The 72089-nt window shown below is 35.8% G+C and overlaps 1 protein-coding gene and 1 long non-coding RNA gene across 2 annotated transcripts; one reads left to right on the plus strand and one right to left on the minus strand.

Annotated features, from left to right (window-relative positions):
* Window positions 1-5411: 5411 nt before the first annotated feature.
* Window positions 5412-57107, plus strand: LOC125658154 (deleted in malignant brain tumors 1 protein-like). The gene is made up of 25 exons (XM_048889310.2): window positions 5412-5468; window positions 6473-6497; window positions 6597-6626; window positions 10089-10299; window positions 10837-10970; window positions 17453-17497; window positions 18200-18268; window positions 23057-23198; window positions 29232-29356; window positions 29454-29516; window positions 35530-35674; window positions 35877-35998; window positions 41401-41451; window positions 43564-43705; window positions 43803-43924; window positions 46766-46786; window positions 48100-48144; window positions 49011-49155; window positions 52255-52412; window positions 53186-53338; window positions 53798-53947; window positions 54243-54445; window positions 54584-54987; window positions 55985-56244; window positions 56803-57107. The coding sequence occupies exons 1-25, from the start codon at window positions 5439-5441 to the stop codon at window positions 56952-56954; spliced, it is 3147 nt and encodes a 1048-aa protein (XP_048745267.2). The 5' UTR covers window positions 5412-5438; the 3' UTR covers window positions 56955-57107.
* Window positions 57108-64354: 7247 nt separating this feature from the next.
* On the minus strand, window positions 64355-70486 carry LOC125660466 (uncharacterized). Its single transcript, XR_007364366.2, has 2 exons — window positions 70424-70486; window positions 64355-65192 (listed from the first exon to the last, which is right to left on the minus strand). It is a non-coding gene; the product is annotated as an uncharacterized LOC125660466 (long non-coding RNA).
* Window positions 70487-72089: the final 1603 nt, after the last annotated feature.

Raw genomic sequence — 72089 nt, forward strand, 5'->3', positions numbered from 1 at the left:
GTCATATATCTAATATAAACAAGGAGTTCTTTAAGATATTTATGAAAAACTTGAAATTTCAGGTTACCAGGAATCCAAAGGTATAAGTAGATGACTTCCTTAAGGGTGATATCTAAAAATTGATGGCATATCAAGATACCTAATACCATTCCACTTCACATGGATAGTTGTAAATTAGTCAGATATCTAATACAAACGCAGAGTTCTTTCAGATATTTATGAAAAACTTGAAATTTCAGGTTACCTGCAATCAAAAGTTATAAGTAGCTGACTTTGTCAAGTATGATATCTGAAAATTGTTGTCATATCAAGATACCTAATATCACACCTCTTCACGTGGGTAGTTATAAATTAGTCAGATATCTAATACAAACACAGAGTTCTTTCAGATATTTATGAAAAACTTGAAATTTCAGGTTACCAGGAATCAAAAGGTATAAGTAGCTGACTTCCTTAAGCGTGATATCTAAAAATTGATGGCATATCAAGATACCTAATATCAGATTTTGTCATATGTGCATTGGTAAATTAATCAGATATTCAAAACAAAGACGGGGTTCCTTAAAATATTTTCTAAAAACTTTATTTTTCAGGTTACCTGCAATCAAAAGGTATAAGTAGCTGACTTCCTTAAGCGGGATATATCAAAATTAATGGCATATCAAGATACCTAGTACCACTCCACTTCACATGAATAGTTGTAAACTAGTCAGATATCTAATACAAACAAGGAGTTCTTTCAGATATTTATGAAAACTTGAAATTTCAGGTTACTAGGAATCAAAAGGTATAAGTAGCTGACTTCCTTAAGCGTGACATCTGGACAATTACGGCATGTCAAGATACCTAATATCACTCTTCTTGACTTTGATAATTGTAAATTAGTCAGATATCTAATACAAACTTAGAGTGCCTTAAGATATTTGCGAAAAACTTGAAATTTCAGTTTACCTGCCATCAAAAGGTATATGCACCTGACTTCCTTAAGTGTGATATCTGAAAATTGATGACATATCACGATACCCAATATCACTACTCGCCATACGTATCGTTGTAAATAAGTTAAATATATGATATAAACACGGAGTTCCTTAAGGTATTCATACTGATCTTGAAATTTCATATTACCGAAAATCAAAATGTATAAGTAACTGATTTCCTAAAGAGCGATATCTGAAAATTCGTGTCGTACCAAAACACCATCTATCACTTCTTGCCATATGTATAGTCGTAAATTCGGCAGATATCTATACAAACATAAAGTGTCTTACGGTATTCACACTTATGTTGAAATTTCAGAGTAACTCGAATCAAATTGTAAAAGTAGCCGATATCTCAAAATGGATGGTATATCAAATGATTGAAGGTCTGAATTCAATCCGTATAACCTTTAAAGTAAACACTCAGTTGAAAAAGTTTATTCGTATTTTGCATTGCAACGTTATGTAATTGGGGATAATTGAGCATGAAATTTCATAGGACTCCTCGTCGTCTTTAGAAATAAATCTGATAGATAATAATTTTCAAACTCATTAACCTTTATCTGGTAGCGAGCTATCAGTAATTATAACTTTTATATTTTGTAGTAGCTGGCTACGAGTAGCTAACTTTTTTACTTTTAGTAGCTGGTTACTAGTAACTGGCTACTAGTGGCTAACTTTTCCTGGTTCAAGTAGCTGGCTACTAGTAGCCAACTTTTCTCTTTTCAAGTAGCCAGTTACTAGTAGCTGTTTACTAGTAGCCAACTTTACCGATCTGACTTCACTAGTGCTTGAGATTCCAAATGGCAGTCGTGTGTAGCGGTAACGACCGAATGGAGTTTGAAATGTACATAAATACGAACTTTCAGTTTCAAATTCTACTTCAAGGTATCCATCTTTTTCATCCAAAATTGTAAAGAGCGATCTTCCATTAAGCTGTGAAGCAATCTCTTGTACAGTTGGTATTTTTTTGATATGTTGTCTTTTGATTGCCTGAATTACTAAGGTTTCTCGGGTCTAGACACACTCTGAGATTTGCATTTTTCTTCTAAACTATTACTAAACTGTTAATCCAGTCTGTTGCTTCTTCATCTGCCACGATAACACCGCTTTCCTCTAACTTTTCTAAAGTTTTCTTTAGTCCCGGCATGATTTTGTGTGGTACCCGTCTGGGTGGATTGATCACTGCCTTGACTGTCGGATCCAGCTCTATATGGTATTGGCCTTCGAATTTTCTTAAGCCATTAAAAACTTCTTTTTCAGCTAGTAGCGTTTTCATTGTCACATTTTCATTTTGTTTTTAACAACTACTTTCTATACTAAGTTTTTCTGCGAACACGTTTCAACCTAAGAATCGATGTTGCGTCGAAATCAACAATGTAAAATTTGGCGTCACTACTTTGAGAGTCATTCTGTGTTTTCAGATTTAGCTTCAATCTACCCAGCGATTGTACAACTTTGTTTCCATACGTCGTTAAGTTGACACGTGTTTGTTGGAGTTTTGCGTTCTTGAGTTTGCTGAATAAACTATTCGGGATAACGTTTGTTTCGACACTCATTTCTAGTTGAATTTCACAGTTTTGTTCTCTATATTGACAAGTGAATACATGTACTATGCGTTGTCTCCCTTTGAATGATTCTACTGTGTGAACTTTGAGTTCGCTTATATATAGCCGATTGTCTGATGCGTCAGATGCTACATTAAAATTTTCTACTTCATGTATTCTTTTCTCGGTGAAACAATGCTTTTGCGAAATGGTTAGTTTTCTGGCACGACATGCGCCTTTTTCCGTATGCTGGACAAGAATTAAGTTTATATTCCGCAATTTTGAAATAGAATACCCGTATACGAGCAAAAAACTCTGGCAGTTTTTGTGATTGGATAATCAATGAAATGTCTAATGAAAAACACATCTTAAATGAACATGTCATTTATTATCATGATCAAACAAATGACGTAGTAAAACAAGTTCAAACAAAATGACGTAATCGACCAAAATATACAAAATTAATTGGCTGGGACAACATTTATAATTGTTGCTACATCTCTTGCAATCAAATGTTTGTTTTCTTTGTTGAATTTATGATGGGGTTTTGAGGAGGCTGTTGATGTCAATTGTTTCTGCTTTGTTTGCGCTACAGGGAAATGTTATTTTGTGTGATGTTTCTTTGAGATTGCGTGTACCTGGATCTCACCTTTAATTGCCTTCAATTGATTTTTACTTGCCTCGGCTGCCCTACACATATCTACAACTTGATCGAACATTGGGTTGTCAATTCTCGTTACATATTAAAATTAATGAGTGTAATATGTGGCAATGGAAAAGTCTGTTCCCATCGAGCGTCAAGACATATCTGAACTGACTCGTCCTACGCTGGATCAAGTCAAAAACAAAGAACGAGTACTAAAACATTGTGCTGATATGAAGACGTTTTGTTTGTTATCAGCTTTTGTAGTTTAGTTGTAGTTTTAGTTTCCTTTTCTATTGAGTTTTCTTTTCTATGTAAATATTATATCGTCCTGAGGAAGATACAGGTTGTCCTAAACATTTGACAATTCACTGTTGTTCGTGTCGTTGGCCATTTTAGTGCTTCTTATATCCTCTTTTTTTGACCTCGTATCTACTATTAGATCCGACACTTTGGATGTTGAGTGTTGTTGGGTTATAGTGCGCTTATATATATATATATATATATATATATATATATATTAGTGCATCAGGTGGTCGAAATTCATTCATATTGTCTATATTTCATCACTTTCTTCTGACACCATGTGTGATGGTTTGAAACACAAACAGGTCGACATAACTACACCACATTAATTTGATTGCTTACACAATAATACGAGTTCGTGCTAATATATTTCTAGAAAAGAATGCTGATTTCTCCAAAAAGAATAGATCAAAGGTTATACGCGTACAGATAAAAGTATAAACATAATATCAAAAAGACAGGTTTTTAAAACATAAGCTTAATCAACCATGGGTGTCGGACGATATAGTTTCAAAAGCTTCGATTAATGTTCGCGAATTTCATGATCAATATAATGATTCATCTAACAAATAATAGCTATACCATAATGTTGAATGTTGTCTCATTACAGATTACTCCATTTACTTGATCAAGTTAGGAGGCTCATGATGGGTGTGACCAGTCAACAGGGAATGCTTGCTCCTCGTAGTCACTTGATCCTATCTCTGTTGTTTTCTGTTTGTCGTATTCTTATTTTTCTATCCTTTATACGATTTATTTAGGGTTAGGGATACAGCGTATGGTGAGTTTTTAAATCGGTGCAAGCTACTGACAAACAAGTTGATGGTATAGTGGATTCAAAGGTCTCGATTAAAGTCGGCATTTCGCAAATTCTATGGTCGTTATAACGATCTAGTTTGCCAATACAACCTATCATTGGGTCATATGCTGTCTGATGTGTTTCATACCGATTGTTAGACCGTTCTTGGTACACTGATTTTGACTACGGATAATTCCGTTTACCTGATTAGAATATAGGGCTCATGGCGGGTGTGACTGGTCGACAGGGGATGCTTACTTCTCGTAGGCACCTGGTCCCACCTCTGGTGAGTCCAACTATCTACTTTGTGTTGCTTAAAGGAGTTATGAGATCGATCACTGTTTGTTATCTTCACCTTTCATTAGATTGATAACCGTTAGTTATCTTCAGTTTTTCATTGATCACAGTTCGTTCTCTTCACGTTTTTCATTGCAACATTTTTATCTTTAAAAGATCATTGTTTTCATTCAAAGTAAGTTCTATAGAAAAGGGCATCGGTAAATGCATATCATTGAAACGTATATGCAGTTTTATGTTTTGTGAATAGTTTTTTTAACACTCTCTGGAAAAACAAAATGAATTGCTGTTTCAATGACACTTCCACACATATCACACATTGTTTTAAATATTTATTTCACTCAGATAATGAATAAATAAATCAATGCAAATATGACAGTGCAGTATATTTGTTTCACAATTTCCTATGTTATAACATGTCTAAGAATTTGAGAAGTTATGGCGATGTAAGTGATGAATAGGGGATGCTCACTCCTCCTAGGCACATCACCCCATCTTTTGATGTGTCCAGAGGTCCGTGTTTGCCCTTTCCGTAAATTTGTATATTTTATAGGATTTAAGAGATTGATCACAGTTCGTTATATTCTCTTGTTCATTATGTTTACCTTTCCTTACAATTAAACGTATGACGCTGATGATAAAATCGTGATACTGGTCTTTTGTACCCCTTGTACCCAAGAGAAGCGTAAGATAAAATTGCTGCATATGATGTATGTACAACCAATTGATATCCTTTATCTTAGTTGTATTCGTAACGAATTCTCAATTTACTTAATCAGTCTACAATCCCAGTTTATAGATATGATAACGACTAAGTAAACATTATTACGTAGATACTGCATTTGCAGTTTAGTTCCGGTTTGAGTATGAAAATGGGGCTGAATTTTTTATTGCTAGTAAGTCTTTATATTATTTTTATTATTTAATCTATGTTCGGTCTCTTTAGCTTATTTTTGAATAGGAAACACTACAAAACGAAATAAGGCCAAGGGTGTCCTTCTTCCTCCCCGTTGTTTGGTACTGTTCTGTTTGCTTTTATATTTATGCAAAGCAAATTGATTTATTTACCCTCATACACTCCCCGAAGACAGTGGTAAGTATGGATTCCCCATGATTTAGTTTTTAAAGATTTGGGTACAGGCATCCGTTGTTTTTCTTTCTTTCCTTATTTTTCCCCATTTATAATTATTGGGTTTTTGTTGGTCAAGAATTCTTTAAAAACTATTCATTTGAAAATCCTATCTACGAGAGTAAGCCCTATGGGTGACGGGCATCAAACGAAACACCTATGACATGAAACAGTCAATCTAATACGCCCAGTCACCAACCTACATGTACATGTACAGTTCTGTATTACATTTAACGTAAATGCTACCTTGTCAAATCGACTGATAAAGGAAAGGTTTGTTTCAAACATAAAGCTAGTGATTTTAGATGTTTTGTTTTGATTGTTTGAACAAATATATTGTTTTAAGATCCATTTGATAATGTTTTACTGGTGTAGAGACGTCACCAGCTTTTATTTAAAATACCAATACCACAAATTTAGACCTATGGCGCTTACGGCCGTAGCAGTGAGGGTTCTTGATTGTCCCAACGCCTGCAGCGACACGGGACTTCCGTGTTTAAGATCATACCTTAATTTTGTATTGCTTATAGGAGCAGTGTTCGTTATCTTCGCCTTTCATCTGGAAGACATGTGACTTTCACTTTTAGCGCCAGGAGCCTGTGAAGAACGTTAAACGACATAGCCAAGGATTGACGAGAGCCAGGAAGGAGATAGGCCTGGCTTTCTTAGTTGTGAAGCAAGCGCCCTATCCACTCTAATGTACCGCGATGTGTGTTGTATGTAATTAAGGGTTTTCAATTAACTATTAATAATGAGAACAATTTTTTTCAGGTCCTTTATTCCGTCAGCATTATAGGTAAGGATACGAGTATTACTGATCATTACTTAGGTTGAAAAACTCCTTTTAGAAATAAATTTCAAATATTTTAAATTTTGCATTTTCTAATACATTTAGGGGGAGCGTCTTCGGCGACAACAGCATTTGGTAAGCATGAAGCATATGACTTGTACCTTTCTTTATCTAACGGTTTCTATCTATCTATCTATCCATCCATTCATCTATCTATCTATCTATCTATCTATCTATCTATCTATCCATCCATCCATCCATCCATCTATCTATCTATATAATATATATATATATATATATATATATATATACACACACACGGTGGTGGGTGCCGTACGTCGCTGGTTCGACCCCGGGCTGGGGCGAAAATTTTCAGTACCTAGTTGTGATTATTTAGTGCTTTATATATTAATTAATTGATTATCACATGTATCGTTTAGATCCTAGGGTTAAACGTAAGGTTGGATGTTATAATTGTTTGTTTGTGCTTTATATATATATGTATGTATGTATATATATATATATATATATATATATATATATATATATATATGGAGAGAGAGAGAGAGAGAGAGAGAGAGAGAGAGAGAGAGAGAGAGAGGTTCACAATATATGGAATATAGATAGTAGATAGTCACTTTCGCCCCTGTCCGGAGTTGCAATTCACGCCTGCGGACCGTGACCTCCCATATTGTAACAGCATGTGACCAACGGACTAGACCACTCAACCATTTAAACTGTCAATTCAATTATTTCATTGTCCTTGAGTTATACAACTCATCGGAATACATTTCGTACAGGTATATATATTACACAACGTATCTAATTTTATTAGGTAGCACCGGGTGGGTGACAGTAGAAGATAGGAGGAGAAGAAATTACAAATATTATTTAATCACATTATGAGAATCATATGTTATTAGAAAAATACTAAAATTACAATATTGACTCACAAAGTTAAACTTTGTATTTTCACAGCTTTTGCTAAAAATTTACCCAAGTTATTGAGTTCTTTAGTATTGTCTACAGTCTATTCTTGGCTTTGTGTAATAGAAACTCTTAGTAAATTTCTTTCTCAAATCAATGTAAATGGATATTTCGAGATAAAATAAAACTCATCTTCTATATCATTATAATCACATAATTTACAAATCCTCGCAGTCCTTAAAACATTGTTGTGTCTGCTTTTTTCAATATTCAAAGAATATGAAGACTTTCTGAATGTAGTGATATTATTTCCGTTTAAGTTGGTTGGCCTTTTGAGATATGATTGCAAACAAAAGTTATCTATTAAATATTGCTAAAGAACACTTTTTGGTAAACTTAAAAGAGACGACATTAGGTTTGGTTTGTAGATATCCAATATTCTGAATTCTATTATCTTATAATCTTTAAGTTGATTCCAACACGACTTTTCAAACAAATATTCTAAACCAATGCTTGACAGGTAATCTTTTACATTAACACTCCAGCTGTCATTGTTTGCAATGATATTTTTATAGCATTCTTTCCAAAATATTGTTATTCGTGGTTTCCATTTTTACCAAGAATTTAAAACTTGTAAATTTTCTTCTAATGTAAAGTGAAAATCTCCCAAGTTTACAATACACCACATTAGTGTTAGTTCTTCTGTTTACCTCTAGCAATTGTTTGCAAAAAAGAAAGATGCGACCGGTCGATATGGGATTGATTACTTTTCCAAGACACCTGATTCTACCTCTGATATATCCAGGGGTCTGTGTTTGCCCAACTCTCTATTTTGTGTTGGTTATAGGAGTTATGAGATTGATCACTCACTGTTCGTTATCATCACTTTTCATGCACATTTTCAATGTCCCGTCCTATTACGAATATTCCAATTTCACATGCGTATGAAAGAATACTGCGTACATAAAAATCAAAATTTCAACATTGGGATAAACTCTACACGAAAAGTTGAATGAACGTAAATCTAAGTTGATCATACAAGATACACACTGCATTTGAAATATTTTATAGAACACAGATATTGCAATAAACTCTGGAATGCTCCTACTTGCCCAAGTAATGAATCATTGAATATAAAGCGAAGAATGCCATTCTTTATCATAATATTTTGGTATTTTTCAATTGGCAGACTTACATGTAACTTCGATTTTTTTCAAGAGCCGAGCAAGCTTTCGTTTACAAAGAAAGAAAATACAACAACGCAATAGCAAATGAATATATTTTTTTTTCAAATTTCATAACATAAGATGCAAGTTAATTAACAATTAACTAACTCCTCTTTTCTGTTATCACTTAAAAATCATAACGGTTTGTTGCACTTTTCTTATGTATATAAGTGTATAACAGAGAAAGGCTTGTAACTCTTATTACTGGGTGTCGATTAACAATGATTAAATAACGGCATTTCATTCTGAACTTCGTACTGAACTTTGTCACTTTTAAGTTCATATTGCGTTTCTAAGTTACAACCAAATTTCGTTCAACATTACGAAGTATTTCCTGATATTCGAGAATTTGAAAAAAATACTTCATTCTTATAGTAAATAGTAACTTGGGTCCGTTGAGCACACCATTTATGAAATATACCAGGGGCGGATCCAGGAATTGCGATTACGGGTACTTTATGTGGCAGGGGGTCCGGGATTTTACAGATTTTATAGGGCTTGAAATATGTCTCCTATTTAGACATTTGTACAACTTTCTATCATTTTTAATAAGGTGAAATTGATAAAATGACGCAAATTTTTAAGTTTTCTTTAACAAATTAAGTTCTCCCAATAAAGAATGCAAGAAATCAAAAGATTTTGTCATTTATTTCTCTAGGAGTTGAAGAAATTATTGCTTCTTTTGTCGTTTAGTACAGTTTTCTAAACAAGATACCACGATTTACCTTAAAATTTGAAAATTTTAGCCCCCCCCCCCCTCCTTAATTCCGCCACTGCATACAACAAACATTTCAATATCTATGGGCACCAGGATGTGACGCAAAATTTTAACCACTGTGAGTCTTGATTCACAACATTGCTGTAAAAGACGTTAACTTTCATTTTGTTTGACTAACATAATCAAGACCCGTTGAACCATAGTTTTCTGGTAAAGATTACCAATATAATTTTCTAAAGAAATTGTAAGCTAAATCAAAATCGCTACAAAATTAAATCAGCATCTAGTATGCTAAATCAAAACGAAATTTTAAAATGTCATTGAACCACAAAATAAAAAGAAAGAACCCAATTTACTTACTGTCTGAAGTGATAACGCTATATCTCCAAAATAACAATACTATGTCCGAAGTTAAAGCCTGCTACCTAACTTGTTTTATTTTAGTGTAAATAAGAAAAAATCCGATGAAACCCGAAAACACAATCTAGAATGTTCGTCGAATAAATCGATATACAACTCACTTATGTGCCTATGTTAAGTGGAATGATGATAGCCAGGCATTTCCAAATACATCTAGTACTCTCCGAAATATGAACAGTTTATATTCAAGTACAGGAATATCTTTAATTTGTTGATAGATTATAGGAAGCAAAACATTAATGATTCTCATTAAAAAAAAATAACACTTTGAGCCTATGCATATATCTTTTGTTTAAATTCCACCAGCATACAACTGTGGAGAGAATATCACCTATGGTTCCGGAGAGATAAGAAGTCCAAACTACCCATCACAATATGAAAACTACATGAACTGTAACTGGGTTATAGAACGTCCCTCAAACCAAGAAATCTACCTTGACATCCTTGACTTCTCTACGGAAAGATGTTGTGATACACTGCGAATAATAAACCTCAACAATGGATATGAACTTGCAAAGTACGTTTCATTACTCCGTTTACCTGATCAAGACAGGGGTTACGCCGGGTGTGACCGGTCGACAGGGGATGCTTACTCCTCCTAGACACAGTATCCCACCTTTGGTATATCAAGGGGTCTGTGTTTGTCCAATTCTTTAATTTGTATTCCTTATAGGAGTTATGAGATTGATCACTGTTCGTTATCTTCATCTTTCATAATTATGCATACATGTATACTGTTTGAAAGATTTCATGACTCTACAAATTGAAAGATTAATAGGCAGATAACATAAATATAGATTTAGTATTCCCTCGCAGTAAAGAATTCAATATTGGAAATGTGTTAAGGCGGGGTTTTTGTCCCCTTTTTGTTATAAACGAACAATTGATTGTAGCAATTCTGTTGGAATTAATTTTGTTTATGTTTTTTATTGATTTCTTACGTATACAGCGAAAATGTATTGAAAATATTAGATAATGTCTTGAAGTAAAACGAATGCTATCTTTCCCCCAAATGAATTGTACTGTTTAAAAGCATTTATCGGGATACTTTCAGAATTTCTGGCTATTGTGGATCGTATGGAAGAGTATATACGTCTTCTAACAGGATCGAGCTTTACTTTAGAACAGACATATCTGATGTGGATAGGGGTTTTAGAATACGCTTTGGAACACGCTATATGTACACTGGCAAGTATCTTATTTTCTAAGTTTATATGGACAAATCAAAGGTACATATGTACTTGTATGTGACACAGTATGGGGCCCCTAGAGCTAGTGGAATTACCTTTGTCTTCAGATTATGATGAAAGTTTGATTTTCACTTACATGTATCACATATACATACATGGGAAGGGCCTATCAAAGTTTTTGAACTATTGCTTAATCCTTTTGATCTTTTATCAATAAAGTATGTTTAATTCACCAGATGTTATCTTTCAAATCAAAGGTATTATGTGCACATATATACATCATAAAAACATTTCAAAATCACACTGGTCAAAATGCCTCGGTGGTTAAAGTGTTTGTGACACAACCGAGAGATCGTGAATTCGAGCTCAGTCTGTACCTTGGCTTCTGTCAAAGTTAAGACGTCATAGGTGTGAATGATTTGTCACATTAGACCTATGATGAAGATGGTCTATACAGTCAATGTTATTTATTGTATCATGCCTACCTCGAGACTAAAAAGTTCGCTTTTTAAGTAAGGTCGCAGGTGAACTCAGTCGAATTTTGACCGATGTCTTAAAGTCATGCTCAGTTGACAAGTTCAAGGATAGAACTTTCGAATTATGGTCCCGTATTCTTTTAATGTACAGTACGTTTGATAGCTGCAAATCTTACAAAAATTACCAAAATGATTTTAAGGATAATTTTTCTTAAGTCAAATAAGTGCAAAATTCACAGAGGGGCGTTAAAGAAATGAACATACTAACAAAACAAACGTTAAATGCATGACTGGAGGTAAGTCAATGTGACGTTGTGAAATAAAAAGTAGGAGACAACACAAAGTATGAATTGAAAAATAAAAGGATGAAAAACAGTTATATTGGCACACTGATACTGACTACGGATTACTCCGTTTACGTCATTGGAATATAAGGTTCACGGCGGATGTGACCGGTCGACAGGGGCTGCTTACTCCTCCTAAGCACCTCATCCCACCTCTGATATATTAAAGGGTCCGTGTTTGCCCAATTCGTTATTTAGTATTCCTTATTCGAAACATGAGATTGATCACTGTTCGTTATTTTCACCTTTCATAAAGGTATGTAACCAACGTGTTATAAGGTATTCGTATTATCCTCGTTGTCAATGAGAAGAACAACAATGTGTTTACATATTTGTTTTAGCTTAACTTTCACTTACGACCCCAGGGAATGATTTAAATTGATCTCTGCTGAAAAGAAACCGACGGAATTCGGGAAATCGAATTTTGATATGACTCTTTCCTTCAGCACATTACATTGTATTAGACATAAATAGAAATCTTCTTTTCCTACCTAATACAGTAGAAGTTCATTCGTCCTAGCGTTCGTTGTGACTTGGGATCTCGGATTTTATGGCCGTATCCCACATACCCGTGATACCCAACACCTTCATTTCGAGTAAAATTACGAAAACTATGTATTTCTGCTGCAGCCGAAATTGGGAATTCTTTAGACGTTGGTTGTTTGAATTTTTTTACTGTTCTTTTTTTTTCGTTTTTGTATTGTTGGCATAGATATAGCATAAATACTACTTATGTGTTAACTTTAACTACACGCAATACAATTACTGCGTCATGTCATATGCTTTTATCAACATCACCACGTCGACATTGTGTCGTTATCGTATCCCTCTATATGTACCATGTCGACATTTTTCGCATCGTCGGAATTGTAGTGTTGCCAATGAAAGGTGGAGATAACGAACAATGATCAATTTCATAACTCCTATAAGCAATACAAAATAGATAGTTGGGCAAACACGAACCCCTGGACACACCAGAGGTGGGATCAGGTGCGTAGGAGGAGTAAACATCCCCTTTCGACCGGTCACACCAGCCGTGAGCCCTATATCCTAATCAGGTAAACGGAATTATCCGTAGTCAAAATCAGTGTGCCAAGAACGGCCTAACAATTGGTATGAAACATGTCAGACAGCATTTGACCCAATGATGGGTTGTATTGACGAACTAGATCGTTATAACGACCATAAAATTTGCGAAATGCTGACTTCAATCGAGACTGTTGACACCCCTGTACCATGAACTTGTTTGTCAGTAGCTTGTCTCGATTTAAAAACTGACCATAAGGAGAACAAGCTCTAGTATATCGAATCAGTTGGGAGATATAAACACCATATGCAGGTGATAATGGAATATTGCTTATAAATATAGGAAGTTGACGATGGAGAAGCTGAAATCATACCGTTTGTCATACAGTTGAGTTGTAAGTGTGCCATCAATGTCTACTTTCAATAAAATATCTAGGTTTGAAGCAGAAGTGGACGACTCTGTAGTGTCTTTTATTTTGAGCTCACAGGGATATATCGAATCGACATATGAATGAAAGTTGTTATTGTTAATAGACAAAACGTCATCGATATATCTAAATGTCGAATTGAAGGCCACAGCGAGAGATTTTTTCTTCTCACGTAGAAGTTTTTGAATAAATTCTGCTTCATAGGAATATAGAAACAGGTCAGCTAACAAAGGAGCACAATTCGTTCCCATGGGAATTCCAACATACTGTTGGAAGACCTGATCACCGAAGACCACGGAGATATTATCAGTGAGGAACTCTAGCTTATTTTTTTAATTTTTCAACTTCAGAGTACTAGTGCGTGGAATCAGAGTAGTGTTTAACAAAATTATTTTTTTTTGATGACTGATCACTAGATAGGAATATTTCCGTTTTCCATTTTTGTTGAAGAAGCAACTGTCTATGATTTTAAAAAGTCTAGTCGTGATGAATGTTCGTGTAAAGTGTTGAAAAGTGATAGGTTTTGATGTTATTGATTTGGGAAAAGTTTTGCGATTTAAAGTTTACTAAATGTACTTTAGAATTTTTTAGAATCCACATTTGATTTTAAAACACCACTTCTGGCATATGTAGTCGCACAGTATGTTTGAAGTTTCTCTTTCACAGCTGTTAATGATTTTGTGAGGAGCAAAGTTAGGGGCTTTGTAGAGCACTTACTGGATCCAGCAATGTATCTTTGTTGGTAAGGGTTTTATGTAGTTTAGGAATCCAGTATAGATACGGTAACTCATATTCATTCGACCCATTGACTGGGATATTAAATGTGTCTAAAACTGAAGGATGGTTTTGAAGAATTTCATCTTTTGAAAGGGTAGTTGGAGTATAAATACGATTACCAAAGTGGAATTAATACCAAGTTCGTTTAAAATACAGTTGCAATAATGAGCCTTACAAACAAAGGCAATGTTGTTACAAGGTTTGTCAGCTGGAACAAAAACATTCCTCATATAACCTATCTAATTCTTTTCTCACTTTTGGTTTACTAAACACAGAAGGGTAGATGTAAATACTTTTGTTTTAATATGTCTAATGCGGGATTTTAATTTTCCTCTAATTATTTTAACCCATTCTGACAATATCGGGATAGCAACTGAAAGATTGGACGGGACATATCTTCTGCATCACGCATTGATCCAATTTGCAGTCCAAATTTTTGGAAGATTGATCAAAACGACTTTGGTTCAAAATTCTGACCAAGTGTACCATGTCAAAACGCCAACATGCAATTGTTGTTTTGTTGTTTATTTGTTTTAGCAGTGAGGGTTCTTTAACGTGCCAACCCCTGCCGCGACACGGAGCCTCCGTTTTTAAGGTCATATCAGAAAAGCCCGTGATTCTCACGCCTCTCTTTCTCACTCTCTTTTCTATGATCGTTATAAAGATCTGTCGTTGGGTCAAATGCTATTTGAGGTTTTTTATACCAATTTTAAGCCGTTCTTTACACACTGTGATTTACACACTGGTGTGACAGGTCGACAGGGGATGCTTAACTCTCCTAGGCACATGATCGCACCTCTGGTATGTTTAGGGATCCGTGTTTGCCTAACTCTTAATTTTGTATTCCTTATAGGACCCGTTTGACAAATGAGCACTCATTACCTACATTTATGTCTTGTTTGTGACGCTGTCATTGCACAAGCAGGGCTCAAACTCACGATCGCCCGTTTACGAAGTGAACGTTCTACCACTGTGCTACCGCGACCGGCAGTTCACGCAATGTAGACAACATCGAATATGATTACGTTAAGACTTTGCACCTTATTGGAGGCAATGATGATTAGATTATTATGGTTGGTATACCGACATTCATTGTAAAATGAAGAAAGCAACATAAGTGTGATAGGAGGTGATTGTTCGAAATTGAATTACTATAACTAAATATCTCGCATGCACATATATGTGTTGCAGACCGGTAACTTTACTGGCTAGGGCATTCAGTTCCCATCCGGGAGATCCACTTTCCATTCTTAATCCTGACGCCGTGTCAAACCTAAAATGAGTACCGGTATTTATTCTCTAATCACTCACCATTAGAATTTGAAGTCACCGATCTTTCAAATTTGACCTTAAAAAGGAGGTTCCATGTCACGGCAACCGTTATTGCTATTAACAACCCTGAGCGTCAAAAATAGGTCAAAGTTTGTGACACTTTAACACATTAAGTTGATGGTCTTGACATCAAAGTAAAATGCTTCAATGACACTCAGAAAATACTAACAATTACATCACTTTGCTTACACTTGAATTCGAATTATAAGCCTTTTGAACCGACCAGGGATAATAGGATAATTTTCTTCCAAAAATGTAATTGATTTGTTGAAGTTGTAACATGTTTGAAATATTTCCATGTGATATATCTTGTTCATTGCTGTTGGTCAAAATTGGATCCGGAAGTCATGCAAATATCAATGATATCTATAATCCACATTTTATTACAATACTAATAAAGGGTTTAGGAAGGAAAAGTTCCAAACCCCTTCCTATGCATTTTTCAGTATGGCTTTACTACACCACCATCGGTCATCAGCTTGCCCTTCGAAATATGATTTTGCATATGGCGTTTACGTCTCTCGGCTTATTCGATACGCAAGAGCTTGTTCTGCGTATGCTTAGTTTTTAAATCGAGACAGGCTACTGACAAACAAGTTGATGTTATAGGGGTTTCAACAGTCTCGTTTGAAGTCAGCATTTCGGTAATTCTATGACCGTTATAACCATCTAGTTTGCCAATAAAACCTATCATTGGGTCAAATGCCGTCTGACGTGTTGCATACCGATTGTTAGGCCGTTCTTTACACACTGATTTTCACTACGGACTACTCCGTTCACTTGATCAAGATATAGGGCTCACGGTAGGAGTGACCGGGCGACAAGGGATACTTACTCCTCCTAGGCACCTGATCTCACCTCTGGTATATCCAGGGTTCCATGTTTTCCAAGCTCTATTTTGTATTCTTTTTTGGACTTGTGAGTTTGATCAGTGGTCGTTATCTCTACTTTTTCATTGATACAAAATTGATACAACACTACTCGAGGATGCAAGGTGAAGATAATGAACAGTGATCAATCTCATAACTCCTATAATCGAGGATGCATAGATAATTAGAACAAACCTATCCTTTAGAATCTTTTCGTGTTTGTTCTTTATTCACTGCCGCTTATATCCACAAGAAAGCATGATGAAACAATATGGCGTTCGATACTCTATTCAATCATCATATGCAACATCTATTTAATAAAGTTTATACAGAATTAGAAATGGTCACTGGAACTGGTCAAGAGACAATAACACCTTTCGTCAAAGAGCAGTCATTGAGACCAGTTGCATTTTTTACACCTCCCGTTGGTTATTTTCATACTTGGTCGGTCTTGATCACCCCTCTGGTCAATATTTTCTAGTCTTAAAAGGGCAGCCGATATTATGAGAGGAAATCACACGTTTCTTACCTGGTATTATTTTTTTTGACAAGTGACCGGTTTTCGGGAATGACCGGCTTTGTGAGATTTTATTCGTAAGGAAACGTTAAGATTTCTGTCGGGACTTTAAGAATACGCCGGTACTTACGGGAGGGGGGGGGCGATTTTCTGAGGAGCCGGTTTGAAGAAGTTTCTCTGTACATGACGACATTTGTATATTCGTTGTTCAACAGTAGTTCTGTTGTTTAAAAGAATTGGAAAACTATTGTTGCTATCTTTACACCCCGAACAGTGTTTTCTTATTCATGTTAAGGTTTTAAAATGTCTTTAGAAATATATACATTATGACCCCTGGGTCGAGGCCTCTGCTGGTGGACTGTTAGTCCCCAAGGGTCTCTACAGCCCAGTAGCTAAGTACTTCGTTACTAGCTTGAAAATACGGATGTATATTCAATTGCTGTTATAAAATTTAGAAATTCATTTCAAAATTAAGGATTATCTCCCTCATGCATAGCTCTTATCCTTGGACGAATTTGGCTCCACTCTTTTGGCACGCTGGTTTTGGCTATATTCAGCTCTAAAACTTCATAGTTATTTCGGATTTCAAACATTTCGGTTGAGCATCACTGAAGAGACATTATTTGTCGAAATGCGCATCTGGTGCATCAAAATTGGTACCGTATAAGTTTTACATACTCAATATATTTATTTCCTCTCTTTGATATTTAGGTGGTACAACTGTACAATCTATAGTCAACGTCGGCGATCTGTGTGGTAAGTGGAAATCTTATCCAAAACATAATTCTGAACTCTTTTTAAGATGAGATAACCAAATCATTTTTTCCCGTGCTATATTAAAACTCGAAACTAATTGTGAAAGATTTAAGACATTGTTAAAGCCAAACCTTCCTTAGTAGTTCCTTCTCGTCCACTGCACTTTGTACGGAAGCAGAACACGTGCAAAGGATGTTGATAAAAAGAATCAGAAGTGGAAACTCGCTGTTTTACATTATACATCAATAACACGAAAGCATGGTGTCTGATAAAAATGATATTTAAAATGAGTTTTCTAACCTGAAAAAATATTTCAAAGTGATTAGTTAAATTCAATTCAATATTTCAGGTTAAACTGCTTACTGTTTCTTTTCCTTTGAATTAAACTGTTTACTATGTAGAATAGGTATCTTATCATGAAATATGCAAATGTTCATACAGCTGTTATCAAAGTACGAACTAACTTGATAAAAGTAGCATTAATATTCATCTCAGTGATTATACATCATTTCCAATTTTACTTCAGAATTTGTCATATATCAGTAGTAGACAGAATGTAACTCTATATGGTGGACATAACATGTGGATAGGGGTTCGGAAATTCAACTTTGATCGTTTTTTCTACCTCGCAAAGTTACACAACAATTTATTGAAATGACAATTTTTGTGGTTAAATAGACGTACAATGTGGAATTATTTCAGTTTCCAGAACAAGTAATGCAGTAACAACATCAACAACAGAAATATCGACGGGAAGGTTTAGCACATTTGGTATGTATTTCCGTTAAAGAAGCTGGTATTGTAAGATCTGTGTACTTTCGAACAATTCGATTCTTTAGTAATGATTTCTGAATATCAACCAATAAAGATTATTAACATTTGAATGACAGTATAGGACTTTGGAAAGTCCATCTGATGGGGAAATTACGTCATCATTATTAGCCCAGCAGATAATGTCTATATATGGAAAAATCTTTCAGTTGGTGATGCAAGCATCAAACTTGGTACATATAATAACCAAACATAGTTAAATAAATAAAGTACGTTAGCCACCCGAAAAATATAATATAGCGGCCATTTTGCAAGATGGCGGCGGCTTACATTAAGATATTGCATATTCCTCCCTCTATTGTTTGTTAAAAGTGCTCTGTGTTTCATATTTTCGGAATCCGTGCTTTTTTGCCTTCCAAACATGATGAGAGACATTTGTGAATCGTTACGTAATGAAATGCCGGCCATTTTTTTTTCAAAATGGCGCCAAAGCATTATGTAAGTGTTCAGTATCCAATAATTTGTTTTGTGCTTTTGTTTTTAATTGAGTAAAACACCGCTTATTCATTACTGAAGGAGTATTTCATACGATTTAAATCTTCAAGAGATATTTATTTAAAAGAGTGACAGTCGAAGCACAATCAGGGCACTCTGGTGACGTCACTGCTGTGGAACTCAGCATGGGGTCCAACATTAGCTTTACTAATTTAATGAGCCTCTATAAGCAACGTTTGATAAATTGGGAATAGAAGCACCAAGTATAAATTCCACGAGACTTAAAGACAAGTTGTTGGAAGAGATCCCTGGACTAGAAGCTCACAAGAAAGGTAGGGATATGTTATTAGCCTATAAGGAAGACCTCGGCGAAGCATTATCACAGGCGATGGACTATTCGGAGGCACTGATAGTAGCGAACGCAGCAAAGATATTGCATAAACGTATGCTGGAACATAACATGCCCTTTCAAGGATCTTTCCATGACAGTTGTATTGAAGATTCAATGCCATCTCTTCTTGTACAGTTTGTTTGCATGATTGAGCATGGTGCTGACATAAAATCTCAGCTAAGATTTGGTGCTTCGAAAACGGACTTAGCAATGGCACAGCTGCTTCAGTACAACTGTTACACAAAATACAGAGATGAGTCAAAAACTTTCAGGCATTCTAAAGACTGTGAGACGCCATTTCCTGTATTTATCGGTATGTCAACTTATTCAAAAACCAGGAAAAAGATATTAGTTGAAATACTTCATGATCACGGTCTTAACGTCTCTTATGATAGGGTGCTTGAAATATCTGCTCAACTAGGCGATGCAGCGGTCTCCCAATTCTATACGGAAGGTGTTGTTTGTCCATCAAATCTTAGAAAGAATATTTTCACTACTGCTGTTATGGATAATATTGACCACAATCCATCTTCAACGTCTGCATCAACATCATTTCATGGGACTAGTATATCCATCTTTCAGCATCCAACATCGGATAACAAAGGTGGGGTGCGGGAGAAGTTACCAGTAAATTCGAAAGCTAAAAAGGTTCCAGAACTACCGGACTCATTTACCAACATACAACCAGTTTTTTTCTCTCTGATAAACAGCCTAAGCCTTCGAGAGTTGATAGTCCTGCTTCAGTTCCAACTTTACAGCTTCAGCCAGAATATGAATGGTTACAAAAGGTCAGTCTCATTGAATCCGTAAACGAGCATGAAATCAATGTAACATGGTCATCACATCATGCATCTAAAGGTAGAAGCCCATCTTTTGAAGTTAGTATAACATCTTTGTTACCATTACTCCGGAACCAATCACACTCAGTTGCCACAATCAGACATGTAATGGATAAAATTAGTGATATTGTTGCTGTTTTGAACTCTGGTCAGATCCCCGTGATTGCTGCTGATCAGCCTATATATGCAACAGCCAAACAAATTCAATGACACTGGCCAGAACGTTACGGTGACGACAAGTTTATCATGACGTTTGGAGGGTTGCATATTGAGATGACAGCTTTTAAATCAATCGATTCACTATTGCAGGATAGTGGTTGGACTGGTGCTCTTGTAGAGTCTGGGGTAACAACGCTTGGTACAGCTGAATCATTTTTATCTGCTTCCAGTGTTACTCGAACACGCCAAATACACCAGGTAACATCATGCTGTTTATATAAACTTCTAAATGAGGCCTATGAAAATTATGTCACAGAGGGAAATGAGAGCAGTCTTTCCAAAAAAGACTGGGTGAAGAAACGTGAAGCGGAAAGTCCAGTTTCAGTTTTGGAATTTGATCCTTTATATGGAGTTGGCTGTATTTTTGCTGATTCGTTCTTTTCGAGAGGCAGACTTTTTGCTTTACCGACAGTCTCTGCAAGAGTTGAAGCCATATTTCTTTGCTAACAACAATGTTAATTACGCGAGGTGGCTTCCAATCCACTTGAAAGATATGATTTGTTTGGAGGAAATGCACCCTCAAATGGCAGTTGAATTCAGAAGCGGAAAAATTGTGGTTCACAAATCAAGTCGTGCATTATCTGCTTTGCCAATAGATCATGCGCATGAGCAATACAATGCTGTGATCAAAGGTGACAGGGGTGCAGTAGGAATAACAGATAACAGAGGATCCGTCTGCACTACGAAGATGGATGGTCGCAAGTCCATAGGTCAGCTTTCTGGTAGGACAGTATGAAACATTGTGTGGGGCAAAAGATGCCAACAAAGAGGTTCAGCACCATGAGCAGAACAAACATGCCCAGAAAACGTTCATAGAAAGAGTACAGAAGCTTCATACTGTCATGAAGGAGATGGAAAATCCATTTATGGAGGAGACTGGTGAACTTCTTACCCTGGATACCAAAAGTGTAGCTCATGCTAGTGCTGCAGCCTTGGTTGCTGAACATTACAAGAAAGGCAAAGCAAGTTTTGATGAGTTTCTAAAGGGTCTAGAAGAGGGACAAGACTGCAACTTTTATCATCCAATAAAGAGGAACAATATTGATTTCTTTCGTCAAAAGCCAGAAGCATCATCAAAAGATCTGAAGCTGAAGAATATTAAAGATGACTGTCAGTTGTTTTCTAAATTGTTTATTTCATGCCAGTCACGAGAGTGCGATTTAAACGATTTTTTCAAGCACGAAAACCAATCTTATCCGGCATCTCTCAGTGACAATGGTAGATGGCATCCAAGTCAAAAATCTCAACTGGCACAGATACTTGAGGACAAAGTCACACTTGCAGAGAAACAACCTGATGCTGAAGTAATAATTATCGATGGGTCAGCTTTAGTCAATTACATCCATCCAAAGATTTCCAAGACCTTTGAAGAGTATACTACTCTGGAGTTTGTTCCAAAAGTTCAATCCTACTGCTCAAAATATTCTAGAATCGATCTGGTATTTGATGTCTACAAATCAAGCAGTTTAAAGGCTGAGGCGAGGACAAAACGAGAGTTTGAGGGAAGGCAAAGGGTATCAGAAAAAGGTAACATACCAAAAAAACTGGCAGAATTTCATGAGAGACAATACGAACAAAACAGAATTGTTCAACTTTCTAGCAACGAAAGTGATTGAACTTTGCACAACAAATGTTGTTTATGTTACAAGAGAATACAGCGTTGTTTGCAACAGGCCACTAAATCTTGAAGGTGTCTCAAAATGTAATCACGAGGAAGCAGATACTCGACTTTTTGTACATGCCAGACATGCTGCAGCAGAAGGAAGAAAATCCAGCATGACTAAAGCTAATGACACAGATGTTTTGGTTATCGCGGTAAATGTCTTGCCTGATCTTATCAACATAGGACTACAAACACTTTGGATAGAGTTTGGTCAAGGAAAGAATTTAAGATGGATTCCAGTCAACGATATCCATAAAGAAATCGGCGTAGAGAGATCGGACGGTTTGTTGTTCTTCCATGAGTTCACGGGATGTGATGTTGTATCAGCCTTTCGAGGCCAGGGAAAGAAAACTGCATGGCAGACATGGGATGTTTGCCCCGAAGTTATAGATGTGTTCACAAAGCTTAGTAAGTATCCACCAATGATAAGCGAACACGATCAGAATGTGTTGGAAATGTTTGTGATTATGATGTATGATAGATCAAGTTCGACTGCAGCCATTGATGATGCAAGACTCGATTTGTTTGCTCGGAAACAGAGGTCCTATGATTCTATTCCTTCTACCCGTGGAACACTGATTGAGCATACAAAGCGTGCAGTTTATCAAGCAGGATGTATCTGGGGTCAAGCGGCGATCTGCAATATGGAACAAGAAAGTCCTGGCGATTGGGGCTGGAAGAAAAATGGTGGCACGTGGATGGTTATTTGGACAAAGTTGTCACCAATTGCTGAAAGCTGCCAACAATTGACAAAGTGTGGATGTAAAACCGAGTGTCATGGCAGGTGCAAATGCTTCCGCTTGACCCTGCCCTGCACCGCACTATGCTCGTGTAATTGTGATAATTGAATTGTTTTGCAAGGAGAGTAGGATGTAATTCTACATAGGGTAATTAGTACTGCCTTTTCGTAGTTTTGACTCGTTTTTGTGTCCAATTGTACGCATTTTTATATATCAAATGTGCAATTTTCAGTTGCACCTTCAGTCTTTCCAATTCACGAATACGGTATGGCCGCCATCTTGAACAAAAATGGTCTCCATTTCTAGATATTTGGTGGCTAACGTGCTTTTTTGATAAAATAGTGTTTAAGGATGTTTCATACCAAATATCATGCTTGCATCACCTACTGAAAGATTGTTAGGGTTTTTTGCTTAGCTAATAAGCACATTTCTTTTTGGAAGGTTACTCAGATGTACGGATTGAATATGGCAGTTATGGTATAGTGTATATCAACGGCCGTGTGGTCTGCGATGTCGGATTTGATTCTCGGGAAGGAGAGGCTCTTTGTCATTCGAAAGGGTATTCTTATGATTCATACCGAAGGTAAGAACTGTATTCAGTATTTTTCGATGAAATTCAGAAACTTCTTCGGCTGAAATCCTACTCAGAACTCAATATAGAACTCGGTCGATTAATATTGGATTCTTAGTTGTTGAGATGAAATCATGAATCGACCTCTTCAAAATGCTTTGCCTCTCGTTTGATCTGATGGTCCCCGACTGTCAATTCGACATGATCCTACTCTTTGGATCAAGTTGCTGTCAACTCTCCATGAACCGCCACCTATTGTTCTTTTGAATTGATGGCGTTATAACAAATTTGGCGATGAATTGAATTTCCGCCAACTTGGGGAGAAAGAGTTTAAAACTTTGAAACTTTTTTTGAATTCCGGAGCATAATAATACAAAAAGGTGAGATCAACAACAATGTTGAACACAATGAATGAAACACAACAGGAAGGTAATATCATAGAAATATGGACAGTATTATCTTGATAAATTTGGCAAGTCCTATCATTATTTTGGCTTTACAGTTTATTAATTCATTATTTGCTAATAATATTTCGACAATCAGTCAAGCGTTTTGGCAAGAATTTACACCTTTTACTAAGAAAATAAGTAGAGTTGAACAGATAATGGACACATTTGATATCCCGGTCAATGGGTCGAATGAATATGAGTTATCGTACCTATACTGGATTCCTAAACTACATAAAACCCTTACCAACAAAGATACATTGCTGGATCCAGTAAATGTTCTACCAAGCCCCTATCTTTGCTCCTCACGAAACTATTAACAACTGTGAAGGGGAAACTTCAAACTTACGGTGCGACTACATATGCCAGAAGTGGTGTTAATCAAATGTGGATTCTAAAAAATTCTAAAGTACTTTTAGTAAACTTGAAATCGCAAAACTTTTCCCAAATCAATAACATTAAAACCTATGACTTTTCAACACCATACACGACCATTCCTTACGATAACTTAAAGACTAGACTTTCTGAAATCATAGACAGTTGCTTCTTCAACAAATATGGAAAAAGGAAATATTCATATCTAGTGATCAGTCATCCAAAAACTTACTTTGTTAAACACCACTCTGATTCCACGCACAAGAACTCTGATTTATTGATTGATTTGCTGTTTTCCGCCACACTCAACAATTTTTCAGTTATCTGATGGCGCCCAGTTTTTTATTGGTGGAAGAGAGAATCCAGATACAGTGTACCTGGGAAGAGACCACCGACCTTCTGAAAGTAAACTGCGAAACTTTCTTACTTGCCGGCGCGAGCGGGATTCGAACCCGCACCGACCAGAAGTGAGAGGCCGCGTGATTTTGAGCGTGATGCTCTAACTACTCGGTCACGGAGGTCCTCAAGTACTCTGAAGTTGAAATAAGAAATATGCTAGAGTTCCTCATTGACAATATCTTCGTGGTCTTTGGTGATCAGGTCTTCCAACAGTCTGTTGTAATACCCATGGGCACGAATTGTGTTCCTTTGTTAGCTGACCTGTTTCTATATTCATATGAAGCAGAATTTATTCAAAACTTCTACTTGAGAAAAAACAGCTGTTGCTGTGGCCTTCAATTCGACATTTAGATATATTAGAATATTCCATTATCACCTGTATATGGTGTTTATATCTCAACCGATTCGATACGCAAGAGCTTGTTCTGCGTATATTCAGTTTTTAAATCGAGGCAAGCTACTGACAAACAATTTGATTGTACCGGGGTTCAACAGTCTCGATTGAAGTCAGCATTTCGCAAATTTTATGGTCGTTATAACGATTTAGTTCGTCAATACAACTTATCATTGGGTCAAATGCTGTCTGACGTGTTTCATACGGATTGTTAGGCCGTTCTTAGCACACTGATTTTGACTACGGATAACTTCGTTTACCTGATCAGGATATAGGGCTGACGGCGGATGTGACCGGTCGACAGGTGATGCTTACTCCTCCTAGGCACCTGATCCCACCTCTGGTGTGTCCAGGGGTCCGTGTTTGTCCAACCCTTAACTTTGTATTGCTTATAGGAGTTATGAGATTGATCACTGTTCGTTATCTTCACCTTTCATTCAGCTGATATTAAAGTGTTGTCAGCATATAGCAATGAATATAATCTATAATATACTTCAATTTCTGAATCATCAAACACCAGATGTGCAATATTACAAATATCAGTGAGGCCACTATATTAATGCGACATAGAATCAACCAGATGATTACGAAATATGGAAAACAAAAGAGATGATATATTTTCTTCCTGTCTAACTCCAATATTTGAAGTGAAAAAATCTGAACAAATACAGCCATCTCTAGCACAAGATTTGACATTTGTATACAAATTATGAATAACAATTAGAATTTTGTCATTGCCAGAGTTACTTAGTAATGTTTGATATAACATTATTCTGTTTACAGAGTCGAAAGTTTTACGATAGTCATAAAAGCGCAATACAACTTTTTCCTTCGGAATAAGTATAAATCTATCATTGTTAAGATTAAATAGATGGTCTGTTGTACAGCATGCTCCTCACATAGGAATCCAAAATTTTCTAAGTACATGTTTCACACCTCGAACAAAATATTTTTTAGTGTACGAAATAACTCGGTACACCCCAAGTCCAAACTTCATGGTTAGGCAATCGTGCCGTTGTATTTCATTTATTAAACCAATAATTAACAATGATTGATAACAATCAAGGAAGGGTGTCGCGCTTTCTGAATACGATGTGTCAGTTACCGGAATTGATATGGAACATTGAATATTAAAACAAAAACACAAAAATTTAGCTCTCTCTCTCTCTCTCTCTCTCTCTCTCTCTCTCTCTCTCTCTCTCAGTTATTTGTTTTGCCTCATTACTAATACTTCCTGAAAATAATAAAGGATGTGTACTCACCATCTTCGGTCACAAAACGATACATCCAGCAATCTATTATTTGAAACAAATTCAAAAGACACGGGAACAGTTTTATATCACTCTATCAGCATATCTGATCTATTTTTTTTGTTGATCACCCAACTAGTATGTTTTCAAGATCATTTTTAGAAATGATATATAGGAAATGCATGGAAGCATTTTTTATCATGCCCGAAAATGTCCAAAAGAATAGTTTTAGTAAGTTCTTAACTTAAATCCATTTGAAAAGACATGGTAGACACTCTTGAAATATGGATGAAGATATATTGAATATGTACAAAGAAACCTAATAATACTTGAAAACTACGGCATAATACCGTTATCTACAACGCGGTGCAAATAATATTTGACGTTATTTTACGTAACGTCAATAACGTAAAGGGTGTGAAATAAAGGAGATTTCATGTGTTTTACATATTGTACCGTCTTCCTATTTACTTTCTTATTCTTGAAATGTATAATGGGAAAAATGGATAAAAAGGGGCGGATGTAAACATTTTGTAAACTTCGTTATTATGTGATGAAATCAAAGGATTACCTCTTAACAATAAATGATAGGAATAGTGCCCAATAGAGACAAAAATCAGTAACAAACACAGTTTAAAAAGGCTCAAACTAATCTGCACTGCTGTGCAAATAACAGGAGTATATATAGAGGGACGAGACTAGTGGTTAACGGGCTGAAACTAATCCACTCCGCGTTGCAACTATATGTAAAAAAGATCAATCTTGTATGCCAGCATACTTCAAGTCTAAACCCAGTATTTCCTACAGATATGTTTCTACTATTGAATCCAAACTTTTAAATAAAAACAAACTTTGCAATGTCTAAATATAGCCATGTTATACTTAATCCCCCTACGTGTTCATGCTCTTCGTCTTCTTTCATCTTTAGTCCAGCTGAACGCCATTACTGTTGTTGTTGATATAATTGAAAATGAGTACCTGAAATTACTTATTTTAAAAGGTCCTAAATTTAGAGAACCCCGGTCTTTCAATTGGCAACAGAACTTCATCTCTCTTATGAATTCTGTCTATTATTATGTTACATAATGTGTTGAATATTAAAAAGAACTCAATACCTTGTCAGAATGGATGAAAAGTATAAGATGGATATTAATATCATGTAGTAGACTTATGGAAACAAAAAGTGCGTACCATTTATCCTTCTGTGTTTAATAAACAAGAATTGATAAAAGAATTAGATAGGTTACAAGAGGAATGAAAAAGGTGAAAATATTGATTGTTTGATTGTTTAACGTCCCTCTCGAGAATTTTTTACTCATGTGGAGACGTCACCATTGATGGAGAAGAGCTGGAAATTTAGGCTAATACTTGGCGCTTACAGCCTTTGAGCAGGAAAGAATCTTCATCGTGCCACACCTACTATAACACGGGGCCTCAGGTTTTCGGTCTCATCTGAAGGGCCGCTCCATTTAAACACTTCTACAATAAGTAAGGGGATACTGAAAACCTATTCTAACCCGCATTCCTACGGGATGAAAATAAGAATCATTAAAGGTATATGTGCCGTTTAAAACAGTATTTTGTATGATGTTAAAAAAAAAACAGACTAAACGTTTGTCAGAATGATCAACTACGAAAAATGATATGATTTGACAATTTTGAACAAATTATATACGGAAGTGTTTCATATCAATTGTTTGGCCGTTCTTGGCACACTGATTTTGAGTACGGATAACTCCTTTTACCTGATCAAGATATATAGGGCTTAGGGCGGATGTGACTGGTCGATAGGGGATGCTTACTACTTCTAGACATCTGATTCCACCTCTGGTATGTCCTATGTTCCGTGTTTACCAAACTCTCACTCGCCATTGCGCAGTGGTTCTCTCTACCCTGTTTCCGTCTGACTGTCTTATCGCTGAATGTGTCCCTCCAAGAGCCTGTAGGCATTCCACGTTTTCAAGTCGTCAAGTTGTTTGTTGACTTTCGAACTTCCGCATGCAACGTCAAGTGATTATGAATACTTCGAAGTGGGGAGTTCGCTCTCCGATTCGGAGAATACATGGTTAGATAGGAAATTAGCTTGATTACTTTTTAATTCGATTTAGTTGAATTGTATAATTTGCATAAGGTGTATAACTTATACATTTAATAGTTTGATATAAAATGAATGTTTTTTCCTTCGAAAATATCCAAAGACTACGGCATCTATAGTTTCAATCTCATAACTCCTATAAGGAATACAAAATTAAGAGTTTGGCAAACATGGACCTTTGCATATACCAGAGGTGAGAGCAGGTACCTAAGAGGAATAAGCACCACCTGTCAACCGATCAACCGCCGTGAACCCTATATCTTAATCAGGCAAACGGAATAATCCGTCACGTAGTTAAACTCAGTGAGTAAACAAGGCCTAACTATCTGTGTAGTTCTATTTTATTGGATTTAAGGTAGCTCACTACACAAAAGCTTATACTCTGTATGACACTACGTCACAAGATGGCGATTTATAAGTTTTTTGAAATTATTTGTATCGATCGACTTGTTTGTCTATCATCGTAGCTCAGTGGTTAAAGCATTGGGCTGGAAATAAAAGAGAAAAAAAAAAGCATTGGGCTGGTGAACCGCAGATCTCGAGTTCAAATCCCCCAGAGTCTTTTGTTCATATGTGTTAAAATAATTTTTTTGAATATCGTGTTTTATCCAAATTTGTATATTTTTTGCCTTTTTGGCATATATACTTATTGTATATCATCATATTGTTTATAATTAAATAAATTCATACTGATATGAGAAACTATTTCTGGGTGTAGTGAGCCACCTTAAACACTATTTTATTCACAAAAAAGTGAATGGAATTTGCCAGCAGGCAAATCATATTTCAGCCCACTCCTTTCATTAACGTAACAATAAATCGAATACATATATATATGATATGTTTACAAACAAGATAAATGTTTATCCGTATATACAAAACTACAAGCTTAGACTTCGTAAATATTACACACTACTATAGTTTCTTGGTTTCTATTTGAATCAGTAGTTATATGTCATGTAAGTTATTCGATATATATTCGCATTGCAACTTTTGCAATTGACAGACATTATTCATTCTTTTTCTCCACTCTGTCTTTCTGTTTTACCTATTTTTATTTATTCTGTTGGTATCTTTATTTTATAGTCGCACTGCAAGCAGCCATTACGGTACCTCTGAGGTCAGTTGCCGGTCTGGTGATCTGTATACCTGTTCGACAAGACCACGGCATCAATACTGTTACTATGCAGTCTACCTGTACTGTAGTTATGGTAATGCGGAAAGCGTGTCTTACAGATTAAAGCTTTACAACTATTAGTACATATGTTTAGTTTTTGAAAATGAACATGAAAACCTTCTATTTTGTAGGGAGCACATATTATTCAACAACAGAAGCATCAACAATACAAGATAAATCGACTCATACAATAGGTAGGTGTGGAGTCAATCAAAAGTTTTATTTTCTACACATTCAACGGACGGTGCATTTTAGCAAATCTTCTTTCGACATATTTCCAATTCTCGTGAAACTTGCTTGTAATTTAGAAGATATCAATCAATTTTGATTATTAGGGTTACATCAATAAACCATTGATTTTAAGGAATGAATTTATTATTTTTTCGTTAAATGGAGGCATACCACGAAAAAAAGACGGAAAACTGCATCATTGCGCGTAGTGCATGATGCAGAAGTTTTCCGTCTTTTTTTTTTTTTCGTGGTGTACCTCCATCTAACGAAAAAATAATGGATTTATTCCTTATCATTTAATATTTTAAAACATTGAGTTTATATGATAAAACATTATATAATTTGAGTTTAACTAACGAGTTATTCTTGGACTATATTGTATTTTGTGAATAAACCAACTAAATCCGTTAGGCCTAATGGTGACTTCCACAAACTGTTGTTTACTGTTGAGCAAACGGGTTTCTTGTGGACTGAAAAATGCAGTTTTAAAAGGATGAGTTAGAGATAAGTCCTGTTGAGAGAAAATTGCTTGAATTTTGTTGAGTGGAACTGGAATTAAGAGCAAAGTTCGATGTCGGTACTAACGGAAAGCGTGGAACATGTCCATAAACATGATGTTGTATGCCAAGTAGGGTTCTCTTGGGGGTTGTCACGGCTTCCAAGTGGACAAGTGAGTGTTACAGAGGGTTTTTCGAGTTTTATCAGTGAATTCCTAAGGCGTCAAAGCTGTTGTAACGTCGTACGGAAGCCTCGTTTCGGTACCAACTCATAAACATATTATGCCGGAGTTCGAAACCACAGTTGTTAATTAAGGGTTATGATATTGCAGTATCTCTGAAGCTGAGTGCGGTGTATCTGGTATTTGGGTTTGTGACATGGTGAAGGAAGTTGTCGCAAGGTGCAAACTGGACTATTGTCATCCCCGGTTAAATACATTTAACTCTCAGCCCGGATTTGCAGAAGCAGACGTGTGTTGTTATATTGGGGGGGGGGGGGGGGGTTTCGAGTTCCCGTTCCGTGCGTATTTTGTGTTTTAAAATCTACCTGATGTGATTTGGCGATTTTTTAAGGCATGCTTTCCTACGGTTTAGCTAAAAATCAGACGATTTTACTCACTGGTTTTGATACCGAATTTATGAACCAGTGCCATCGGTGTGTGGCAGAGGGATGTAATACGGATTTGAGTAAGAGAAGAAAACAGCCACGTAGTATCGTTTTTCAGGAAGGGAGCCAGAGAAGATCCTTTCACACTATTTTGTCTAAAATTCTTGACAAGAATAAATAAATATATCAAAACAAACAAAAACTAACATGTCCTTTTGACTAATATTCAAAATCTTTCAAACTTGAAATGCATGGATGAAGGTTAAGTAGGGACATACGACTTGTTATACCTCGATACATATTTTTTCACACCTTTCAAAATTCAGGAGAGGGTGATTGATTGTTTTTACGACTCGTCGAGAAGATTTCACTCATTTTGAGACATCACCAGCTTTAGGTGAAATACGACCAATTTAGACCTATGCTTAGCGCTTAGGGCCGTAGCAGTGAGACTTCTTTATCATGCCAACGGCAGGAGGGGGTGTAGGGTAATAGCGTATCATATATACTGCCTAACAAAATTTTCCCAAACTCAGATTACTTGAATCGTAGGGAGAACACATGGAGTCACTTCATGAATTACATTCGTACATATAAATAATATAAAATTATGGTTGTTAACATGGGAACCATTCCCTCCTCCTCCCTCATTCTACGTGCATGCCTCATAATTACTGATATATAAATCATCGGATTTGCAATGCCGAAGTCGCCGTCCATTCCAATGGTACCAATATTAGCAAAGATAAATCGTGACATATTTTCAATAATTTTCAATAGCTGGTATGTCTTCATTTTTTCACCACATTTTTATTGGTGATTTGCGACAATTCAGTCATTTTGCTTTACCGATCGGCGATTGATTTTCAAGAGCTTAAGATCGTTTTTTTTTTTTTATGTATTTACACCAACATTTTTAAAAAGGATTTCCAAAATACCAATCGCACGCTTACATAGCCTTTGTTTGTTACTTTTACGGTAAAAGGAACAAAAAACACTTATCTGTAACAAACATTTCTTCAATTTCATTATACTTGCATATAATCAACGTCCATTTTAATAGGCTATACACTTAAACTGATTCGAAACTAAAACTAATTTAAGCTCAACAAATTCGCCCTTAGTGTTAACTACGATAAACCGGAAATGACCATGCCTAAAAAGTATGACGTAATATTGACTAAATGCAGAATAAACACGGACATGGAAGAACTCCAAAATCCCCTATTACTAAGTTTTTCTTTTCAGGATTCCCTAATCTGAAAATACGGATGTATATTTAATTGCTGTTATAAAATTTAGAAATTCATTTCAAAATTAAGGATTATCTCCCTCATGCATAGCTCTTATCCTTGGACGAATTTGGCTCCACTCTTTTGGCACGCTGGTTTTGGCTATATTCAGCTCTAAAACTTCATAGTTATTTCGGATTTCAAACATTTCGGTTGAGCATCACTGAAGAGACATTATTTGTCGAAATGCGCATCTGGTGCATCAAAATTGGTACCGTATAAGTTTTACACTATAAATAGATATGAAACATCCAGAGGAATCCCTAACATTCCAATACAAAGTAGTTCCGGCCATTTGTTTGGGGTTTTTTTTTTGTTTTTTTTTGTTGGAGACGATATCCCAATAATTTTTCAACCAATGAAAAACGTGTAACATGTAAAATCAAATAATTCTGATTTTCAGTGACATATGTATTCTATCTTACACAATTATTTAGTTTACTGTATTGATGTTCAAGTTGAAATTGAAGAATTGTGGTTCACGCACCTCAGAGAAAGGACTACCTGCTCTTTCTAATTATCCATTTAGTTTCAATATAGTATCAATAGCACTAAAGAAGATGTTATTTTAAAAGTGTTTACACATAAACATTATATAGTAAGTTTGGCCCTGTCCTGGGATTAAGAACTCTTGTCCCAGAGGTCAAGAAATTTACAATTTTGGTAGAGGCCTTCCTGCTCTAATCATGATGCATTTAGTTTTCTTATACGTGTGCGGTTGTTGAGAAGGAGATTTTTGAAAATGGTCGATTTTTGGCAGTTTTTGTCCCGCCCCTCAGACCCCAGGGGTGCAAGGGTCGTGAAATTTACAACTTAGGTGACGTATTGGTTGTTATTCAGATCGTCGTGCGTTGTGTGTTAACAATTGGACATTTTTAACTTCTTGATAACTACCATTCTGATTCTTTTCAAATTTGGTATGAAGCATCCTTGGGACAATAGGGACATAAATTCCTGCAAACGACAATTCTTGACAATACAGTTTGATTTAAATTACATTTTGTCTATGCTGAATTTTTTAGGACTGGAGTGTCGTGATAGTAAACAGAAGACTGACCTTGAATATGTCCGAGAAAACCATACCACTGCTATAAATGTACCTCTGTGCCCTTCACACTATGTGACGTCACAATGAGAAGTTCCTAACATACTCATTCTTAGAGGTGTATCACAGTGAAAGTGTCATGATATTTTGTCGCTATATGCTGTCGTAAAGGCGAAGATAACGAACAGTTATCAATCTCACAACTCCAACAAGGAATACATGATAAAGAGTTGGGCAAACACAGACCCCTGGGCATACCAGAGGTGGGATCAGTTGCCTAGGAGGAGTAACATCTCCTGTCAACCGGCCACACCCGCTGTGAGCCCTATGTCTTGGTCAGGGGCCAATTGCATGAAGGTTAGTTAACTTTAACGGACAGTTAACTCCAAGTTAACGCTATATAAATGTTCAATGCACTGTCAAGTTAACTGTCGGTTAAAGTTAGTAAACCTTTGTGCAACTGGGTCCAGGTAAACGAAGTCATCCGTAGTCAAAATCAGTGTGACAAGAACGACCTACAATGTAACAATTGGTATGAAACACGTCAAACAGCATTTGACTAAATGATAGGTTATATGGTCAAACTAGATCATTATAACAGCCATAAAATTTGAACAATACTGACTTTAAACGAGACATTCAAACCCCTGTAACATCAACTTGTATGTCAATAGCCTGCCTCGACGCAGAACAAGCTCTTGCGTATTGAATCAGCTGAGAGATATAAACACCATATACAAGTGATATAGAATATTGCAACATATATATGGAAATTTGACGATAGAGAAGCTGTAATAATCTCGTTTGTCATAAAGTTGAGTTGTTAGATTGCTGTTATTATACATTTTCAATAAATTAACGGCGAACTAACAATAATTCATCGTTATGGCAAACGGGGTGATTTTAGTTTCTTCATCGTCAACTTCCCATATTTATGTAGAATATCCCATTATCCCCTGCATATGGTGTTTATATCTCTCACCTGATTCGATACACAAGAGCTTGTTCTGCGTATGAGCAGTTTTTAATTCGAGATAGGTTACTGACAAACAAGTTGATGTTACAGGGGTTTCAAGAGTCTCATTTGAAGTCAGCATTTTGTAGATTCCACGGTCAATCCAATGATTTAGTTTGACCATATAACCTATCAAAGGGTCAAATACTGTCTGACGTGTTTCATACCGATAGTTAGGCCTATCTTTGCAAAATGATTTTGACTACGGATTACTCCGTTTGCCTGATAAAGACATCGGGCTAACAGTGGGTGTGATCGGTCGACAGATGACAGGGGATGTTTACTCCTCCTATGCACCTGCTCCCACCTCTGATATGTCCAGGAGTCCGTGTTAGCACAATTCTTTATTTTGTATTCCTTGTGGGAGTTATGAGATTGACCAGTGTTCGTATCTTCGCCTTCCTCCAATATGAACCAATTGTCTTGTCATCAATAACCAATTAAGCTGGAAATGAATACCTCCCTCCAATATATCAAATTCTCAATTTCCTAATCTTTACAAATCTTGAAACGTATTTATCGGATATTAGAATTAGAAATAGTCTGAAATCTGATATGGTTATGTACCGATTTGACCGCCTGTCACTCCTACATGGAATGCTCTGGATACTATCATGAAAGTACTGTTATTAAACATAAATATAAGGAATAGTCTTGGCATTATCAAGTAAGCACTGCTACTGCTAAACATAAACCACGAAATACATATAAATTCATGTTATGGTATGTATTCAATGTCAAGAACACTGATTTTGACTACCTGATCAGGATATAGGATTCACGGCGGGTGTGGCCAGTCGGTGGGGATGCTTGCTCCTCCTGTGCACCTGGTCCCACCTCTGTGTGCCCAGGGGTCCGTGTTTGCCCAACTATCTATTTTGTATTGATTTTAGGAGTCATGAGATTGAACACTGTTCGTTGTCTTCACCTTTCATTAGATAAAGTTTTTGAGTGAACATCACTTGTTTAAAATATGAACTGTCTGTTTCCCCCATTATAAAACTATAGCAATAAGAGAAGTCCCAAATTTCTTCATACCTTATGTTTTGGCAATCCATAGAGCTATGGAATGATTGCCCTTATTTCATTGAATACACACGTAACGTGATCTTCGATCAACACCTGCAACATCATGAAGTATACCCTACTACCCATACAATATAGTTAACTGTGTCTATGGAAACAGGTTTCTGAGCAACACTAGGGGAAGTTCGCGTTTAATCAACAATGGTTACGTATTGCAGCGTCATATCTTATGAAAAGTATTTTCTTAAATATTGAGATTTTATTCGATAAGTGAAAGTGCAATGAGGTAATAAAACAACAGCAATGCTTTTTTTCTAAGAAGAAAATGAAGTTGTATACCAAAACAGTTATAGACCGGGCTCTTGGTCTCTTTAATCCATAATCGGATCTGTTGTAACAGACTCATTCTAGAGTCAAATAAAAACAGCTGTTGTCCTCGGGCCTACTAAATGACTGTATAAACGTTATTTATTTCTTGGACATATTTTTGACAGGATATTATAACACGTATATCGAATATGGAAATTATGGTCGGGTGTACGTAGATGGAAAAGAAGTCTGCTACGATTCCGGATTTAACAGCCAATCTGGAGAAGCAATATGTGAATCGAAGGGATATCAATACTATTCTTATTCAAGGTAAGTTTCAATTATTTCATGATAAATAATTTTAGCAACGTCTAAAAATACACATAAGGAAATCCGTGGCAAACCATATATTTTCATGTGAAGTTATAATCAATCTAGATAATATTTAAATGGTTGAATTTCTTGTTGAACGTTAGTATTTTTAAACTTAGTCGACATATATTCTCTATTTTCACATGAATTTTCGTTCCAGTACATCAGCTAGGAGCCATTATAACACCTATGAATTACAATGCACTTCGAGATATCTATTTGGATGTTATACCAGACAGCGTGATCGCTACTGTTCTAGAGCGGTGTATTTAACATGCTATGGTAATATATGGAAATTAGTATGTATAAATTCTATTTTTAAAAAAACACTTCAGTTTCGTATAAACTAGAATAAATAAAGAAAGTATTGAAGTTCTTGTATTACTCAAATATTCCCTTTGAAATATGAAATTAAGATTTCAAGCTGTAAATTTTGTTTATTTTAATATTCAAAGTTTACATTTCCAATTGTTTTTGCCTTTGGTGTCTTTACAAACTATATTAATTGTAATTTCCCAATGAATGCGTTGCAGAATGCGCGTATGAATACAAATAGCTGTAGATATAGTGTGACTGTCTTAACGACAAGGAATTCCGATAGAAACAAATTTCATTTTTGAAATGACCTTTAACGCTTCACGCCCGCCAGTATACTTTTCATGAACCGCTAACGCGCTTTATGAATTGGGTATACTGCCGTGAAGCATCGCGATTCGTTCTCTCATTTATTTTCAAAAATGAAATTTCTCTCTTAATTACGGAAGCAAATGAGGGCAACAATATATTTTTTCTCTGAAAAGGTCAACATTGATGTAGACTTTTCCAACTTAAATCTTAGCTTTTCAAATCTTGATATTGGAACTTCCTAGTCAAATCTTTAGATTTTACAACTTTGATCTTGGGAATTCCAACTTTAATCTTGGAATTCCAAAATTCAATCCTGGAATTTGCAGCTTAACTTTAATCTTGCTTTTCTAAATTTTACACTGATTTTACGAACTTAAATTTTGATTTTTCAACTTTTAAGTTGATCATGTCAATTCAAATTTTGTCAACTTTTTGTACACATGTCGGTATATTTTCTGCGAAAGCGTATAAGGGCTTCATTATTTTCTCTGAAAATGTCAATTTTAATGTTGACTTTTCCAATTTTAAACTTGAAATTCCAACTTAAATCTTACCTTTTTCAACTTAAATCTGAAAATTTCCAACTTTAATCTTAACTTTGATATTGGCTTTTCCAACTTTTATCTTAAAATCTCCAAATTAAATCTGACCTTTTTAACTTTTAAGTTGATCATGTCAAGTTAGATGTTGTCAGTATATTTACACTATATCAGCTAAATACTTTGCCAGTATGTTTACACTGTATAACCTATTTAGTTTGTCATATATTGACACCAAGACCTAATATGTTTATCAGTATGTTAACACAAATCATATATATCCCTGTGAACTGGAGATAAAAGCTACCAGGGATTCCTCCATATCTGCTTCGTACTAAAATATGCAAGGTGAAGATAACAAACAGTGATCAATCTCATATCTTATTGAAAATGGATATTAGCGGCAAACTTAAAACCCTACTTTATGACAAACGAGATTATTTCAGCTTCCCCGTCGTCAACTTCCCATATCTATGTAGCAACATCCCATTATCACTGCATATAGTGTTTATATTTCTAACTGTTTCGATACACAAGAAGAGCTTGTTCTGCGTATCGAAATAGTTGAGAGATGCAAACATTATATGCAGGTTACATAGATATGGGAAGTTGACGATGGAAAAGCTGAAATCATCTCGTTTGTCATAAAGTTGAGTTGTTAGTTTGTCATTAATATTTATTTTCAAGTATGAAGCAGGGGTGGACGACTTTGTGATGTCCTTTATTTCGAGTTCACTGGGATATATCGAATCGACATATGAATAAAAATTATTATTGTTAATAGATAATACGTCGTCAATATATCTAAATCTCAAATTAAAGGCCACGGCAAGAGATCGTTTGTTCTCACGACCATTCTTCACGATAAATTAAAGACTACACATTTTGACCTCATAGACAGTTACTTCTTCCACAAAAATGTAAAACGGAAATATTCAGAAAAAAGTAAATTTGAACAAAATCAGTGTCGCCGGATAAGAACTCAATGCAGAAGAAAAAAGAACCAATGAAAGAAAACGAAAAAAAAAAATGTCTCTATTTCAAGGGAGTTAAAGAAAGTTTAAAAATATTTACAATTAAAAAAAGTCTAGTTCCACTAAATCGCCGCTATATACAACACGTTATATACATAAAAGCTAAAAACCACATGTCGCAAGACAACTTGTCATTGGATCAGTTTAAATTCTATTTTGCTTGTGTTCATAATCACGAAAAAGATTTTACAAAGTTATGTGTGTATGTCCATTGCTTCTTTCTTTGTAGTTATTTCTTAGAAATTTCACTTTGAAATAAAAATATTATGGCTGAATACGTTGTCGCCAGATAATACTTGACCTCCGATACCGGAATTCAAAGGCTTGTAGATAGAAAAATGCATGTGTCACCAACCCCAAAACACTTTACTTTCAAGTTAAGGGTACACTAAGTATGAAAAAGTACGGAAAGTTGAATAACTTTTGTTATTTGAAGACTAAGGTTCCCATGTTGACAGGTGATTGTTCTGGGACAGATAAGGAATCAACTTCCAAGACCATAAATTTGTACCTACTGTAAATGTATTACATTTGGCTGTGTATTCTATTTAGCGCCTTTGGCGGAACGCAGCTTCCGCTAAATCAAATACATCGCTAAATGCCATCCGTAAATCTAGATGTTTAAAGTAATTCAGGAATGCGCTAAATCAAATCTACGCTAACTTGTTGAAAAAATGATTTCCGCCAAATATCGTACACGCCAAATATAATACGTTTACAGTAATTCATTGAAGAAAACAAATTAAAGAGAATTTTTTTGCACAAATGGCTTGAAATTTTTAACCTCCGAGATCATTTACTTCCGATACCATAGGTACCCATTTTTTTTTCTGGTACAGGTTCCAGAAAACTGTTAGGTTACAGTTACGCGTTATATCTATATTGCGCTTACAAAAATGTGTGCATGCGGCAAAAATAAAGACTGGAAAGATAAATCCCTCGAGATACCAGAGGCCCATCATTTCAGGGAAAGTAAATATTTCAATTTTTGAAAGTCAAACCATATTATGAAATAGAATAAGTGTAGAATGCTGATTTATGTGAATTTAAACGAGAAAACATGTATAACGTGATACAAAGCATATATACTTTTCCTTTAATCCTAAATTTGAAATGGAAACGGACTAGCTGTAGACTTATGAAAATTGTATCGGGCGTTAATGAATACAATTGAAATTCAGAGGCTTACAGAGAACGGAAGAAACAAACGGACCCCAAATGAATTAACTTCCGTTATCCTTTACTTAATCTGACTTAATTCACGCCTTCACATGAATTAAAGCGTTAATCCTCATTTGCATTTGTTACGGCATACATGTAGATGATGCTGTTGGTTTCTTTCTGTTCAAACTGTTTAGGGAATACATTTGATAAACAAAAGGTCCCTTGAAAACTCCCGTTACAAAATTTAAATGTAGAAAATTGATGAAAATAAATTATTCTTCCCGTGGACTTTTTTAAACTACGTTGGAAATCAACTATTTCATCGACTTGAGACGAAAAAGGTACCTTTGAAGAAATAATTCTATCCCCTAATTTGTATATTAACTTTCGTGACTTTGATGTGTTAATTTCAAAGTTTAAGCATTTTATACCAATATTGTTCCATGAAGAAAAACATTGTTCAGATATATTTGATACGACCTAAAGTTTGAAGTACAATATATATTTTGTCATTCTGAGATATATTTTCTCCATAATTCAGTTTGTTGTTGAACCAAAATATCGTTCCAAATTTTGTCAACTATAGCTACATTAAATGAATAGCTTATCGGGAAAGAAATAGTTGTTGATAAATGTGAATGTTTTTACGGACAATAAATTGTTATAGGCCATACATTAGCAGCAAATTTACTACTATGACAAGGTTATCTGACTGAAAATGCTACATTCAGTGTTCCATACGTCAAATTTAATCTCCGTTTCTTCCAAATACATACCCATGATCAAGCGATCATAATGTTTTGATGAAAAAACTCTTACGAGTGAAAATATGAAATTAATTTCAGGTGATGGTCTCGTATCAGGAAAACATGAAATAATTAATGGATTTTAAGATTCATTTTTTTGTTGTTGCTAGTAAAACGTCATTTCGCTGGAATGCAGATTAGTGATCAGCCATCCCAAAAGTTACTTTGTTAAACACCACTCTGATTCCAGACATAAGTACTCTGAAGTTGAAATAAAAAATATGCTAGAGTTCCTCATTGACAATATTTTCGTGGTCTTTGGTGATCAGATCTTCAAACAGTCTGTTGGAATTTCCATGGGCGTGAATTGTGCTCCTTTGTTATCTGATCTATTTTTATATTCATATGAAGCAGAATTTATTCAAAAACTTCTACGTGCGAAGAAAAATTATCTTGCTGTGGCCTTCAATTCGACATTTAGTTATATCGACGACGTTTTGTCTATTAAAATAATAACTTTTGTTCATATGTTGATTCTATACATCCCCGTGAGCTTGAAATAAATGACACCACAGAGTCGTCCACTTCTGCTTCATGCTTAGATATTTTATTGAAAGTAGACATTAAAGGCAAACTGACAACTCAACTGTATGACAAACGGGATGATTTCAGCTTCTCCATCGTCAACTTCCCATATTTATGCAATTTCCATTATCTGCATATGGTGTTTATATTCCTCAACTGATTCGATATGCAAGGGCTTGTTCTGCGTATGGTCAGTTTTTAAATCGAGACAAGCTACCGACAAACAAGTTGATGGTACAGGGGTTTCAACAGTCTCAATTAAAATCAGCATTTCGCAAATTTTATGGTCGTAATAACGATCTAGTTTACCAATACAACCTATCATTGGATCAAATGCTGTCTGACATGTTTCATACCGATTGTTAGACCGTTCTTGGCACACTGGTTTTGACTACGGATGACTAAGTTTACCTGATCAGGATATGGGGCTCACGGCGAGTGTGACCGGTCGACAGGGGATGCTTACTCCTCCTAAGCACCTTATCTCACCTCTGGTGTATCCATAGGTTGTATTGGCAGTGACTGTAAATTCCTAAATATACTCGAGGAATTTATCATCGCGTTATTTCACGAGAAACATCACTCGCGAAAAAAATTTCTCGCTTTGATTTTTATTTTGGTAAAATACATGCAAAAACACTTGATCAACAGAGCACTCATGAATTGATTTTCTCGCAATTTGACGTCCATGAGTCATTTCGCGATAATAAATTCTCGCGTAAAATAAGGAATCTACAGTATTTGTAGTCAAAATCAGCGTGCCAAGAATTGGTCATAACAGATGTGTTTGATTATACAAATAGTCATGTGCTTCAGTGATTGTGATTGACATTTTGTGAACTACAGCTAATTGAACAAGACCGTCCATATAACTTTGCATTGATACAGTTTTTAAACATCCTGGTAACTTGTGGGATGTAGGTCGTTTCTTCTTTTATAAACAAGAAATAGATCAGAGTGGTATTTCAATATTTTACTTATTCTTTTAGGTACGACAACGGAAGATTCCCTGTCGACTGTCTCATATGAGTTCACTGCGGGTTTGTATTGAATTACTACGAAGATCATGATCCACACAATGTGTTCAACGCTATTTCCGATTGCTATATCTAAACAGTAAAGGGACATCAGTTTCTTAACGTTTCTTGAGCATTACTAAAACAGGGATATTTTCATGGTAATTTTTCAAGTATAATGTATGGATTGCATGCGTCGACAAAATCTATTTTTTACGTATTCGCGAAAAGGGAATCACCACGCATGTACTATCGTACTATCTGAAAAAGAAGAGAAATATTAGGTCATTACTTTGCCTATAACACATTCAACGTATTCACATTCATGAGGAAATTTTAGTTTTACATTGTCAGAGACATCAGCTTTAATTAAAAATGATAGTTTAAATATTTGTAGTTGATATCGCCTAAATCATTCATTTATTGTTAAACTACAGAACTCGCATCGTTTCATCAACTGAGTTTTGTATTTCCTTATTGTTTAAGAGGAAAGGTTAATCAGATATCGTAGTAATTATGATTTCCGCTTTGTATTTTTACCTTTTACAACACAAGTGGAATCTCCCGGGTTCGATTCGATTTATTATGTTGTTCTTTGATTATTCTAAGACGTTGACATTTGAGTTCCAGATCATAGCTTTTCAGAGCCTATATCCTTGAGATAAAAAGACTAAATTGTCGTATTGATTGTTTTTTTTCTTCTAAGTACAAGTAAATTAAGTCATATATAATTAAGGCATTCTTCACATCAGTACGTGAAAAAAAAATCCCATGATGCAAAACTGATTTTGGGGGTAGGATGAGGCCACAATAGGGAATCAAGGGGGGGGGGGGGTATTTTGAATTACTCTTCTCAAGAACAGCAGGGTCATTATTTGTCATATTCATATGCAGATTTCATTTGCTTGAAATCATGACCGCGGTGGGTAGGGTGGGACCACAATATGTGTTCAAAGGTTCTAATTTGAATGGTTATGAAACATTTTAAAAATCCTTTTCCAACGACCAGTAGAGCTTTGATTAACCATATTGTACTCCTTCTAGACACCTGATCCCACCTCTGGTATTTCCAGCGGTCCTTGTTTGCCCAACACTCTATTCCTGGAGGTTGGATGAGGTCACAATAGGCGATCAAAGTTTTACATGCGAATATATATAAATAATTACAAGATGTGTTTGTGAAACACCAACGACCCCTTATGGCAGCAAAGTAATTGGGGTGCCAAAAGATAGGTCTGGTCACTTGGAATACACGTATGAAATACGAAAGCCTTACAGCAATAACCGTTCAAATATTAAAACCACGGTTAAATTTTGACGCTGAAAAACATGCAAACAGACAGACCAAATACTCTTGCCCCCGAATTTTCAATCAAAATCTGTATCTAATGTATATATATTGGTATCTAATGACCGGGTGGTATTGAGGATAGGGGCCTCAATAGGGTATCAAACATTTTCACAGGGATGACTTAATCTCAAGAGCAGTAGGAAAAGGATTAATCATATCAATATACACGCATCCTTGAGTATTGCAGATTCAAGTGTCTTCAAATCAATTATCTGGGAGCAAGTTTGGACCACAATACGAATCTAAAATTTCCAAAAATATGAGGGTAGGGTGGTTTTTAAAGTCGGGAATAAAACTGTACTTGATAGATGAATATTGGGCATCCCTCTGTTGTGTGAATTCAAGTTGGATAAAGTGGTAACCCCGTTCTGTTTAATTGGGCTCATATGATATGGGATCAAATTTTTTAAGGGAATAAAGAGGGTAAAGCAATCTTATTTAAAGTCCTCTGAAGAACAGCAGAACTAGATTGACTTGGGTGAGTGGTGTGGCCGGTGGGCCTCTTCTTTACCCTGTAGCTGTACCTTATGTACCGATGATACAGTTTCTCAGTGATTGAATTGAGTGGAATAAAAAGTTAATTAACGTCATATACAAAATATTATGCATAATTCACATGATTCAAGACTAGTAAAGAAATCCACGTCATTGACAAAAATCATCATGAAAATCTCTTCTTTAAAAAATCTTATTTCACATTCATGAAATATCAGTTTTGTTTTTGGGCATTTCTCTCTTTGGAATATGCTATTCAAAAATTGTCAGCTATCTACATTTTGTTTCAGATCCTTCCAATATAATTATTGAGTACGGAAGTTCTGGTCGTGTAAACATTGGATATGAAGTTTGTGTAAATAATGGATTCAACTATCGGACAGCGGAGGCTGTGTGTCGCTCTAAGGGGTATACTTATAGCTCGTACACAAGGTATGCCCCAGAAACTGTTGTTCAGTTTCATGGAAAATGTTGATCCGGTTCCAGCAATTAAAAAAAGAGTGTTCGAAATTGTTCTTTCTTTTCACAGTACGTCCCCGTACAATAATTATAGAACTACTGAAATCCATTGCTCATCATACGATATTAACAGCTGTTCTATTCGCACACGTTACAACTATTGTTCAGCTGTACTTTACATCTACTGCAATGGTAAGTTTGATTCAAATATTGATTCACAATAAATAGAATACAGTTAAACAGAGTTACAAAGAACACTCTTATAATGAATTCACGATTACGGCGAAATGGTTTTCTTTCTCCGTTGTTTTAAATATATTGTAAACTCATTGGTTTAAAAAAAAACGAATTACTTTTATAATGAATTAATTTCTCCCCAGCACTTCACTACAATGGTGTTTCACTCTATGTGGCATTAAACAAAAATTACACGATGATTTTACTTGTAACGTGTTGAAATTGTAAGAAATATACCCAGTAGTGGATTTAGAGGGAGGTGTAGATGGTTTACCCCCCTTCCCTTGATTTGAAACATCATTAACAAAAATGGCCATCTCTTGTCATTCTAAGGTCTTCACTCCCTTAGGCGGAAAAAGTACAAACGATTGTTTTTTCTCACGTAGAAGTTTTTGAATAAATTCAGCTTCAGAAGAATATCAAAACAGGTCAGCCAATAAAAGAGCACAATTCGTTCCCATGGAAATGTCAACAGAATATTGGAAGACCTGAACACCAGAGACTATGAGTGGTGTTTAACAAAGTAGTTTTTGATGACTGATGATCACTAGGTATGATTATTTCCGTTTTCTATTTGTTTTTAAGAAACAACTGTCAATGGTGACAAAAAGTCCAGTCTTTAATTTACATTTTTGTTTCAAGATCCAAAACACATATTGAGAAAATATTTCATCATTATAGTAGCAACTGTATGCAACTTTCTACCAGAAGGTATTAGAAATTACAACATTTTGACAACTTTTAAACAGCCTATATCTCAAACATTATTTTGATTCTCAACTAGAACTGCCCTAGCGGGATTAATACCCCCGCAGTGCACATTGGATAGTGGAAAATATTGGATTTGTGTTCGTTCAAGAATAAACACATCCTTTTGACATAAAGATTCTTAAGAGCACTTAACGTAAATGCATGACAAAATATTCTGTTGTAGAGTGTTACTCGGAATATAGAATATATGCTTAATATAATTTCCGAATAATATTGCATGGATAACTACTATTCAGCGTACATGAGCTAGAAAACGACATATCTTGTCAAAAACATCATCCACAGAGAGAGGGACAGACAGACAAATGAACTGATGATTTCATTATACCCTCTCCTAAACTAATGCAATAGTCTTTGTGAAAGAACAGATCATTACAAAATTTATAAGAAAATGACTAAGTAGATAAAGTTGAAAAAACACCCGAACAATGAAAATATCCATAATTTCCTTGAATGTTAATGAATCTCAATAAAAATAACAGGAGCACAACCTCGTTATATACATAATATATACACTAAGTTTGAGGTAAATATGTTAACTGGTTTTTAAAATATACTCTGGAAACTGACAACATCCCTCTGAATGGAAAAAATGTCCTTGAAAAGTACATTATCTCAATCAAAATGTCAGGTGCAAAACTTCATGATGGTAAAGATATCCTCTGGACAAATGGTGTTTATAGACAGACGGACGGACGGACGGACGGACGGACAGACAAGGTGATTTCAGTATAACCCCAAACTTCGTTGGCGAGGATATAATGATTCTTTCAGGTGTTGTGGTCTCTTTTGAAGTAGCATTGATATGTACATGCATGTAAATTATCTGTGCTAGTTTTTTGTTGTTGTTTTGGGGGTGTTTTGTATTTGATTATACGTGTTCGCCCTATTTTGCATTGCTCATGGATTTATTACTTCTACGTGACAAGAAAAAATCTCTTGCTGAGACCTTCAATTCGAGATTTAGATATATCGACGACGTTTCATCTAATAACAATAATACTTTTCATTCATATGTGGATTCGATATGTCCCTGTGAAATCGAAATAAAAGACACCAGAGTCGTCCACTTCTGCTTCATACTTGGATATCGTATCAAAAACAGATATTAACGGCAAACTTAGAATTCCACTTTATGATAAACGGGATGATTTCAGCTTCTTCATCGTCAACTTCTGATATTTATGTAGCAATATTCCATTATCACCTACATATGGTGTCATATCTCTCAACTGATTCCATACGCAACAGCTTGTTTCGCGTGTGATCAGTTTTTAAATTCTGGCAGAATCTACTGACAAACAAGTTGATGGTGCAGAGGTTTCAACAGTCCCGTTTAAAGTCAGCATTTCGCAAATTCTATGGTCGTTATAACAATCTAGTTTGCCAATACAACTTAATGTTTTCTGACTTGTTTCATGTCGATTTTTAGGCCGTTCTATGTACACTGATTTTGAGTACGGATTGCTCCGTTTACCTGATCAATATATAGGTCTCACAGCGGGTGTGACCGGTCGACTGGGGATGCTTACTCCTCCTAGGCACCTGATCCCACCTTTGGTATATCCCAGGGTCCGTGTTTACCCAACTCTCTATTTTGTATTGCTTATAGGAGTTATTAGATAAATTGCTGTTCGTTATCTTCACCTTTCATTCTTAACAAAATGAAATAAGTGTACACCAACATAGAACAATGTGCGTTGGTGTTATAAAAAAAATTCCACTGCAAACCCAATGAAAAAGGGATAATTTTATATAAATTTGTTTAGTAACACGTGATGTTTGAAAGTTGTCCTTGAAAATTAGTTTTATTAAAATTTTCGGAGCATAATAATTCACATGATGCAAACGTTGTGTCATAACCAGTTTATGGGCTGGGTTTTTTTTAACATAGGATTTTTTTGTGGTGACAAGTCAACGTGATTAATGTTTTGTACTGTGATGTCATAACGGTGTCCTTGTCTAATAGCACCATTAAGATTTTAAAGATTGTTTTTTAATTATTTTTTTTATATTATATTATAGCGATGACGACAGAGTATGCAGGTAAGGAAATTAAATTTTGTGGGCACGTTAGATTTGTTTTAAAGGAATAATCTACAATTCAAAACCGCTGAAAATGAGCAAAATGAGGCCCTGGGTAATTAGTTGGTATACCCATCTGATTGATTGATTGTATACTGTTTAACTTTCCATTCGAGAATTATTTACTCATACGGAGACGCCATACTTATCAGCCATGGCCAGGGTTCACGGAACTGTATTTAATCATAAGAGTTCTAGGTGTTATTTCTTTGTATAAAACATAGAGACAGAAAAAGGTAGCAGTCAATTACTTAAGGCTGCGACACGGCAGTCTTGTGTACACACGACTACGTAAAGTGAGGTGGACGTAAGAACAACGTACGGGTGTTGTCCTTTCACCAATCATTCCTTACGACTCGTTTGTCGTATGTGCATGTCTTACGTGCATCGGAAGAATAACATACGTCTACCTCACTACCTCTTACAATCACCCACGTGCAATATACATGTTGTAGGATTCTTCTTTTGTGCCTCCGACTGGTCTAATTCATAATGGAGGATTGCGCGAGCACGTACTCCGTATTGTTGGTTTCGTCTGTACGATATGAGTGTGTCCGGCGCACTCCATACGCACGGGAAAGAGGGTGTTGCACCGTAGCGGAAATTTTCCCTAATCGGTGCTCTGTGCCAGCACTCGTAACGTAGATACGACCTTCATCCATATTTATACTCTTATTGCGTATGTGCCATTTTGGGATTCCCCAGTACTAAGGGCAATCCTAATACATTTTATGTGTCAATACATTATACACGTAGTCTAAACATAATTTTTAAATCGTGAATATTGAATTACCTTGTTTTTCTGAGTGTCAGTTCAATGTATGCGGGTACATGTTTTTTTTGGTTTTTTATTTTTTGGTTTTTAGGCCTTTGAATCAGCTCTTTGGACGAATAAGGCAAGTTCTAATTCGCTCCGCTTTTAACATTGATTGGCAAGCCTAAAAACCAAAAAACATGTAGTCTGCGTTGTAAAGGCGTTTGTAGATTAGTGTAGAAGTAGTACATTGTAGTGTTAGATGTATTTATATGTAGTTTTTGTTATTATTCTCTGTTAATATTGGCCACATTATGTCATTCTTTTCGTTTGTCCTGAAGAAGGGACGGGTCGTCCCGAAAATTTGACAATCAGGTTGTTCGTGTCGTTGGTCAGTTTAGTGCTTTGTATAATTTTTTGTATTTGACCTTGTATCCATGTTGTGGATATATATATATATATATATATATATATATATATATATATATATATATATATCTTTTTTTCCTCTTTTTTGCAGAAGAAACCACCGTGTCACCATACGAAACATCGCCAGGATATACTAGTAATGAATGTATTACAACATGTAGAAATAGCACAACAATAGCAGTTAATCCGATTCGTGTTCCAAATTAGTATACTGATCGCCGATTATTTTTGAAAATTCAGTTATGTAATTACGATGAAAATTACACGCTTTACTGAAATATTGTCTCAGAATTGGATCTGTCCAGGTCGTAATATTATACAGTTATTGACTGGGTCTTCGAACAACAGCTGTTTCACTTACATTTGTAAGAACGGATTTCTTGCCCAAAGCCGTAGCGAATCGGTTACCGGGTCAAACAGAACAGTTGTTAATCGAGGACCCGGGATATTACTGTATAGCTATACAACTTCATTCTTTTTATGTTCAATTTATATTTTAAAAAATAATGATGTTGCTTTACCACCATATCCTATGTTCGCTTATAAAAAAAGAAATTTCTCCTGCTCAAATATTCACGAAAGTGTTAGGATTTTGTGACACAAAGCTCTTCGCTAGATAGAGCAAACAATCAAGAGTTCAATAACGGTCAACAGTTCCTAAGGCAGGAATAAAAGAGATTCAGGACATTTTTACGTTTAGGCATATTAATGTTGGATTGTTTTTATATAGTTTGATATAGGGGGAAATGAAAGTGTGTAACAAAAGTATACTATATCTGATTATACGTAAAGAATAGCGACAATATAGTAATAGTATTTGATAGGCAGATAAATATTTTAGTTGATTTGATTCTCGATGGTGCAATTTCTGTCAACCGATTATATACTATGTGAATATTAGTTTTTCTACTCAAACCTGATTCATGAAAAGTCGTGAAATTTTACTTTCGCCCAGGATATGTCGTATATCTGTGATCGCATGTATCTTCCTGCTTTATATAGGAGTAAGATTGGTTGGAACAGGATATCCATCCAGGGGAACAATTGAGGTCCTTCATAACGGACAATGGGGGACGATTTGTGACGACAGTTTCGATAGAAAAGATGGTGACGTCATTTGTAGAATGCTTGGATATAATTTTGCAAGGTATTTCAATAATTCTTTATCTTTATATGATAATTGTATATTAATAAATATGTCTGATATTTAAGACATAAATGGCATTTGTATATCACCTGAGTCAGTCAGGTGACCTATTGCCATTGGTCTGCGCCCGTCCTCGTCTGTAACTAGTGCTTTCATATCTTTTTTATTTTTTGAGGATTACCATTCCACTTTGAATTTTTTGGAAACTTTTTATTTTCACTAAGAGGCTCCACATGGAGCATATTAATACAAAAATCTATATTCACTCATGAACAATACAAAAACTCTATATTCAATAAAGAACAATGCTGAACACAATGAATGAACACAATAGGAAGGTGATATCAAGTGAATTTGGATATTACTATCTTCATTTTGGCAAGGCCTATCATAGTAAATTTGTATTCACAATTCATTCATTCATTATAGCTAATAGAATTTGGACAACCAGTTAAGCGTTTTAGCAAGAATTTGCGCCTTTCTGGATTGGTGGTATATTGTTTAACGTCCCACTCAAGATCGATTTTTCACTCATATGGAGACGTCACCATTGCCGATGAAAGGCTGAAAAACTTAGGCCTATGCTCGGCGCTTACGGTCTTTGAGAAGGGAATCTTTATCGTGCCACACCTGCTGTGACACGGAACCTCGGTTTTTGCTGTCTCATTCGAAGGTCCGCCCCATTTAGTCGCCTCTTACGACAAGCAAGGGGTACTGAGGACCTATTCTAACCGGGTACCCCACGGGAGTCCAGTTCGAGAAATTTTCACTCATGGAGACGTCACCATTGCTGGTGAAGGGCTGCAAAAAAGTCATTTTCACAAATTTGGTTAACTTGAACACGAATTTGTCGTTTACGCTGTTTATATTTTTAAAATGTTGGTTGGTTTGTTATATGTTGTTTATCGCCCCTCTCAAGAATATATCCCTCGTACATGTACAGTAAAACTCGGATATAGTGAATTTCTGCGGACACTCTATAAAAATTCGCTATAAGCGTAATTTGCTATACGTTTTTAGCGAATCCATAATTCAAATATAACGAATTCGTTATAAAACTGATTTGTTCTACATGTATATCAGTTGTATAAGAAAGCAGCAATCGATATACTTGGGGTTTGTATTGTCTCTAAGAGAAATTAAGCATATATATTTTCGAAAAGAAATATTTTTATACAAGAAATATACACACTGATTTATATATGATAATTTATCTTGATGGATTATTAAGTCACGCAACCACATGTCGAAAGAAAAATGTCAAAAAAACTATGTGCAATACATAGAAACAGTCTATCGCAGTTGTCATTTACTAGTTGTTTTACACAAATAAAGGATTGTACGATAAAATACATGCAATCAAACTTCAAATTCAAGAATAGTAAACAATACCGATAATATATTTGCTAAACGCATGTGCAAGTTTTGTTTTGTGTTAACAACCTCTTTTGAAAAAATACAAACAGAAATTTCGTAATAAGGGTGGATCCTTTATGGCAAAGGAGAGCAATTGTTAAAAATCACAATGAGTTTAAAATGAAAAAAATCGCTATAAAAGGTGATTTTACGTTCATTTTCAATTCAAGGGGAATAGGAATTTACTTCGTTATATCCATAAATTCGCTATATCCGTGTTCGTTATAGACGCATATTTTTCTATAGAATATATAAAGAATTTGCCAGGGAAATCAATTTCACTTCGCTATAGCCGTAATTTCGCTATATCCGTGTTCGCTATATTCAAGTTTTACTGTATAGAGAAGTCACCATTGCGAGTGAAGTGCTGCAAACATTAGATATCTTCGACGCTCACGGCCTTTAAGTAAAGTAAAGTAAAGTAAATTTTATTTAAAGTCGGCACTATATACATTCAACAAATCAACACAAGCTCTGTAGAGCTATTTAACCGACTATCACATATATCAAAGACAAAGACACATAGCATGCATGTACACATATACACAGACATATCACAGATTAACAATAGAATACAAAATAAAAACAAAACATTTCATGCAAGAATATACAGATACGAAAGCATAAGATTTAGAGGAAAAAATCAAATACTACAAGCAAGAGTAGATGTATATAAAAATCATCATTAAATTTCAATCTAATTCGCAATTTTTATTGCAAATATTGCGAAAAGTGCAAGCTATTTCAAAAAGAAAGCTGGATAAATAGTATAAGAATTTTGAAAATAATTTAAATATAATTAAAATCAATAATGGTAGTAAATTAATCGTATAAATATTTAAAAATTCATTGCTGGCAGAATTAACTAAAAAACAAATAATAAACTAGAAAAGAAAGGTCTATTGAACCACGCAAACACACCACATAAACGCTACATAAATAAAAAGTGCAGAAGCAACATATAAAGCTACGTACACTGGACCTAAGATCTGCATGATTTACAATTACATGTGGGGCCAGACCAAGTGGAAATAAAACTTTTAAATTGGTTTAAGGTGGTAAGATGCCCAAGAAGCGGAGTGACCTTTATAGTGCCACACCTGCTGTGACATTCAATACCGTGCATATCAATAATACAATATCTAAAACATACCTAAACCTACTTATCCTACTCTGAATATCTATTCATACAAACATAGATATAAACAATAGCATAACTTTCTATGTTAAAGTTGCAGCTATGGCAGAAAAAAAAAATTACATCACCCGCTTACGCGTGATGTATTGTTTCTGCAACAGCTGCAAACCTAATTCCTATACAAACAACAACAAAAAGCATTTTATTGTTTAGATAAATCATCACTTCATTCATTTCATAACGCAATCAGTACTTGGTACTTTTTAAAAGGAATTGGTGAAATTTTGGTCCGCCATTTTGAATCGCCATTTTGACCCAATTAAAGCCATTGTCAAGATGGCCAGTATATTTTTTTTTCGGATTCATCACACTCTAATTATGTTTAAAAACTATGCTCTACCAAATGATGATTATTTCTAGCCTTCTTTTCGAAAATGAGAACCAGACTATTGAGCAAAATCGACGTCTTCATACTATAAAAGCCAAACCTTGTCAAGAAAACCCGATAAGCCTTTTTAGTATTTCTATATTGTTTCTTATTCCAGAAATACCTACCAAAGCGCCCATTATGGACAGGGTTCCGGACCAATATGGCTGGACGACGTGGACTGCAGTGGCTACGAAAGTGATATATCTTATTGTGGATCAAGAGGATGGGGGAGCCACAACTGTGGTCACGCCGAGGATGCAGGCGTAGACTGTGGTAAGTTATCATACAATGTCCCCTGTGTACTACAATGAGAACTACAACTTTGTTCCAGAATACTTTTAAGTCGACAATGTAAATAGTTAAACTTAAAGAACGTGACCTTATATTCTTACTTATTGATCTTGTTTTAGTGCACGTGATTTGTGTAGCAGAGATATATACGTTTAAACTTTGCCAAAATGTATACTTGTTTGTGATGGTATAATTTTCAAACTGTGGCGGTCAGACAGGTTCGATCGTGGGTGGCTAGATGGCTCAGTTGGAAGAGCACATGACTAGTGATTCATAGGGCCCGAATTCGAATCCTGATCTGGTCCCTTGCATTTTCTTCTGGTGACGTTAACAAGCCCTGGAACTGACAGGTGAAATACCTGCCAGTTAAGACAGTGAAGGCATTTAAAGAGGGAGGAATGTGGCGGTCAGATAGGTTGGATCGCCGGTTGCCAGATAGGGACGTTGGAAGAACCTATCTGAAGATTCAGATGGTCCGGGTTCGAATCCCGGTCTGGCATGTTGTTTATTGCAAATGTTTGCTGGCTTTACTGCATATACGAAGCTCTTTCCTCGTTAGATATAACGATATTTGCATGCTAACATGTAGAATATAAAATCAAACTGTAATGCATGGTATAGAATACAAGAGTTATGCGTCATATGATATTTGATATTTTTGCATTGTCCACTATAGCCTGATTTCCATCCCGAAATTATATCATTGCTCTTTTGATTATCTATTTAGTCATATTTTTGTTTTTATTTTTCTCTAGTGTATCAGTATCCTACAACGAAACGATACGAAACTACAACTTATAACCCATGTACAATGAATTCATGTCACAATGGCGGAACTTGTTATTCCAAAGGCTACTATTACTCTGGATACTACTGTGTGTGTCCTCAGGGATATACAGGAAGAGATTGTAAGAAAGATTGAAATCATAATATTACATCATCAGATTGAAATCATGATATTAGATATGTAGTCATAATACCCGGTATCATACTATGCTAAATCAGCACGTTAACTGAATTTCGATACTATAGATACATATACCACTGAGCATGTCCCCAGGGATACACGGGGGGGGGGGGGGGGGGGGGTTGTAAGAAAGAATGAAATCATACTATTACATCATTATAATACCCGGTATCATAAGTGTAATGGTATACAATGTTAATAATCACACAGTGATAATATTAACCATATAGCTGAACGTGTCATCATACCCTAGTTTACCTTGGAGAGATTTGCGTGTGCCTCATGATTTGGAATGATTTAGGAGAGAAAAATAGTCTGTAAATGATAGGAATTTTTCTTGGAAAGTGTAAAATCTTTTTCATTTTATGTTCCCACAGATGTTCTGTAAATATTTACTTAGGTACTTACATGTACGAGACAACGACCTATGATCCTTGTTATGCTTCCTCTTGTCGTCATGGTGGCACGTGCTATCCTAACTATGGTTACCCCGGATATTATTGTCTATGTCCAGCTGGATACACCGGTCAACACTGCGATAATTCCATAGGTTAGTACCAAGAAGGTAACATAATGTTATATGAACATACATGTATGCACCACTTTTAATAATACCAAAACCTGTCCACACCTACCAACCTGACTTATAATCTTATCTCTACCAGTCCCATTAAAATCAAGTAAATGGAAAAATAAAAACGTAGGGCCTAATTTCAACTAGACTAGGCTTCTAATTTTATTTCAAAAAGATGTATAAAGGTAAATGTTCTGTGTAGACAACGCCTCTGTCTGATATCATTCAATTCAACCTCGCTCTTCTCTTGATAATATTTTTGTCGTTTCAGGTTTTTCAGCAGAAAGCGTCATTTCTGTAGGGTGTACAGATAACAGCTGGGATGTGTCTGTTTATTTACCTCCACTGTACAACAGATACTCAGATTTTAACCCTAATGACATATATTTAGGAACAGACAGCTGTACCGGGTACGTCAGTGGAAATTATCTCCACTTCCGGTCGGATTACTCTGCATGTGGTACAACTACAAAGGTGGGCAACAAAACTTTCAGTAAAAAATATACATGTAGTTCCGAATTTGGAATTTGGATAATATTGATACGATTTTTGTTGCTTTTTCATTGAATTTGTTTGGTTGTCACAATGCTAATGTACATTTTCGTCTTGCAGACAACCGTGGACAACATTTTATATACCAATGAATTAACTTATGCCCTTCATGATCCAAACCACCATTTCATCATTCATGAATATCGATTCCGCGTTCCTGTTGACTGTTATCTAGCTCGTTCGGAAGGAAGTTCCGGACATTTTAACCACGGTCATGACGTCACTGTCCCGGCATCTCATCACGTGACTGGATCAAGCCATCATACGGTCTATTTACAGTTTTACAGGGATTCTTCTTTCACGTATACCAAGCCTCTCTATGGATCGAAGGTTGGGGATATCGTCTACGTGAAGGCGTATACTGATGTCAGAGATTATAATCTCAAAATGAGGCTGTCAGATTGTTTCACCACGCCCACTTCGTCTGCATATTCTAACATGAAATATTTCATCATTCAAAATGGGTAAGACTACTTTAGGGAGCTATGATAACAATCGGTTATAATAGAAAGGCATTTTTAACAGATACATAAGCAAGGAAACGCATTTGCATAATTATCTTGAAGTTCGATTACTGCATGTAATATTGACAATTAAAACACTTTAAAAATTGGATGACCTGAATATGATACGATCATTCATTCGGAATATAGTCGTTTTATTTATCATTATACTCCCCGAACGAAGTTCAGGGGGGTATATAGGAATCACTCTGTCTGTCTGTCTGTGCAGATTTGTGTCCGGGCCATAATTTCTTTGTTCTTTGACATAGGCATACCATATTGGCGCACAGGTGGATCACCATGAGACGATGTGTCGAATACTTTCATGACCTCTATATGCCCTTGACCTCAAGGTCAAAATTAAAGGTTTTTTACAATGGATTTGTGTCCGAGCCATAACTTCTTTGTTCTTTGACATAGGCATATCATATTTGAAACATGAGTGTATCACCATAAGACGATATGTCGGGTACCCTCATGACCTCTATATAACCTTGAACTTTGACCTCAAGGTCAAAATTGATTATAGGGTTTTGACATAGTCATACCATAAGACATGGGTGCATCACCATGAGACTATGTGTCATGTGCATTCATTACCTCTTTATGACCGTGATCTTTGATCTCAAGGTAAAAATTATAGGTTTATACCATGGATTTGTGTTTGGACTATATCTTCCATTTTCTTCTACAAAGGCATACCATATTTTTACACTCAGGAAAGAGGTAATTTATACCTATTAACAACACCCTTTGGGAGATTGGGGTAAGCGGGGGGTATTCTTAACAGTAAGCATTGCTCACAGTACCTCTTGTTTAGTATTTTATTTGAAGTTTGCAAGTGCTTTTTAGCTTACTTCTCTTATTTGAAAGATGTTTTAAAACCTCTTTTATGAAGGACATTTTTTTTTACATCCTGCAAATGTTTTAAAAGATGTATACCATGATTTTCTTTTAGGTGTACAATTGATCCTAACGCCAAAATTATGTCGCAAACAACACACGAGACACGATTTTATTTCCAAGATTTTGAATATGCCACCAACCATGATTCTCTATTTCTTCACTGCAACGCAACCTTCTGTAAATCGAACGATTACAGCGCTGCATGTGAGCAAACATGTCATCACTTCTATAAGAGACTAGGGGGAGGCAACATTGTGATGGATGGTCCCTTAGAGTCCGCCTCAGTCAGCGACGCTATCAGACTGAATAGTGGTACGTAGAACGAATATTCAAAATTAAAAAACAACACCCAAACAAGAGGCAAATTGAAGAATACAACCAACAAGTCACCTGAGCATAAATTAAAAGTATCACTAGCCCCAAGGGCATTGAAATCTAAAACAAAATCTATTTTGCTTATCTAAGCTAAATTCTAGTATACAGCAACAGTATAAAACAAGATATGTTCTTAAAATGTCCCCCGAAAGTGTGTATACTGATCAACAACTTTACCTGATCAAGACATAGAGCCTCACGGCTGGTGTGGCCGGTCGACGGGGGATGTTTTATGAGTAAAAATTCTCGAATCGGCCGTATAACGCCAAATGAAAAATTAAAATCTTACCCCCTCTTCCGACTACAAGATAATATTTCTTTAAAATATGATACACTGTATGTTGCTCAGCAATATGCGTTTTTGTTTAAATCATTCTAGCATGGAACACAGTATTTAACTACGTTGTAGATTGCGTGAAATGTGAAAAAAGAAAACAATGAATGAATTCAGGCTACACTGGGACTAGATGTATAATCTATTTTTTTCATTTACAGGTGGCAGCACTGATGGTTCGTCCTTGACAGGACAGTCGACCTTGGTTGCAGTTCTCGCCGCTGTACTCGGGATATTTGTCCTAACTCTGGTGGCTTTTATGATTTGGGGGAAAATCAAAAGAGTTCGTCGTGCCAAGTCACAAGTTGTTTGAGATTAAGATAATAAACGATTTAGTAGTTCCAAAAATGACTCATTGCTTTTTTAAAAAATCAAAACTAAATGTCTTAAATTGTCTTTATGCGTAGCTATAACAGCCATATTTGATTTAGCATTTTGATTATCAATAAAATTTTATTACAATTTGTTTTGTGCCTTTCTACTTCATTACTAAAGTTGACTCTGCAGATGATTAACTGATTTTGAATAACCTGAACATCCACGAAGAAGCAGTGAAGGATAATTGAAATCCCACAGGATAATTAACACTGTACACGGAATATCCGTGAAAAGACAGAATACTTAAATAGATAACTTTCCACATTAATTATATGTATACCATTATATGATTTCTAAACCAAAATAATGTATATATATGTAAAATAATTTATTGCCAATGTTACAATATCACAGGGCCGAGTGGTTGGAGCATAGAGCTCACAATCACACGGCCTATCACCTCTGGTTCGAATCCCGCTTGCGCCGGTAAATGAGAAAGTTTCCCAGTTTACTTGCGGAAGGTCGGCGGTCTCTTCCCAGGTACATTGTATCTGGGTTCTCTCTTCCACTAATAAAAACTGAGCGCCACCAGATAACTGAAAAGTTATTGAGTGTGGTGTAAAACTACAGTTTCTTACAATATTACGGGGTACGTTCCACCATACATATTTCATGTCGACTCCTGACATTGCAATTAGAACTCTTATTGTAAATGCCCTTTGATGGTGTATGATTCTAAAACACAGTCCGTTTCAAGTTTACTTACCACAGGCACTTGTTTCATACATGGGTCCCCCTTCTTAATAATACCACAAGGTACCTAACTAGATTTCGGACACCTCTCACCTTCAAGTCTCATTTTACGATTAGTTCGCTATTCATCCTCACTTTTGTTATATAAGTCGCTTTAATAATAGACATTGTCCTTGCTGCTATATCGTTTTCAACACCTTACACGAAGACCCATGTCTGTAAACTATTTATTTATTCATCGATTCCTACCGTTTAACATTTTCAGACGCTTCATCTACTACCGTAAGATCAAACTATTAGAACGTAATTTGATTGGTTACTAAGTACATGTAAACTTACAAACGCCATGTCGTTGACAACTACGCAACAGCTGACTTTCGACAAGGCGAAAAATGGCCATTCTATACTGGTTTTGAGGCAAAGCGGTACCGGAAAAAGTTATCTAGTAAAAGAAATCGCTCGAGCATTGGTTCACGATGGAAAAACCGTGTCCATAACAGCAACAACTTAGTCATATCTCACTAGCGAATTTAAGGGGAGGGGTGCAACCTGCCCCCCCCCCCCCCCTGAAATTTTCAAATTGAAGGTAAACTTTGGTCTGTTGTTTTAGAAAATTGTAAACGATAATAGAAGCACTAATTTCTTCCACTTTCGGAGAAATAAATGACAAAATCTTTTGATTTATTGAATTACTTTTTATTGGGAGAACTTACATTTTTTCCAAAAACCCTTAAAATTTGCATCATTTGATTAATTTCACCTTATCAAAGCAGTCAGAAAATGGTAAAAATGACTACATACATTTAGGGGACATATTTCAAGCCCTATAAAATCTGTAAAATTCAGGAGATTCCGGGAGCTTCGCTCCCTGACCTCACCCCCGTCCCTCACCAAGGTTTCGCACCGGACCCACTGGGGTATCAAGGCATGCCCAAGACCCCTGCCTCATGAAGTTGCGACCCCTAACCGTGATCCATGGATCCGCCCCTGCATCTTATAACATGCATGCAACGGATCATGTATTTCATTAAGCTACGGTACCTATTATGTTCCGGATCCCCAAAAGAATTAATATTTGCAGTGAACAAAATTTAATCACTAATGGCAAAGATAAAATAGAACTTAATTTGTATTAATTATTATTGTATTGAAATTGAATGGGGTTTATTTTTTTAGGGGGGGGGGGGGCTTTTAATCAAGCAATCAGAGATGGAGACCTTTCACATGCAAAGGAAAGAAAGAGGAGGAAAAGGATATTCAATTCATATAAATTGAAATGTTTAGATATTTATGAAAACATTAACTTGCAATTTCAAATGATATGGGAATGGAACCCCCCTGTGACATGCAACAGCCAAGTGTTTACCACTACTACCACCCAGCTAGAAATTCACTTATATGCACAGCTTATATAAGCGAGAAAAAAAAGTTCAGTTTTAAAACAATTCTTAAATGGCTCACCAAAAGGCTAACGGATAACAATCCACGGGAATTTGAATTTTTTTTTCCAGTAAATAAATATAATTTAAAAATTTTTAAAAGTATATATATATATAATTTAATTCTTATTGTATCCTTGTCTCTGATTGGTCAAATTCCAATTGAGGAACGCAAGTTATTTTTGTATAACCTGGTTTGTTATGGGGACACACCCCCTTGACAACCAGATGTCGGAACTATTTTTTTCTCTCTCTAAATTTACATCGCAGCACTGTTTTCAGCCTTCTATGGAATAGAAAGTCAACGTGCACAATAAGATACTTCGGTTTGATACACATGTTGTTTTCTCGTTGTCAATATTAGCATCTAGGCCTACTTGTACGCAAATCACTTTTGTAAAACATCTTTCTCTGTATGTATGGTCGAATAATAGATTAAAACAAAGATATTATATTCGAATTAATGATTTGCCAAGTAAGCTTCGCGGATTATAAAGCGTAAACTGACCCAAACCAGGTTATACTCGTATAACTTGCCCAAGAATTAAAGTCATTCCTTAAAAAAAAAAAATAACATATATATATATATATATATATATATATATATATATATATATATATATATATATATATATATTCCCTCCTCGGTTGGAGTCCGATTTTTTTTTTTTTTTTTTTTTATTAAATTCGCCGAAACAAACCTATTATTGGGCACGGTTAAGCTCAGAAATTATTTTTTCTTCTCATCCGTTGGAGGTCTAAACTCCCTCGCAACAATCCAACAACGGACATATTTTATCGATATGTTGCACATTTCCACCCAATCTCTACCCAGAGTTATCGTTCCTTACACTCACTTACACCTCTGTAAACGTCTCAAAGGTTTTACAAGATTTTTGTAAAATGGCACGTATGCTCAAATAAAGTATGTTTTTGACTTCAGTTACAAAAATATTCGTAAATAAATAAATATTGAGCAGATGTCAAGTCTATTTGTGACACAAGAAGCATTGATTTGGGTTGAAACGTAGATATTGGGTAGTTCTATTGCACCAGGCCTATAGATAGGTACATGAAGAATATATAGTAATGGAAAAAAATATACAAATAGTTGCTTGTCCTACATTTTTCAGATATTTTATAAAATAATTCTTAGTTTTATTAGCCGTAAAAAAGTGGATTTACATGTGGAATAACATTGCTTATTTTGAGACGTTAACAGAGGTGTAAGTGAAAGCAAGGAACGACAACTCTGGGTAGAGATTGATTTCCACCAAGGCCCGACTACCATGTCGTGACGTCACGAATTTTTTTTTAAACGAAATCTTTTTTTTTTTAAACAGAGCTCAATTACTTTTATGTTAGTCCTACATAGCCCAAAAAATTATTTATTCCATGAAATAATTACTATTTATTTTTCACACGCAGTATATTTTATATCCATAAAAAAATTCTGTCCGTACATGTAGATCTCAAACCGGAAATTGTTGTAGTGAATGGATCGTCTGAAAATGTTAAACAGTAGGAATCGATGAATAAATAAATAGTTTACAGACATGGGGCTTCGTGTAAGGTGCTGAAAACGATATACCAGCAAGGACAATGTCTATTAAAGCGACTTATATCACAAAAGTGAGGATGAATAGTGAACTAATCGTAAAATGAGACTTGAAGCGAGAGGTGTCCGAAATCTAGTTAGGTACCTTGTGGTATTGTTAAGGAGGGGGACCCATGTAAGAAACAAGTGGCTGTGTTACTTACCCTCTCATATTTTTTGGCAGATATAACCTACTGTCCAGCATTAGTCCTTCTTAACACTTCTGTCACTATTCCAGCGTTGACATACAGGATGTCAAATAGATAAGTAATCAAGAAAAAGAAAAGATAACGAACAATGATTAATCTCGTTACTCCTATAAGGAATACAAAATTATGCGTAAGGCAAACATGGACCCCTGGATATACCAGAGTTGGGATTGAGTGCCTAAGAGGAGTAAGCATTTCCTGTCGACCAGTTACACCCGCCGTGAGCCCTATATATTGACCAGATACATAGTAAGCCACAGTCAAAATCAATGTGCCATGAACGGTCTAACAATCAGTATGAAAAACATCAGACAGCATATGACCTTTTGATAGGTTGTATTGGCGAACTAGATCATTATAAAGACTATAGATTTTTCGAAATACTGGCTTAACACGAGACCGTTGAAACCTCTGCACCATCAACTTGTTTGTCAGTAGCTTGCCTCGATTTAAAAACTGATCATACGCACAACAAGCTCTTGCGTATCGAATCAGTTGAGAGATATAAACACGATATGCAGGTTATAATAGAAAAATTCTACATAAATATGGGAAGTTGACGATGGAGAAGCTGAAATCATCCCATTTGTCATAAAGTTGAGTTGTTAGTTTGCCGTTGATATCTATTTGAAATAAAATATCTAAGTACGAAGCAGGTGTGAAAGATTATATGGCGTCTTTTATTTCGAGTTTACTGGGATATATCGAATCGACATATGAATGAAAATGAAGGATTTTTTCAATAAAGTACTTTGAGATATTACCGCTATATTTTGTGGCGGATTTTCATTTCATTGGATTATTATTTATAAGACAGAAAGTGATTGTATGTGCTTTAGAATATGTCAATTTTTTATCATCTTCCGAAAAAAGCCATATTTTACAAAGCGCCAAAATTATACGATAACATGTCGATATTTTTATTCTAAGTACTACTCATGACGAGGGTCGCAACCTGAACATATTTCGATCCTACAGCCTGTTCTCGAAGTATTTTTGTCCTAGAGAGAATTTTCAAGAATTTCCTGTCAAATGTCAATGTGAACTTGCATCTCTATTGTGCGCCTTCTCAAATGTGAATAAGATTGAATCTGTCACGCAGGAAGACACTCAGGTGATTCTTAAGATTATTTGGAAAGATATTTCTACCATTGTACCCCTATTGCTCTTGTGAACATTTTAAAGTTTTTTCCTACATTTTTGTAAAATATAATCTCTATTGCGGCCCTTGCCAACCCTGGGATTCTTGGTTTGAATTTATTACATAAAAGTTAGCTTTCATGTTAATATCTGGTATGGTCCAGTGGTTTTTGATATTTCCCAAACACCTTTCACTTTTTTTGCAATGTTTCTCAATTATTTCCTTTCGAAAAGATGCATAGACCTTCTTTAAATGCAAATACTTTAATTATCTCCACCTTATGATATTTTGTAAAAACATTGAGGAAATTTGTCACTGGAGAAAAAGTTAGGAAAGTCAAGATATCACGCCGACGACGGTAATCTTATTTTGGTGATAAATCCTCACTCACGCGTGTAAGGGTGGGCTAAAACTGATATGGTCATCTACGTCCCGGAATATACATGTACTACACTCAAAGGTCAAAAGTAATTCTGCACGGCTAATTTTCATTATGCAATTCATTGAATAATACAATTTTCAAATCACTCATTGTATAATTCATTGAATAATACATTTTTTAAATCACTGATAAAAATGTTTCTGCTGCAGCGATCACTATGGAAATTTCAAAAATCATAATCGCCTAGATTTAAATATGTTGTTATTTTTTTTATTGTGTTACAGTTTTTAACTTTCACTAGGATAATCATGTTGTAAGAACTTAATTTTACACATTTCATATTAATCAGTATTTCGAAAAGTCTACCTCGTAATTGATAAATCAACCCACAAAAAATATAAATACATTTAACACTAAAAGCAACATTTGTCATGAATCTTGAGTGAATTCTGCATGCATTCTGAAAATTTCATGATATTAATCATCAAATTTCGGTGAAGTTTTTAAAATATGAAAGTTGTAATGAATATACAGTGATATATAAAATTGTAGAAATACTGTTGATCCTTGAGTGTACATGTAATATTGAACCTATGCTACACCAGAGAAATTTGATATGGATGAAAAGTGGACGACATGTACAACAATATTTTGAAATTGAAAACTCTCGAATTCATTTCATTTAGTCAAAAAATGCAGTTTTGATAGGAAGCAATCCGAAAAATAAAAACACCGCTGAATGTGAAACCCGCGATTCGCTGCACAGTTCTGCAGTCGACATACTATTTTTTCATTTATTATTTGCAGTTGACGTACTTACCTACTGAGCTACTCAGCTAGGCAATGGTTTTTTTAATGAAAAGACAAATATTGCTGATTTATAATTTCATCCATGTTTGAAAAGGATGTTAAGTACCCCCTTAACATAAGGTTTTGGGGTTGTATCATTTTTACCGGAAGCTGATGGAATTATTCCACTTTCTCTGTGTTAGGCCACATGATCATGTGCATATTTATAATTTTAGCACTTTGGTGAACCGAAAGCTCAAGTCAGCTTTTCTGATCACAATTTGTCTGTCTATATGTCCGTCCTCTGTAAACTTTTCACATTTTCTCCCTCTTCTCTAGAAACATTGAACCAATTCCAATCAAACTTGGTACATATCTCTCTTGTGTAAAGGGGATTCAACATAAACTATATGTTTACATTTGTTCAATAGAGTAAATTCAAGTTCGTTCAAATCATGGTCCTCCGGGGGTAGGTTGGGGCCACAATAGGGGATCAAAGTTTTACATGGAGGCATATGGATTTTTTTTTTTTTTTAAATCTTCTAATAACCATTGCTCCAGAAAAGTACAAATTTACATGAAAGCTTCCTGACATAAAGTAGATTCAAATTTCTCAAGTCATGGTTCTCGGGATCGTATATTGAAGCCGCGATAGGGTATCAAATTTCTACACGTATGCATATGGTAAAAACATTCTAGAATATTCAATTCAAGAACGGAACCACGATTAATCATTTACATGTATGTGAGCAACCCTAGGTAGTGCAGATTTAAGTCTGTTCACACTGCCCTCTTACGTAGGGTGGGACCACAATATGGGATCAAAGGTCTACATTAGAATATAAATTTATATAGAGAAATATCTATAAAAATCTTCATCTCAACATGTCCAAAACAACATTAGTTGTAATGATATGCAAGCATCTTCAGTTAATCGTAGCCAACTTCCGGGTCATGAGGTAACAGTATTAACTTCTACTTTTTATATCGCAAGAAAAAAAAACGCAGGTGCGGGCTTTAAAAGATATCTCATTGTTACCAGATTATCACCATGTTTCGTCTTGAAATATGTGAATAAAACAAGATTGTTAGAAACTTTTTAATACCGAAAACATGTCTGGGGTTCTTCGTAAGTATTGACTGCCGGTCGTTTGTGGCAGTTCAGTTTCGACAACTGCGGAAACAAATTGTGACAAAACTGACAACCTCAAAGTCTTGAACAGTCCTGAATTCTGGCATGGAATAGACAAAACTTAGTTTCAGAATTAAACACCCTGACTCACTGTTTGTACTGTAGGTGTCTGAGTTTCCATTTCTACATTTTCCGCATCACTTCTGGGCGACTCTGTCTGCGTAAGGTTTTACCATTCGTGTTACAAATTTCATCACTCTCCATTTCCGCAAATGATTGTCGTTTCTCTGCTTCTAGAAACCTTCTCACTATGGCATATTGTCTGTCTAATTTTTTTGTGCCATGCTCACTCCTTCTCCAACATTCCGAAGCTTCTTCCGTTTCTTTCACTTGACTGACCTCTAGGTCCATAATATTTTCAGAGTTCAATACTGTATCGTGGTCCGGGTTTGCTGTGATGTTATTCGTGGAAAACATTCCAACTTTCATGCAATTCTTTTCATTATCCATATGGAACACCAGATCCTGTCGTCTGCAAAATCCTTTCAAGCAGCAGGGACATTGTGCCATCAGATCTGCCACCTGGCAGCGCCAGGGGTTTTCCGGTGATTGGAGTGGAGTGGAGTGACAAAATAGATGCATGTCGAGCTCTATCTTCCGACAGTAAGCTTTCCCACACACCATACAGAAATGAAGTTTTCGGCAAATACCGGATCGAATGTGTGGCGTACCGTGGAGTGGACCTGTGTTCATATTGCTTGTGATGAAACTCGAGGAAAATCAACGCTCTACTGCAAAATATAAAAATAGTTTAGTATTATGTCTAGCTATGGAAATTAGTTTGATTAAGAAACGAGTGACAAATATGAAATGAAAAACTACTAGCATTCTGTGGATTGAACCGCAGAATAAAATGATTGTATGTTGACCGACAGTAGAGAATGTCAATGAACAACCACGAGCAATTCGTAAAGAAATAGATAAGTAGGAATCAACTCATATTTCTTATCAATTCAGTACCATGTATATGTTTTCATTCATTATGCGGTTTCTGCTTAATTTCTAACCCCACCCCCCACCCGCCCCGCCCTTTATATGAACAAGTATAATAGATAACGCGTACCTACATGTATCTACGAGGGCTGTTCAATATGTAATGTGTATCGTAAGATATCTCAAAGGCATTCGACTCAAACAGTGAAATAAACATTACATCCCTTCAAAGTATTCTCTGCAGTTTCAATCCCTGAATCCATTTCTGAAATGCGTCACGGTACGCTGATTTAGGTAGACCTCTGAGGTACGGACTGATGGCTGAGCCAAGGGCTTTTCGGGACTTGTAACTTTTTAAGTTTTGGAAAAAGGAAAAAGTCGCATGGGGCTAGATCTGGAGAGTATGGTGGGTTTGGCAAGACGGTAACCTTCTCCGACTTCAAAAATTGCTTCACAAGCTCTGATGTATGTGATGGAGCATTATCATGAAGTAGACGAAAATGCCTAAATCCCGACACAGGGCGTCATTTATGAAAATATTTCTTGAGCGTTTTTAGTATAACATCTCGGTAATACCGACCTGTAATACTTTTGCCCTTTGGCACCGGCATTTGTACGGCTATATCATCACATGAGAAGAATATACAACAAAGAACCTTCTTTGTGCTTATGGTTCTTTTGGCCACTACAGAACCTTCTACCATGTTTGGTTAGCCATATTTTGTTTCCAATTAAAATTATTTTTCTTACTAGTTCGAAATAGTTAACCATGTTTCATCATCAGTAACAATGTTTGCAAATTGTCTTTGATTGAATTTGGGAAACATTTTGAGCAATTGCTTAATAGCGGTATGTACTCGTACCCGTTTTTGGTCATCTGTCAATATATGCGGTATCCATCTGGCAATATATGCGGTATCCATCTGGCAGAAATCTTTCGTACTTTCAAAAATGAAATGCATCCGCGATAGCGATATGCCAACAGCTTTGGCAATATCACGAATCTTTCAATTATTTCCCCGACTTTTGCCTTGCCTGTTAAAGTCACAGGTCAGCCAGATTTTGCTGCATCTTTGACGAACTCTGTACCAATCAAAAATGTCTCTCTCCACCTACGAACTGTCTCATAAGATACCTTATCAGACCCATAAACTTCCCCCAATTCAGTAAAAATCTGCATTACCAAATGACCGAGTTTTGTGTGAACTTTTATATAAGCTCTAATTTCTTCAATATTCTCAACCCGTTTCCCAACCATTTTTACAACAGTGGTCAACGACTGGCACTATTGAAATTACTATAAGTTTAAAACTATGCATGTGGAGCTGAAGGCTGTGTCTATACCGTTGGAAAGGTATTGAATAGAGCTATTCAAGAGTATCATCATCCACGAAATCGTGCAAAGCGTTATCGTGCTGTGGTACAATACACATTACATATCGAACAGCCCTCGTATATGGTGGTCTATTTTATCTATTTTGAGTTTGTCCTTCTTGGACTGTTTCCTTTTACCGTCGTTCAAATATGGAAAACATGACCAAATATGGAAACATAATTAAGGTCAGGTGATTTTTCAGCTGTTACGTTTAAATAACTTACAGCCAAGTTACAGGTCGATAACATTTATATTTTACGTACTCTGAGTATTCATATCTCTAAACAATACAGGAAAACGTAAATAATAAAATGTCTTTCCTTGGTTTGTTAAACATAAAATCAAAGTCGAAAACATTGCACAAAAACTAGCATATACGTGGGTTATGCATTTTTAAAATAATTGTGAAAACTCCAAAACTATCAACACATTATCAAAACCTTGACAAGTCTGTTGAGGACACGGACTGGGCTTTAAGACAGGTTGTTGTATAATGTGTAATGAATTGACACAGATAAATTTTCACAATTTTTTACTTTTTTTTCCACAAGTAGATTTCTAATAGTGAAAATCTATATATTCTCCAAGTTGTAATATTAAATTATGATGAAGCTTGAACAAAATGCCATGGAAATAACCCACCATACTTCTTGTGAAAAAAGTAAATATAAGAGATAATCAAATTTGTTCCGTAACCTTATATATGGCTGGATAAGAGGGGGTCTGAACTCGGATTCCCGGGAAATATTTATAAAATACTGAATTTCGAGAAAAAATAATTAATAATCCAGCATCCCGAAAAAAAAAAAGGCAAATCCCGAATCCTAATAAGGTTAATCCCGAATTCCCGCTGAATTTTTTTTAGACAATCCCGGAATCTCGAAAAAAGGTCCTCCCGTCCCTCTACTTAAATAGAAAAGATAGGGAAAAATTAAAAATGACAGTTTTAAAAATAGGAGATGTGTACAAATAACAATGTTTAATGCGACTCAAAAGTTCACGTTACTATCATCTTTTATTTCCGTTACTGTGATCTTTGTTTTTACTTTTACTTTCGTTACTATCATCCTCGCTGTTTTTTCAACGAATTTCCTGTTCATATGAGCCGTATAAAAGATAAAATAACACCTGCATGATCGTAATTGTTGCTAGTGTATGATATTTCTTACCTACATATCATTCGCAAATAAACAATACAAATATATATAACAGGGATGTGACTGAATTCCTCATAAATCGGAGGAAAACTGGTCAAAAAGGGAGGAAAACACCTCACCCTACCTGGAAAAATATCATTTTCTGCCACTTTAGATCAAATCCAGAGTGTTTCATTTTTTCGAAAATTGAGCAAATCAGAGGATTTCCTCTGAAAAGAGGAAAAATCACACCCCTGATATAATAAGTAAACGTGGTTTTACCCGAATTTCCTTCCGCCATCTAACGATCGTTATTATCATCAGTTTAATACCAGTGGGGCTTGGAGCCCTAGTTTGAATCTCTAGACTTCTACACTGAAGAATAAAATACAACTGTGTCTGGATATCGGGTTTGTTTGAGAATCATCTCCGAGGCCAAGAGATGAAAACAATGCCCGTTGACCTAGCATTCTCTTTAGAGAAGTGGGCAGCATCTCTAAAAAGAATTTACCGTTGACCTAGACCGTCATCACCATTAATTCTCCGAAAAAAACCACCACCTCATTTAAAAGAACATTTACGTAATTTGTACCAAAAAATCGGTATTCATTGAAGCTGAAATATGTGAACTGTGACTGGGTAAGCTAAAAAGGTTAAAATGAGTATGTGTTTCAGCCGTGGATGCGATGATTTTTAGGTGCGCGAGTGCGTAAATATAAAAACGGAAAATTTAGAATCTAAATGCATTCAGTATTCGATAATAAACGGATAGAGTTATACCCAGGATAGGGTCAATATTACACTGACCAGTGAGTACACATTAAATTAATTTCAATATAGAAATTCTGTTCAAAAGGTCACACAAACAAACTTATAGACTGATTTATTAAAATTATAAGTTATAATCAGTCTGACAGTATTGAAGATCTGAGAAATAACTATCACTTCAGTACCACCGGGGGTAATCCGAGATTCCTCTGACTCTTACCCCCGCTTTTATATTTGACATGTGCGGGGGAGAGTCAGAGCGGACTCCATATTGAAAAGTGGGAATTCAGCGACACCAGCTGGTGTCGCTGCTTTACCTACCTCTTACAACTTTATTTCGCGGACCCATCTTCCAAGACGCGAGGATTCAGTTATCGGAAGATTATTCTACAAATACATCATGATTAATATGATGCTATCGCCGTTTAAACGATGGAATTTTGTGTTTACATGTGCTGACGTCATGCGCAAAGAAATCAAATGGCGAGGCGGCGACCTAATTCAAGTGATGCTCCATTTGTCGGTGTTAGGGCCGTTTAAACGGCGATAGCATCGTATTAATCATGATGTATTTGTAGAATAATCTTCCGATAACTGAATCCTCGCGTCTTGGAAGATGGGTCTGCGAAATAAAGTTGTAAGAGGTAGGTAAAGCAGCGACACCAGCTGGTGTCGCTGAATTCCCACTTTTCAATATGGAGTCCGCTCTGACTCTCCCCCGCAGAAGTCACAAAATAAAAGCGGGGTTAAGAGTCAGAGGAATCTCGGATTACACCGGGGGGTGGGGGGTACTGAAGCGAGTTATTTCTCACGGATCTAAAAGGGGGTTAGTCAGATTCCAACCTTTCATTTGGTTTGAAAAAAAATTAGGCCTACCATCGAAAGTTTAATCGGACATATTTCGGACGGATGCCCCTTGTCACAGTAGGTGTGGAACGCTAAAGAACATTCACTGCTGAAGCCCTTCATCAGTCTTGGTGACGTCTCCATGTGAGTGAAAAATTCTCCAGAGAGACGTTTTAAATAAAAGCAAGATGCAATCAATCATTCCAAAAAGGACGGGCTTATTTAGGCCTACAGAGGTTGCCTTCTAGGTAGCCCTATCCGCTGTCAGATTTTGAAAGCTGTAATATTTCGTTAGCTCTATTACAGTGTAGAATATCAACAGGTCAAGGTCAAACAGCGGCATCTTACGCACCCGTTTGGTGGTGGCAGGGCCGTAAATTACATGGAGGCGGAGGAGGCAGCTGCCTCCTCCAACTTTTGAGCCAAAAAAAATTAAAATTTAAAGTTCATTAGAATTAAAAACAAAACAAAATACCAAACAAAAGAAATCGACAGAATAAATTAAAATGAAAGCAAATCAAAGATATTTTACTTAAAGACGTGCACATAATTCCGTTTCGATTCAAATAGAATTTGTTGTTTCCAATAACTAAGAACATGATACCTCCCTTAAAAAGCATTCCAAATCTTTCTTTTAGAATGAGTTAGTCAAGTAACATCTTAGAAGGCCCTAGAATCAAGGATTTTGCACGAAACGTGTTCAGTGTGCACAAAATGTGCTCAGCGTCTGGGGGCCGCCCAGGCCCCCGCCTAATTTCCTGCCTCCTCCAAATTGAAGGTTAATTTACGGCCCTGGGTGGGGTAGAGCGTTGAATGTTCAAATGGGGCAGCCCACTTCTATCATTTTCAACTCATGGCTTAAGTTTGATAACAAAATCTAATATAAGTAAACACAAAACATTACCTTTTCCAGCGGAAGCTTTCGCGAAGGCTACAAATCACGTGGTATTGGCATCATAAGCGTCACAAATAGAGGTACACCGATGAGACAGTTTCCTAATATGGGCGGGTCTAGAATTTAAGGAGACGTGAATCGATCCAAACAATTTGGAAATGAGAAAGATACCCCATTCCCTTAAATTACAAGGAGGGGGGGGGGGGGGGGGGGAGGGGTTGCAGTTTTATCATCGACAGAAATAATCTGAATTTATAATATCAATTATTCGAACGTTTATATAAAACATTCCTGATTATTTTATTAGTAACGTGAACATTTATATCATTAATTCGAAGACATTTAAAATATATCTAGATATATAATTCAAATTACATGAATGGAACTTTCAATAAAACAAGAAATCTGCTAAAGTAACCTTTTGGTCCTCTGTATCCGTTATGTAAATACTAGTCTGAAAAGAAAACAATACATGATTTATTTGTCAAAGGCTGCGTCCTTCAAGTGCTACGTTATTTTTTCCCTGTGACCTTTGATACGATACGCACATATATAGAAGGCCTAATCAAATTGGTGGTGCGGAGTGGGCAAATCATTTATTATATTAAGAATTTAACCAATCGGTTTTAATTTTTTTTTTTTTTATTTAGCCTATTTGAAATTGTGCAGAAACAAGCATACAGAATTTGGCTTTTGATTCTGATAAACACATAAGAATGAGAAAGGTGAAGTTATAACAAACAGTGATCAAACTAACAACTCTTTTAAAGCAATACAAAATAGAGAGTTGGACAAACACAGACCCCTGGATATACCAGAGGTGGGATTAGGTGCCTAGGAGGAGTAAGCATCCCCTGTCGACCGATCACATCAGCTTGAACCAGGGGCGGATCCAGAAATTGTGATGACGATGGTGAAGATTTAAAGTGCAGACTGCCCAGTAGGGGCCCTGCTACACTAGAAATTGTGGTTAGGTGGGGGGGGGGCAACTTTATGAGGCAGGGGGTCTAGGGGCCGCCTTGAGGCCCCCAGTGGATCCAGGGCGAAGCCCTGGTGGGGACCCAGGGGGCAATGCCCCCAGATTTTACAGATTTAATAGGGGTTCTGAATGTCTCATATGTAGTAATTTTTACTATTTTCTGTCATTTTTGATAGAGGGAAATCAATAAAATGATGCAAATTTTGAGGGTTTGAAAAAAGAAAAGAAAAGTAAGTTATCCCAATGAAAGTAATTCAATAAATCAAGAGATTTTGCCATTTATTGCTCTGAGAGTGGAAGAAATTATTGCTTCTTTTATCGTTTACTTTTTTCTGAACAAGAGACCACGATTTACTTTAAATTTGAAAAATGTTAGGGCGCGCCCCCTTTAAATCCACCCGCTCTGTGAACCCTCTATCTTGATCAGGTAAAAGGATTTATTCATAATGAGTCATGAGTCAACATTAGTTTGCCAAGAATGGCCTAACAATCGGCATGAAATACACCAGACAGCATTTGACCCAATGGTAGGTTGTATCAGCAAACTAGATCATTTTAACGACCATACAATTTGCTAAATGCTTACTTTAATCGAGACTGTTGAAATCCCTGTACTATCAACTTGTTTGTCAGTAGCCTGTCTCGATTTAACAAGAGGCCCATGGCCACATCGCTCACCTTGGCCCATATTTAAAG

The sequence above is a fragment of the Ostrea edulis genome, chromosome 9 (genome assembly GCF_947568905.1).
Source record: "Ostrea edulis chromosome 9, xbOstEdul1.1, whole genome shotgun sequence".
In the NCBI taxonomy this organism is placed as follows: domain Eukaryota; kingdom Metazoa; phylum Mollusca; class Bivalvia; order Ostreida; family Ostreidae; genus Ostrea; species Ostrea edulis.

Excerpts from the sequence above, each read along its gene's own strand:
- LOC125658154 (XM_048889310.2), top strand. The coding sequence starts at position 5,439 with ATGAAAATGGGGCTGAATTTTTTATTGCTA. Across the intron at positions 18,269-23,056 it reads GGGAAGGTTTAGCACATTTG|GTTACTCAGATGTACGGATT; the intron begins GTATGTATTTCC and ends TCTTTTTGGAAG. Across the intron at positions 23,199-29,231 it reads TCTTATGATTCATACCGAAG|TCGCACTGCAAGCAGCCATT; the intron begins GTAAGAACTGTA and ends TTTATTTTATAG.